We start from the raw sequence: 72,089 nt of genomic DNA, 5'->3' as shown, positions 1-72,089 counted from the left end.
CATTAACATGAAAGGTGACATTGCCTTTGTTGCAATCAATAACAGCACCTGTAGTATTTAAAAAGAGTCTACCAAGGATAATCGACATACTGTCATCCTCAGGAATATCAAGAATGACAAAGTCTGTTAAGATAGTAACATTCGCAACAACAACAGGCACGTCCTCACAAATGCCGACAGGTATAGCAGTTGATTTGTCAGCCATTTGCAAAGATATCTCAGTAGGTGTCAACTTACTTAATTCAAGTCTACGGTACAAGGAAAGGGGCATGACACTAACACCAGCTCCTAAATTACATAAGGCAGTTTTAACATAATTTCTTTTTATGGAGCAAGGTATAGTGGGTACTCCGGGATCACCAAGTTTCTTAGGTATTCCACCCTTAAAGGTATAGTTGGCAAGCATGGTGGAGATTTCAGCTTCAGGTATTTTCCTCTTGTTTGTAATGATATCTTTCATGTATTTAGCATAAGGGTTTGTTTTAAGCATATCAGTTAAGCGCATGCATAAGAAAATAGGTCTAATCATTTCAGCAAAGCGCTCAAAATCCTCATCATCCTTTGTCTTGGATGGTTTAGGAGGAAAAGGCATGGGTTTCTGAACCCATGGTTCTCTTTCCCTACCATGCTTTCTAGCAACAAAATCTCTCTTATCATAACGTTGATTTCTTGATTGTGGGTTATCAAGATCAACAGCAGGTTCAATTTCTATATCATTGTTATTACTAGGTTGAGAATCTACATGAACATCATTATTAGCATTATTATCAGGTTCATGTTCATCTCTGGATTGTGTCTCAGCATCAGAGATAGAAGTATCATTAGGATTCTCAGGTGTTTCCATATTAGGTTCACTAGAAGCATGCAAAGTCCTATCACTTTTCTTTTTCTTCTTCTTAGAGGAACTAGGAGCATCTAGATTATTATTCTGAGAATCTTGTTCAATCCTCTTAGGGTGGCCTTCAGGATACAAAGGTTCATGCGTCATTTTACCAGTTCTAGTAGCCACTCTAACAGCAAAATCATGTTTTATTGTTTAGTTCATCTAGCAATTCATTCTGAGCCTTAAGTACTTGTTCAGCTTGAGTGGTAACCATAGAGGCATGTTTACTAGTGAGTTTAAGTTCACCCTTAACTCTGGACATATAATCACTCAAGCGTCCTATCATATAAGCATTATTCTTTAATTGTCTACTAACATAATCATTGAAATTTGCTTGTTTATCCATAAATCATCAAATTCATCTAAGCACTGGCTAGCAAATCTAGTAGACGGGATTTCAACTTTATCATATCTACAGAGAGAATTTACCTTCACTACCTATGTCGGGTTATCAAGACGATGTGTTTCTTCGACAGTATGTATATTAAGACCATGTATTTCTTCAATAGGGGGTAGATTCTTAACATCTTCAGCTTTAATACCTTTTTCTTTCATTGATTTCTTTGCCTCTTGCATATCTTCAGGACTGAGAAATAAAACACCTCGCTTCTTCAGAGTAGGTTTAGGAATAGGCTCAGGAGTTGGCTCAATTGGTTTAGGAATTGCTTCAGGAATTGGCTCAGGAAGAGTCCAATTATTTTCATTTGTCAACGTATTGTTCAATAATAATTCAGCTTGGTCGACTGTTCTTTCCCTGAAAACACAACTAGCACAACTATCCAAGTAGTCCTTGGAAGGATCAGTTAGTCCATTATAAAAGATATCAAGTATTTCATTTTTCTTAACAGGGTGATCAGGCAAAGCATTAAGTAATCGGAGAAGCCTCCCCCAAGCTTGTGGGAGACTCTCTTCTTCGATTTGCACAAATTATATATTTCCCGCAAGGCAGCTTGTTTCTTATGAGAAGGGAAATGTTTAGCAGAGAAGTAATAAATCATATCCTGGGGACTACTCACACAACCAGGATCAAGCGAATTAAACCAAGTTTTAGCATCACCCTTTAATGAGAACGGAAATATCTTAAGGATGTAATAATAGCGAGACTTCTCATCATTAGTAAACAGGGTGGCTATGTCATTCAACTTGGTAAGATGTGCCACAACAGTTTCACATTCAGTGCCATAGAAAGGATCGGATTCAACTAAAGTAATAATCTCAGGATCAACAGAGAATTCATAGTCCTTATCGGTAACAAAGATAGGTGAAGTGGCAAAAGCAGGGTCATGTTTCATTCTAGCATTCAGAGTCTTTTGTTTCAGCTTAGCTAGTAGTTTCTTAAGATCTGATCTATCATTGCAAGCAAGAAAATCTCTAGCAGTTTCTTCAACCATAACATAACCCTCAAGAACAACAGGCAATTCATAATTAGGGGGAGAATCTTCATCATCGCTTTCATCAATAATTTCATTCTCAATAATTTCATTCTCCCTAGCCCTAGTAAGTTGTTCATCAAGAAATTCACCTAATGGCACAGTAGTATCAGGCATAGAAGTAGTTTCGTCATAAGTATCATGCATAGCAGAAGTGGCATCATCAATAACATGCAACATATCAGAATTCTTAGCAGTAGCAGGTTTAGGTGTCGCAAGCTTACTCATAACAGAAGGAGAATCTAGTGCAGAGCTAGATGGCAGTTCCTTACCTCCCGTCGTAGTTGAGGGATAAATTTTAGTTCTTTGATCTTTCAAGTTCTTCATAGTGATCAGCAGATATAAATCCCAAGTGACTCAGAGAATAGAGCTATGATCCCTACAACGGCGCCAGAAATTAGTCTTGATGACCCACAAGTGTAGGGGATCGCAACAGCTTTCGAGGGTAGAGTATTCAACATCAATTTATTGATTCGACACAAGGGGAGACAAAGAATATTCTTAAGTATTAGCAGTTGAGTTGTCAATTCAACCATACCTGGATAACTTAGTATCTATAGAAAAGTATTTAGTAGCAAAGTAGTATGATAGTAATGGTAACAGTGGCAAAAGTAAAGATAGCAGTATTGTAGTGATTGTAACAGTGGCAACGGAAAAGTAAATAAGTGAAGCACAATATATGAAAAGCTCGTAGGCATTGGATCAATGATGGATAATTATGTCAGATGCGATTCCTCATGTAATAGTTATAACATAGGGTGACATAGAACTAGCTCCAATTCATCAATATAATGTAGGTATGTATTCCGAATATAGTCATACGTGCTAATGGAAAAGAACTTGCATGACATCTTTTCTCCTACCCCCCCCCCATGGCAGCGGGGTCCTAGTGGAAACTAAGGGATATTAAGGCCTCCTTTTAATAGAGTACCGGACCAAAGCATTAACACATAGTGAATACATGAACTCCTCAAACTACGGTCATCACCGAGAAGTATCCCGATTATTGTCACTTCGGGGTTGTCGGATCATAACACATAATAGGTGACTATAGACTTGCAAGATAGGATCAAGAACTCACATATATTCATGAAAACATAATAGGTTCAGATCTGAAATCATGGCACTCGGGCCCTAGTGAAAAGCATTAAGCATAGCAAAGTCATAGCAACATTAATCTCAGAACATAGTGGATACTAGGGATCAAACCCTAACAAAACTAACTTGATTACATGGTAAATCTCATCCAACCCATCATCGTCCAGCAAGCCTACAATGGAATTACTCACACACGGTGGTGAACATCATGAAATTGGTGATGGAGGATGGTTGATGATGACGATGGCGACGAATCCCCCTCTCCGGAGCCCTGAACGGACTCCAGATTAGCCCTCCAGAGAGAGATTAGGGCTTGGCGGCGGCTCCGTATCGTAATATGCGATGAAACTTCCACACTGATTTTTTTCTCCGCGAATCGGAATATATGGAGTTGGAGTTGAGGTCGGTAGAGCATCAGGGGGCCCACGAGACAGGGGGCGCGCACAGGGGGAGGGGGCGCGCCCCCCACCCTCGTGGACAGGGTGTGGGCCCCCTAGCCTTCATCTTTTGCCAGTATTTTTTATATTTTCCAAAACTTATCTCCGTGGATTTTCAGGTCATTCCGAGAACTTTTGTTTCTGCACAAATATAACACCATGGCAGTTCTGCTGAAAACAGCGTCAGACTGGGTTAGTTCCATTCAAATCATGCAAGTTAGAGTCCAAACCAAGGGCAAAGGTGTTTGGAAAAGTAGATACGTTGGAGATGTATCACCGGGCTCCATTCTTCCTAGTCTACGGAGCTGAAGTTGTACTCCCGAGTGATTTGCTTCACAATGCACCTCAAGTCGAACTTTTCTCAGAAGAGGAAGCATAACAGGCTCGGCAAGATGCATTTGATCTCTTGGAAGAGGAAAGAGAGATGGCCTTGATCCGGTCGACCATTTATCAGCAAGACCTTCGTTGATTCCGCGCCAGAAATGTGAGGGGTCGGGCATTTCAAGAGGGAGATTTGGTTCTTCGTGTGGACCAGCAGAAACCACACAAACTCGCTCCTTCTTGGGAAGGCCCCTTCATCGTCACCAAAGTGCTCCACAATGGAGCATACCATCTTTACAACGTCGAGCACAATAAAGACAAGACATGCACTTGGAATGTGGAGCTACTCCACCCCTTTTACACTTAAGCATTCAGACTGATAAGATGTAATAAGAGATACCTTCTAGTTTGATTATAAAATATTTTATAGTCTCCCAAATGATTGTTGTCTCTTTTTTAGATGTCCTAAATCCCCCAGTGGGTGCCTTAGCTGCGAATCCGTTTCGCCTAAGTTTAAAAGAAAATCCTTCCGAGTGGTGAGCAAGCCTCCCACTCGGGGGCTTAGCTGCGAATCCGTTTCGCCTAAGTTTAAAAGAAAATCCTTCTGAGTGGTGAGCAAGCCTCCCACTCGGGGGCTTAGCCACGAATCTGTTTTGCCTAAGTTTAAAAGAAAATCCTACGGAGTGGCGATTGATCCTACCACTCGGGGGCTTAGCTTTAGTCCAGTACTCGCCTAAGTCTGAAAAATCCTACCAAGCGGTGAGCGATCCTCCCACTCGGAGGCTTAGCTGAAGTCCAGTACTCGCCTAAGTTTGAAAAATCGTTCCGAGCGGGTAGCAAGCCTCCCACTCGGGGGCTTAGCTGCAGTCCAGTACTCGCCTAAGTTTGAAAAATCCTACCGAGTGGTGAGCGATCCTCCCACTCGGGGGCTTAGATGCAGTCCAGTACTCGCCTAAGTTTGAAAAATCCTATCGAGTGGTGAGCGATCCTCCCACTCGGAGGCTTAGCTGCAGTCCAGTACTCGCGTAAGTTTGAAAAATCCTACCGAGTGGTGAGCGATCCTCCCACTCGGGGGCTTAGCTGCAGTCTAGTACTCGCCTAAGTTTGAAAAATCCTACCGAGTGGTGAGCGATCCTCCCACTCAGGGGCTTAGCTGCAGTCCAGTACTCTCCTAAGTTTGAAAAATCCTACCGAGTGGTGAGAGATCCTCCCACTCGGAGGCTTAGCTGCAGTCCAATACTCGCCTAAGTTTGAAAAATCCTACCGAGTGGTGAGCGATCCTCCCACTCGGGGGCTTAGCTGAAGTCCACTACTCGCCTAAGTTTGAAAAATCCTACCGAGTGGTGAGAGATCCTCCCACTCGGGGGCTTAGCTGCAGTCCAGTACTCGCCTAAGTTTGAAAAATCCTACCGAGTGGTGAGCGATCCTCCCACTCGCGGGCTTAGCTGCAGTATAGTACTCGCCTAAGTTTAAAAAATCCTACTGAGCGGTGAGCGATCCTCCCACTAGGGGGCTTAGCTAAAGTCCAGTACTCGCCTAAGTTTGAAAAATCCTACCGAGTGGTGAGCGATCCTCCCACTCGGAGGCTTAGCTGCAGTCCAGTACTCACCTAAGTTTGAAAAATCCTACCGAGTGGTGAGCGATCCTCCCACTCTGGGGCTTAGCTGCAGTCCAGTACTCGCCTAAGTTTAAAAAATCCTACCGAGCGGTGAGCAATCCTCCCACTCGGGGGCTTAGCTGCAGTCCAGTACTCGCCTAAGTTTGATAAATCCTACCGAGTGGTGAGCGATCCTCCCACTCAGGGGCTTAGCTGCAGTCCAGTACTCGCCTAAGTTTGAAAAATCCTATCGAGTGGTGAGCGATCCTCCCACTCAGAGGCTTAGCTGTAGTCCAGTACTCGCCTAAGTTTGAAAAATCTTACCGAGTGGTGAGCGATCCTCCCACTCGGGGGCTTAGGTGTTGTCGAGTACCCACCTACGCTTTAAAAATCCTACCGAGTGGTGCAGGTCGACCATGACCCCCTCCCTGGGGCTGCACTGTCAAGAAGAAGGACGAGATTGTGCGTGTTGACAAGGCGAACCACTTTCAGGAACGTCAAGACCATTGCTGAGTGCCTTGTTGATGAGCTGATCAATGCTGCCAAAGGCTCATCCAACAGTTGGTGCCAAGGCGAGCTACCTTCAGGAACGTCAAGACCATTGCTGAGTGCCTCGCTGATGAACTGATCAATGCTGCTCAGGGCTTGTCCAACAGGTCGATTGTCGCCTCTTCCTCAGAAGCTGCATCAGAAGTACAAGAACCAATCCAAGTGAAGAACGAGTTCCACTCAAAGACAAACACAACATATTCAAAGATAAACCAAGTGCAGATAAATCCAAAGGTTCCAAACCATGGATTAAGGTGCTCGGGCGTCAGGCCCGAAGGAGTTTCAACGATTACAAAATCACTCGGCATTCCGAGGCAAATAAAGGTGAAGCATAATGTTTTTTTGGTCACTCGTTAGGAGAAGGGCTGGCTAGATCACATAAGCTGTCAAGGTCAATGATGTCTGCAATACGAGTGGCAGCCTCAAGGAAGGTGTCCATGAAGGACTGGAAGGTGTGATTCTTAGTATCCACAACCTCGACAGCCGCCAACTTGTCTTCTCTAGCGTCCTTGCAGTGCACTTGGACCAATGACAGGGCAACATCAGCGCCACAGCGAGCGGACGACTTCTTCCATTCCTGCACTCGGTCAGGGATCTGATTTAGTCAAGTTATCAGTGACTCGAGATCTTGTGGAAGTTCCGCCTGAGGCCAGAGTTTGGTGTCAACCCGAGTCATCGCCGCCTTTAGTCGAGCCAGATAAGCAACGGCGCCGTCTAAGCATGATTCCAACCGCAGCAAGTTCATTGCAACATCGTCTTTCACAGGACAATTGATGGGGTCGAGACATGTCTCGACCCGCCCGGTCTCAACCTCAAAATCCTGACAAAGTTCTGCACAATCAAGGAAAATAGTGAGTCGACAATATAACAAGATACTTCAGTCGACGGCAACTAACCAGTCGAGTGGCGGTACCTTCAAGCTTCAGGACTAGTTTTGCGGCAAGTTGTCCCAGATAAGACTCCAACTTGCTTGTCCTAGCTCTGAGGCCTCCAACTTCATTGGTCAGGTTCTCCTTTTCCTTCTTCAGTTGCTCAAATTCCCGATTGGCTTCAGAGATGGCAGTCTTCAACTTCGTGTTCTCCTCTTCCAACTTGCCTACCGAAGCCAGCTTCTTGTCCGCAAGCATTGTCTTCTCTCGTGCTTCCTTCTGAGCAGCAGCAAGGTCCTGATCCTTCTTCTCCAGAGCTTCCTTCATTCTCTCTAAAGAAACAACACTCTTCAGACGAGCCTGAAGATGACGGTTTTCACTACGCACATCTGCTTGTGTGAAGTCACTCGGTTTAAAGAGATTGAAAGAAAAAACACTGAAAGGCGCGAGCTACTGGGTGGACAAGTGTCGATTGGTTACCTCCCATGATGGTTGTTTCTTCTTGAGCAGTCTTGAGGTTCTTCTTTGCCAGTTAAAGATCAAGTTCGAGGCTGATATGCTTCTTGTTTAACTCAAAAAGCCGAGCTCCAAGATCACAAGACCTCTGCAGTCAGCGAGAGAGATATATCAGTCGACAGAAATAAAAGACAATGGCAGTGACAGTAACTCTAAGACTACTGCCGAATCAAATATTCAACAGTAGTCTCGGGGACTACACCCAGTGGGTGCACTCGGCGTGCCCCCACTGGTTTGGACAGAACACTAAGACTCAGCACGAGTCGAGTGGAGTAGAAGACTTCCTGAACTCTAAAAACAGGCACACCCCACTGGGGTGATCAGATATAAAACAGCATTCAAAAGTTCAGTCGGGAGTCCACTGACCTCAACATTGGTCTGCAGAGCGGTGCTGGCGTTATAGGCCACCTGGCTAGCCTCATGCATCACCTTCACGTGCTCCATAACAAGGTTCACCTAGCGAAGAGCCTCCCTGACAGCACTTGGCGAGTCATCTGGGGTCTGGTATGCAGCAAAAAGTGATGGCTCCAAGGTGGCCGAAGCAGCTACTGGGTCAGATGCGTGGAGTTGCACTAGAGCAGCAGGAGCCGGATCAGTCGACCCCAACGGACGATCAGTCATCAGCAGGTTGGCGAATGTGACATTGGTCCGAACCAGATCTCCTGATCGCTCGACCACCGCCTCAAGCACCAGCGTCGACTGAGGGACTTGAACTTCAAGCCCTCTCCTGCTTGAGCTCCCGCCTCTCTTCCTCCTCTCTTGTAGAGGCACTTCTTCTTCATCATCATCGGGAAGCACGATGATGTCTCGCAGAACTGTAGCCAAAGAAAAACATCAGAAATTCAGCCGACCGATAACTCAATCGACTAAATGAGTTCTGGTCGAACGGACTTACCGGCTCGGGAGGTGGCCGCGTCGTCGGTCTCCTCATCTCCTGGAGCTTTGTTAATATCCATGTCAGTCGTAGCAGAGGTTGGGCTGGAAAGATTGTTGGAAATATGCCCTAGAGGCAATAATAAAAGGATTATTATTATATTTCCTTGTTCATGATAATTGTCTTTTATTCATGCTATAATTGTATTATCCGGAAATTGTAATACACGTGTGAATACATAGACCACAATATGTCCCTAGTGAGCCTCTAGTTGACTAGCTCGTTGATCAACAGATAGTCATGGTTTCCTAACTATGGACATTGGATGTCATTGATAATGGGATCACATCATTAGGAGAATTATGTGATGGACAAGACCCAATCCTAAGCATAGCACAAGATCGTGTAGTTCGTTTGCTAGAGCTTTTCCAATGTCAAGTATATTTTCCTTAGACCATGAGATCATGTAACTCCCGGACACCGTAGGAGTGCTTTGGGTGTACCAAACGTCACAACGTAACTGGGTGACTATAAAGATATACAACGGGTATCTCCGAAAGTGTCTCTTGGGTTGACACGGATCGAGACTGGGATTTGTCACTCCGTATGACGGAGAGGTATCTCTGGGCCCACTCGGTAATGCATCATCATAATGAGCTCAAAGTGACCAAGTGTCTGGTCACGGGATCATGCATTACGGTACGAGTAAAGTGACTTGCCGGTAACGAGATTGAACGAGGTATTGGGATATCGATGATCGAATCTCGGGCAAGTAACATACCGATTGACAAAGGGAATTGTATACAGGGTTTCTTAAATCCTCGATATCGTGGTTCATCCGATGAGATCATCGAGGAGCATGTGGGAGCCAACATGGGTATCCAGATCCCGCTGTTGGTTATTGACCGGAGAGCCGTCTCGGTCATGTCTAAGTGTCTCCTGAACCCGTAGGGTCTACACACTTAAGGTTCGGTGACGCTAGGGTTGTAGAGATATTTGTATGCAGCAAACCGAAAGTTGTTCGGAGTCCCGGATGAGATCCCGGACGTCACGAGGAGTTCCGGAATGGTCCGGGGGTAAAGAATTATATATGGGAAGTCAAGTTTCGGCCATCGGGAAAGTTTCGGGGGTCACCGGTATTGTACCGGGACCACCGAAAGGGTCCCGGGGGTCCACCGGGTGGGGCCACCCATCCCGGAGGGCCCCATGGGCTGAAGTGGGAGGGGAACCAGCCCCTGGTGGGATGGTGCGCCCCCCCCCCCCTTGGGCCCCCCTGCGCCTAGGGTTGGGAACCCTAGGGGAGGGGGCGCCTCCACTTGCCTTGGGGGGCAAGGCACCCCCCTTGGCCGCCGCCCCCCCAGGAGATCCCATCTCCTAGGGCCGGCGCCCCCTGGGGACCCTATATATAGAGGGGGAGGGAGGGCAGCCACACCCTTGCACTTGGCGGCTCCCTTCCCCCTTGCTACACCTCTCCCTCCCGCAGACGCTTGGCGAAGCCCTGCCGGGATCCCTGCTGCATCCACCACCACGCCATCGTGCTGCTGGATCTTCATCAAACTCTCCTTCCCCCTTGCTGGATCAACAAGGAGGAGACGTCACGCTGATCGTACGTGTGCTGAACGCGGAGTTGCCATCCGTTCGGCGCTAGGATCTCCGGTGATTTGGACCACGACGAGTACGACTCCCTCAACCCCGTTCTCTTGAACGCTTCTGCTCGATCTACAAGGGTATGTAGATGCACTCTTCTCTCTCATTGCTAGATGAACTCATAGATAGATCTTGGTGAAACCGTAGAATTTTTTTTATTTTCTGCAACGTTCCCCAACAGTGGCATCATGAGCTAGGTCTATGCGTAGTTCTCTTTGCGCGAGTAGAACACAAATTTGTTGTGGGCATAGATGTTGTCAACTTTCTTGCCACTACTAGTCTTATTTTGCTTCAGCTGTATTGTGGGATGAAGCGGCCCGGACCGACCTTACACGTACGCTTACGCGAGACAGGTTCCACCGACTGACATGCACCAGTTGCATAAGGAGGCTAGCGGGTGTCTGTCTCTCCCACTTTAGTTGGAGTGGATTCGATGAAAAGGGTCCTTATGAAGGGTAAATAGAAGTTGACAAATCATGTTGTGGCTTTTACATAGGTAAGAAAACATTCTTGCTAGAACCCTATTGCAGCCACGTAAAACATGCAACAACAATTAGAGGACGTCTAACTTGTTTTTGCAGCATATGATTTGTGATGTGATATGGCCAAAAGTTATGATGAATGATGAATGATATATTGTGATGTATGAGATCATGTTCTCGTAATAGGAATCACGACTTGCATGTCGATGAGTATGACAACCGGCAGGAGCCATAGGAGTTGTCTTAATTATTGTATGACCTGTGTGTCAATGATTTAATGCCATGTAATTACTTTACTTTATTGCTAAACCGTTAGCCATAGTAGTAGAAGTAATAGTTGGCGAGCAACTTCATGGAGACACGATGATGGAGATCATGGTGTCATGCCGGTGATGAAGATGATCATGGAGCCCCGAAGATGGAGATCAAAGGAGCTATATGATATTGGCCATATCATGTCACTGTTTAATTGCATGTGATGTTCATTATGTTTATGCATCTTGTTTACTTAGAACGACGGTAGGAAATACGATGATCCCTCATAATAATTTCAAGAAAGTGTTCACCCTAACTATGCACCGTTGCGAAAGTTCGTCGTTTCGAAGCACCACGTGATGATCGGGTGTGATAGATTCTAACGTTCACATACAACGGGTGTAAGATAGATTTACACATGCAAAACACTTAGGTTAACTTGACGAGCCTAGCATGTACAGACATGGCCTCGGAACACAAGAGACCGAAAGGTCGAACATGAGTCGTATGGAAGATACGATCAACATGGAGATGTTCACCGATGATGACTAGTCCGTCTCACGTGATGATCGGACACGGCCTAGTCGACTTGGATCATGTAGCACTTAGATGACTAGAGGGATGTCTAATCTGAGTGGGAGTTCATTAAAAAAATTGATTAGATGAACTTAATTATCATGAACTTAGTCTAAAATCTTTACAATATGTCTTGTAGATCAAATGGCCCATGTTACCCTCAACTTCAATGCATTCCTAGGGAAAGCCAAGCTGAAAGATGATGGCAGCAACTATACGGACTGGGTCCGGAACCTGAGGATCATCCTCATAGCTGCCAAGAAAGATTATGTCCTAGAAGCACCGCTAGGTGAAGCACCCATCCCAGAGAACCAAGATGTTATGAATGCTTGGCAGTCTCGTGCTGATGATTACTCCCTCGTTCAGTGCGGCATGCTTTACAGCTTAGAACCGGGGCTCCAAAAATGTTTTGAGCAACACGGAGCATATAAGATGTTCGAAGAGCTGAAAATGGTTTTCCAAGCTCATGCCCGGGTCGAGAGATATGAAGTCTCCGACAAGTTCTTCAACTGTAAGATGGAGGAAAATAGTTTTGTCAGTGAGCACATACTCAAGATGTCTGGGATGCACAACCGCCTGACTCAGCTGGGAGTTAATCTCCCGGATGATGCGGTTATTGACAGAATCCTCCAGTCGCTTCCACCGAGCTACAAGAGCTTTGTGATGAACTTCAATATGCAGGGGATGGAAAAGACCATTCCTGAGGTATATTCAATGCTGAAATCAGCGGAGGTAGAGATCAAGAAAGAACATCAAGTGTTGATGGTGAATAAAACCACTAAGTTCAAGAAAGGCAAGGGTAAGAAGAACTTCAAGCAAAACGGCAAGGGAGTTGCCGCGCCCGGTAAGCCAGTTGCCGGGAAGAAGTCAAAGAATGGACCCAAGCCTGAGACTGAGTGGTTTTATTGCAAGGGAAGTGGTCACTGGAAGCGGAACTGCCCCAAGTACTTAGCGGACAAGAAGGCCGGCAACACTAAAGGTATATGTGATATACATGTAATTGATGTGTACCTTACCAGTACTCGTAGTAGCTCCTGGGTATTTGATACTGGTGCGGTTGCTCATATTTGTAACTCAAAGCAGGAACTGCGGAATAAACGGAGACTGGCGAAGGATGAGGTGACGATGCGCGTCGGGAATGGTTCCAAGGTCGATGTGATTGCCGTCGGCACGCCACCTCTACATTTACCTACGGGATTAGTTTTAAACCTCAATAATTGTTATTTAGTGCCAAGTTTGAGCATGAACATTGTATCTGGATCTCGTTTAATACGAGATGGCTACTCATTTAAATCCGAGAATAATGGTTGTTCTATTTATATTAGAGATATGTTTTATGGTCATGCCCCGATGGTCAATGGTTTATTCTTAATGAATCTCGAACGTGATGTTACACATATTCATAGTGTGAATACCAAAAGATGTAAAGTTAATAACGATAGTCCCACATACTTGTGGCACTGCCGCCTTGGTCACATTGGTGTCAAGCGCATGAAGAAGCTCCATGCTGATGGACTTTTAGAGTCTCTCGATTATGAATCATTTGACACATGCGAGCCATGCCTCATGGGCAAAATGACCAAGACTCCATTCTCCGGAACAATTGAGCGAGCAACCAACTTATTGGAAATCATACATACTGATGTGTGCGGTCCAATGAGCGTTGCGGCTCGCGGAGGATATAGTTATGTTCTCACTCTCACTGATGACTTGAGCTACTTGATGAAACACAAGTCTGAGACCTTTGAAAAGTTCTAGGAATTTCAGAATGAGGTAGAGAATCAACATGACCGAAAGATAAAGTTCTTACGATCAGATCGTGGAGGAGAATATTTAAGTCATGAATTTGGTACACACTTAAGGAAATGTGGAATCGTTTCACAACTCACGCCGCCTGGAACACCTCAGCGTAACGGTATGTCCGAACGTCGTAATCACACTCTATTGGATATGGTGCGATCTATGATGTCTCTTACCGATTTACCACTATCATTTTGGGGATACGCTCTAGAGACATCTACATTCACTTTAAATAGGGCTCCATCTAAATCCGTTGAGACGGCACCGTATGAATTATGGTTTGGGAAGAAACCTAAGCTGTCGTTTCTAAAAGTTTGGGGATGCGATGCTTATGTCAAGAAACTTCAACCTGAAAAGCTCGAACCCAAGTTGGAAAAATGCGTCTTCATAGGATACCCTAAGGAAACCATTGGGTATACCTTCTACCTTAGATCCGAAGGCAAGATCTTTGTTGCCAAGAACGGATCCTTTCTGGAAAAAGAGTTTCTCTCGAAAGGAGTAAGTGGGAGGAAAGTAGAACTCGATGAAGTACTACCTCTTGAACCGGAAAGTAGTGCAGCTCAGGAAAATGTTCCTGTGGTGCCTACACCGACTGGAGAGGAAATTAATGATGATGATCAAGGTACTTCGGATCAAGTTGCTACTGAACTTCGTAGGTCCACAAGGACACGTTCCACACCAGAGTGGTATGGCAACCCTATCCTGGAAATCATGTTGTTAGACAACGGTGAACCTTCGAACTATGAAGAAGCGATGGCGGGCCCAGATTCCAACAAATGGCTTGAAGCCATGCAATCCGAGATAGAATCCATGTATGAAAACAAAGTATGGACTTTGACAGACTTGCCCGATGATCGGCGAGCGATAGAAAACAAATGGATCTTTAAGAAGAATACGGACGCGGATGGTAATGTTACCATCTATAAAGCTCGACTTGTCGCTAAGGGTTATCGGCAAGTTCAAGGGGTTGACTACGATGAGACTTTCTCTCCCGTAACGAAGCTGAAGTCCGTCCGAATCATGTTAGCAATTGCCGCATACTATGATTATGAGATATGGCAGATGGACGTCAAAACGGCATTCCTTAACGGCTATCTTAAGGAAGAACTGTATATGATGCAGCCGGAAGGTTTTGTCGATCCTAAGAATGCTAACAAGGTATGCAAGCTCCAGCGATCCATTTATGGGCTGGTGCAAGCATCTCGGAGTTGGAACATTCGCTTTGATGAGATGATCAAAGCGTTTGGGTTTATGCAGACTTATGGAGAAGCCTGCGTTTACAAGAAAGTGAGTGGGAGCTCTGTAGCATTTCTCATATTATATGTAGATGACATACTTCTGATGGGAAATGATATAGAACTTTTGGACAACATTAAGGCCTACTTGAATAAGTGTTTTTCAATGAAGGACCTTGGAGAAGCTGCTTACATATTAGGCATCAAGATCTATAGGGATAGATCGAGACGCCTCATAGGTCTTTCACAAAGCACATACCTTGATAAGATATTGAAGAAGTTCAATATGGATCAGTCCAAGAAAGGGTTCTTGCCTATATTGCAAGGTGTGAGATTGAGCTCGGCTCAATGCCCGACCACGGCAGAAGATAAAGAAGAGATGAGTGTCATCCCCTATGCCTCAGCCATAGGATCTATTATGTATGCCATGTTGTGTACCAGACCTGATGTAAACCTTGCCGTAAGTTTGGTAGGGAGGTACTAAAGTAATCCCGGCAAGGAACACTGGACAGCGGTCAAGAATATCCTGAAGTACCTGAAAAGGACAAAGGACATGTTTCTCATTTATGGAGGTGACGAAGAGCTCGTCGTAAAGGGTTACGTCGATGCTAGCTTCGACACAGATCTGGATGACTCTAAGTCACAAACCGGATACGTGTATATGTTGAATCGTGGAGCAGTAAGCTGGTGCAGTTGCAAGCAGAGCGTTGTGGCGGGATCTACATGTGAAGCGGAGTACATGGCAGCCTCGGAGGTAGCACATGAAGCAATATGGATGAAGGAGTTCATCACCGACCTAGGAGTCATACCCAATGCGTCGGGGCCGATCACTCTCTTCTGTGACAACACTGGAGCTATTGCCCTTGCCAAGGAGCCCAGGTTTCACAAGAAGACCAGGCACATCAAGCGTCGTTTCAACTCCATCCGTGAAAATGTTCAAGATGGAGACATAGATATTTGCAAAGTACATACGGATCTGAATGTCGCAGATCCGTTGACTAAACCTCTTCCGTGAGCAAAACATGATCAACACCAGAACTCTATGGGTATTCGATTCATCACAATGTAACAAGATTATTGACTCTAGTGCAAGTGGGAGACTGTTGGAAATATGCCCTAGAGGCAATAATAAAAGGATTATTATTATATTTCCTTGTTCATGATAATTGTCTTTTATTCATGCTATAATTGTATTATTCGGAAATCGTAATACACGTGTGAATACATAGACCACAATATGTCCCTAGTGAGCCTCTAGTTGACTAGCTCGTTGATCAACAGATAGTCATGGTTTCCTGACTATGGACATTGGATGTAATTGATAACGGGATCACATCATTAGGAGAATGATGTGATGGACAAGACCCAATCCTAAGCATAGCACAAGATCGTGTAGTTCGTTTGCTAGAGCTTTTCCAATGTCAAGTATCTTTTCCTTAGACCATGAGATCGTGTAACTCCCGGACACCGTAGGAGTGCTTTGGGTGTACCAAACGTCACAACGTAACTGGGTGACTATAAAGGTATACTACGGGTATCTCCGAAAGTGTCTGTTGGGTTGACACGGATCGAGACTGGGATTTGTCACTTCGTATGACGGAGAGGTATCTCTGGGCCCACTCGGTAATGCATCATCATAATGAGCTCAAAGTGACCAAGTGTCTGGTCACAGGATCATGCATTATGGTACGAGTAAAGTGACTTGCCGGTAACGAGATTGAACGAGGTATTGGGATACCGACGATCAAATCTCGGGCAAGTAACATACCGATTGACAAAGGGAATTGTATACGGGGTTGCTTAAATCCTCGACATCATGGTTCATCCAATGAGATCATCGAGGAGCATGTGGGAGCCAACATGGGTATCCAGATCCCGCTGTTGGTTATTGACCGGAGAGCCGTCTCGGTCATGTCTACGTGTCTCCCGAACCCGTAGGGTCTACACACTTAAGGTTCGGTGACGCTAGTGTTGTAGAGTATTTGTATGCGGCAAACCGAAAGTTGTTTGGAGTCCCAGATGAGATCCCGTACGTCACGAGAAGTTCCGGAATGTTCCGGAGGTAAATAATTATATATGGGAAGTCGAGTTTCGGCCATCGGGAAAGTTTCGGGGGTCACCGGTATTGTACCGGGACCACTAGAAGGGTCCCAGGGGTCCACCAGGTGGGGCCACCCATCCCGGAGGGCCCCATGGGCTGAAGTGGGAGGGGAACCAGCCCCTGGTGGGCTGGTACGCCCCCCCCCCTTGGCCCCCCCTGCGCCTAGGGTTGGGAACCCTAGGGGAGGGGGCGCCTCCACTTGCCTTGGGGGGCAAGGCACCCCCCTTGGCCGCCGACCCCCTAGGAGATCCCATCTCCTAGGGCCGGCACCCCCCTGGGGACCCTATATATAGAGGGGGGGAGGGAGGGCAACCGCACCCTTGCACTTGGCGCCTCCCTTCCCCCTTGCTACACCTCTCCCTCCCGCAGACGCTTGGCGAAGCCCTGCCGGGATCCCTGCTGCATCCACCACCACACCGCCGTGCTGCTGGATCTTCATCAACCTCTCCTTCCCCCTTGCTGGATCAAGAAGGAGGAGACGTCACGCTGACCGTACGTGTGTTGAACGCGGAGGTGTCGTCCGTTCGGCGCTAGGATCTCCGGTGATTTGGACCACGACGAGTACGACTCCCTCAACCCCATTCTCTTGAACGCTTCCGCTTGATCTACAAGGGTATGTAGATGCACTCCTCTCTCTCGTTGCTAGATGAACTCATAGATAGATCTTGGTGAAACCGTAGAATTTTTTTTTATTTTCTGCAATGTTCCCCAACAAAGATACATGATCCATTCGGTCAGAACAGAAGTCTCAGTAGGCCTAGATAAATGCAAGAAAGATGCTCACCCTGAAGCAACAGGGACGTCCATCTTGATCCTCGGCAAAGTCTTCCGAGTCTTTGGAGGAGCAACCTTGGGCTGCTTGGCGAATTTCTCTGTTGGCTCCGGAGTCGATGTCCGAGTGCGCTTCTGCGTTTGGGTACTTGGAGCCATGTTCTTTCCATGCCCGCCCGCCGGGTCATGGAGTTGCTTGGATCGGCGTTCAGAGCATGGCGGAGAGTCAACCGCCTCCTCGTCATCTAACTCCTCACTTTCCTCCTCCTCTTCTTCTTCTTCTGAAGATTCCCATTCACCACTCTCCTCTGCACTGGCCTCTCCCTCCTGGCCCTGCTCTAGGACTTGTTCACCATTGGGCATCGAATACATGTCAGTAAAAACCTACAAGGCAAGAAGAGTAAAAGTCAGTCGAGCTCAAGAGCAGTCGGAATGAATATGCAAAGACAGTGAGAATGAAGAACATACCTTGTCGGGCTGATTGTCATCACTGAAGGGGATGACTCTCCTGGCTCCTCTAGGGTTGTCTTTGTTGCCTGTAATGCTCTTCGACCACATGGCCACGGTCTTGGCTGGCACTTCCTCTGGATGAACATGAGCAGTGTCGTCAGCCCTAGAGTACAGCCACATGGGATGGTCACGGGCTTGAAGGGGCTGGATGCATCGACTGAGAAATACTCCCTCCGTTCCTAAATGTAAGTCTTTTAAGAGATTCCACTGCAAACTACATACGGATGTATATAGACATATTTTAGAGTGTAGTTCACTCATTTTGCTTCGTATCTAGTCCATAGTGGAATCTCTAAAAAGACTTATATTTAGGAACGGAGGGAGTACTTCCAACAAGTCCATGCCAGTGACACCCTCATTGATCAGTTGGACCACTTTCTCAACCAGCATCTTCGTATCCACGTTCTCAGTAGCAGTCACTTTCAGCGAGGAAGGAGTCTGGACACGGTCAAAAGTGAAGTGGGGAAGGCCGGTCGACTGACCTGGGGTTGCGAGGTCCTGGCAGTAGAACCAGGTCGACTGCCAGCCCCTAACCGATTCAGGGAGAGTCATGGAATGGAAGAACTTCTCTGCCTCTTCTAGATACCCAAACCCCCACACATCTGAATGACATGGGTTTTCGCATCGCTCGTGTTCGCTTTCTTCACGGACTGAGAATGGATGGTGAAAATATGTTTGAAAAGACCCCAGTGCGGTCGACACCCTAGAAAGTTCTCACACATAGACACGACCGCAGCAAGGTACGTGATGGTATTGGGAGAAAAATGATGGAGTTGGGCACCGAAGAAATTCAAGAAGCCCCAGAAGAAGGGGTGCGGAGGAAGCGAGAAGCCCCGGTCGACGTGGGTGGCGAGCAGTACACACTCACCCGGTCAAGGCTGCGGCTCCATCTCCCCCTCAGGCAGCCTTGTTGCACCCTTGGCGATCAGCCCGGACTCCACCAACTCATCGAGATCTTCCTGCCGGAGCGAAGACCGGATCCAATCGCCCTGGATCCAACCTGGCGGCAGCCCCGAGCGAGATGACGACCCGCAATTCTGCTTCTTGCCCTTCGCCACCCTCGTCGCCTTCTTTGCGCGTTCCAGCGCCGCCGTCTTGTCCTTCACCATGGTGGCGGAGCGGTAGTGTCGAGAGCGGAGGAGCCGGATGTAGTGGAGAAGCAGAGGAAGAAGAAAGAAAAATAGACGTGCGCTATGCAGATGCCTCGGCTCCGTCACCTTATAAAGGGCCGCTTCTGAGTGGCTGACGCGTGGGACCAGGCAATCCTGTCAAATCCCGCAACAGTCGTGCGCGATGTATGTGGCAAAAAAGGTGGCACAGAGATCGAGGTGCTATTGTTTATCCGCCCCGCTTACTTCGGCACGCCCGATCTCGCGCGCTTCCCCGAAATTTCGAATCCCGTGAAATCCGGGATACACTGCAATCAATCGTGCCGAAGATTCTGCGCCCTAAGACAGCACTCGGCGGATAATGCTACAAGTTCATTCGACAACCCTTTGAATGGATCAAGGTGACTGAATCGAAGCTGAAGTACCAATGTAAGCCTTCCGTCCTGCGTAAAACACTCGCGAGACACAAAGCTCGGAACAAGTTCAACTTCAACCTACTTTCCACTCGAACCTTAATCCATTCGGGGGCTACTGACGAGGGTACAGACCTAGGGTAGGGTCATAGGCCTGATCTATACGCCCTACCCAAGGTCACTACCCTAGAAGATAAGAAGTCCAAGAGGCAACAAAGAACCCCCAGTCAAAGGTGTCGAGTGCAATCCACTTGACCAATCATATCACTCGGGTACCCCTCCTACCTATTGTCACTCGACCATATAAGGAATCACTCGACCTACTGAAGACCGGGAGTCACTCAGCACTACAACGGTCGGACATTCACTCCGTAGTCTTTAAGGTCATTAATAGCACTTATGGTTGGCGTTATCAGTAACGCCCCTACTTTATGTACATTAAACCCCTTGTAATGGAGGATGGCTGGGGTCCTGACGCACTCTATAAAGCCACCCCCCCTCCTCTGGGACAAGGGTTGGCACCCCTGTAACACCACACACATATAATCCAGTTGACTGCCTCCGGGCACCGAGACGTAGGGCTATTACTTCCTCCGTGAAGGGCCTGAACTCATAAATCTTGTGTGTACACCTTCACCATAGCTGAGATCTTGCCTTACCATACCTACCCCCCTTTCTACTGTCAGTCTTAGGACCACGACAAGTAGCTCACAAGATAATATGAAGTCATCAAGACATGTACAAAGAAAATTAAAGTCAAAAAATTGAGAAACTCTAGAGTTATTCTATTGGATTATATCCAAACGTATAAAAATCTGGTTGATCCTTTTACTAAGGGTCTATCACGTAATGTGATAGATAATGCATTGAAGGAGATGGGTATGAGACCTACACTATGAGTTGTTCATAGTGGTAACCTACTCTATGTGATTGGATCTAGTGAATTAGAATTGGAAGGAAAAATGTTGTTCAACTAAGAGGAGAGTATCCTTACCATTAATAATACCACCCCACGAAGATGCAATACCCTCCTAATCTGCATGGTAGGCTGATATTTATCTTAATGTGTTCTGAGCGTCTTATCTAAGCAGATGTTGTCCTGCAGAATATCTTTTGAAGAAAACACCTATATGAGTTTGATTGTTAAAGTCGCAATCTATGAGAGTGGGGGTGCTCTCTAGTAAAGTAATGAAAGGCCTCGGAGTATGACGCATAATATCCACCCATGAGGAAGTCCCATGGTAGCCTCATATCAGTCAAGACTTTGTGTGAAGTTAGATTCGCAGAAAAATTGCAGTTCAAGGCCTAGTCCACTGTTCAAGTTTCTTACTAGTGTAGCATAGAGTTTTAGGTGAAAGTTCAACTTAACAGACTCCACTGCAGCACCGGTATATAAATAGTGTTTTAGAACCAAAGGTAAATTTTATGTGCCTCTGAAATCTGGTGGGGGATTGCTGAAATTTGGTCTATGTTAGAAACCCAACAACCATTTTCAGAATTCCTAATAAATCCTAGAGGCCCACTTAGCCCATTCCTAAAAGGTGCGGCTAAAATTTAGTCTCATACTATTAGTTTAGCAGGAGTTGGACCTTCTTATAAAGGAGGGTGTATTCTCATATGTATGAGCACGAGAAGAAGAGAGATGTACACGCGCTCCTCCTCCGCTGCATGCCTCGCCTCTTCATGACGCGCACGCTGCGGGTTGCTGAAATGAGCCGAGTCGTTGTTTAATTTTTTGCCACATATGACTGGTATATGAAAGGTGCCACCAGAGCTGAAACGTTTTGTTTGTAGTGGAGATTGAATACACTGTTCGTTTTACCTCTTTGTTTCACCTCCTGAAGCTGTCAGTTCGCCTCCTCCTCCCGTGTCTATAAACGAGAAGTCGGTCCTCTCTAGAGAGACACACCAAAACAATATTTGCCTCACGCCACCTAATTCTAGGCATTAAGCCACTGCTAGGTTCTTTCTCATCCCGACTTGCGGCGTGCACCGCAGGTCGAGACAGTAGACCTCCGAAACCCGCCACTTCGAGTCCTGTACGAGAGAAGCGTGATAAAGTTTTTGGGGAGCGCTTTGCGCAACTACCGAACTCTTCATCTTTTTTCTTGAATATGCACGAGTGTGCATATCATATATTAAAGAAGAAGGGCTAAAGAAAAGCCTCCACCATTAGTTACATGAGTTACAAATAGATCACTCCTCACGGCTAGCCCACCTCGCTAACCTACTAAGGAAGGGTGTTACATCCCCTTTTAGTAGGCCAGCTGACATCCAAACTTGACCCTCTAGTCTATTTCTACCAAGAAGCACCCCACAAGACGGTCTAGCACCGTCGAAGACAATTGCATTCCTATGTTTCCAAAGCTCCCATAGGGTCAGCCCAAGAATGGTTCGCAAATCTTTGGTATCGGCTTTGTTGGCCCCAGATTTGTGACATAACCATGACGTGAGAGAGTCGTGCTCCGAAGGCACCCACTCCGGCTTTCCCAAGGCCTGACAGATCTCCGCCCATACCACCCTGGCAAAAACACAAGTAAGCAAGATGTGGTTGATCGACTCCTCCTCCTGGTCACAAAAGGGGCATGCCTCTTGGTGTGGTAGCCCTCGCCTTGCCAGACGATCCGACGTCCAACACTTGTTCTACAGGGCCAGCCAAACGAAGAACTTGCATTGTGAGGGCGCCCTTGATTTCCAAGTGAGATCCGCTGTTGGTGCCACTTCTCTTGCCCAAAATTTTGCCGCATAGGCCGACCAAACCGTAAACTTCCCAGAGTCCTCCCAAGACCACGAGAACTCATCTTGCACTCCTGCCGTAGGCTCCCAAGCGACCACTTCATTCCAAAGCGAGAGGAATTCCCGCAAAGCCTCCAAAGCTATGTTCGAACCCACATCTTGGGCCCAAGCTCCATCCGCCATGGCCTCACCAACTGTCCGCATGGAGCGAACCCTCGCCGGGATCATGTTATATATCAAAGGAGTGACCTCCTAGGCCCTTCGGCCATTCAACCAGCGATCTTCCCAGAACAATGCTAACTGGCCATCCCATGCGGTACATCGCGTAGCTGCTTTGAAGAGTAGCAGAGATTCTTTGGGAACCTTGATGTTAAACTCCTCCCAAGGCCTGGTATTGTCCGTCCTCTTAAGCCATTGCCACCTTGCTTGCATTGCAACATTTAGCCAGCGTAGATTGGGTAGGCCAAGACCGCCAACCCACTTTGGGGTGCACACTGACTCCCACGCGAACGCGTAGTTTCCACCATTCGCCTCCTTCCTTTTGCACCACAAAAAACCCCTATAGATCTTGTTCATAGCTGCGATTGTCTTCATGGGGAGATCTAAGGCCATCATCGCGTGCAAAGGCATGGTGCAGAGCACATATTGCACCAAGGTCAGCCTCCCACTCTTCGGCATCAAGCTCGCTTTCCACTTGGGCAGCTTGCTGGCCATCTGGTCCACGAGGTATTGCAGTTGGGCCGGGGTTTGCTTCCGAAGTGACAAGGGTAGCCCAAGGTATTTGATAGGAAACGATCCCAAAGGGCACCCTAGCATCGTGCATACCATGTTCATTTCCACCTCAGTGCATCTAATCGGCAGAGCGGCAGATTTGTGCATGTTTATCCGTAAACCTGACGCTTCCCCAAAGACTTCAAAGATGCACTGGCAAATGGCAAGATCCAACGGCAAGGGCTTCACAAAAAGTGCCACATCGTCCGCGAAGATGGACAACCTCTTCCTCATACCCGTCTGCGCTAGAGGCGCAAGGACTCGCCTGTCCACGGCAAGCTCAAACAGAAGCTGCAGGGGCTCCATCATTAGAATGAATAACATGGGTGAGATGGGATCGCCTTGCCGCAAACCCATGCAGTTGAAAATTGTATCGCCGGGTTCCCCATTGACCATGATCTTGGTAGAAGAGGTAGCAATGATGCCACAGATCCATGATCGCCACCGCGGCCCGAAGCCCAAGTGTTGCATGATCTCAAGGAGGAAAGACCACCTCACCGAATCAAAGGCCTTTGATATATCAAGCTTCAGCAGGACCGAAGGGTTTCTTAGCGCATTGAGGCGCCGAGCCGTGCACTGCACTAACATAAAGTTGTCATGCAAGGATCTTCCTCTAACAAAAGCACTCTGATGGTTGCCAACCAATCTTGGTAGATCCGCCACAAGCCTACACGCCAGAACTTTCTCAAAGATTTTTATGGCCCCATGCACTAGGCTGATAGGCCTAAAGTCACTAACATCCAATGCTACTTCCTTCTTCGGTAGTAATGTGACAAGAATTTTATTGATAGCCGTCATGCCCCTCACGTCCCCGTTGTAGAAGCAACACAAGGCAGCCATGAAGTTAGCCTTAATGATGCTCCAACAAGTAGCATAAAATCTGCCTGTGAACCCATCCGGCCCCGGGGCTTTGTCCGGAGGCATAGCCTTGATTACTCCTTCCACTTCTTCCATGGTGAACAACTGCTCTAGGTGCGAAAGGTCAAGTGTTGGCAGGTTTAGGGCAGCCAAATTGATGGTGTGCTCCCTCGGAGACAACGAACCGAAAGCCGCAACATAATAATCATCCACTGCCGAAGCCACCTCCTCCTGCCCCATGTAGATTTGTCCATTATACCGAACGGACCTAATGAAGTTTTTACGCTGCCTGTGGCTAGCATGCTGGTGGAAAAGCCTTGTGTTACCATCCCCTTCTCGGATCTGCAAGAGCCGAGATCTCTGCCTAGCAATAGTTCTCTCAAGAGAACATAATCCCAGCAGCTTCTTCTTCAAACAGCCCCTCAACTTCCTTTCACCATCAGATAGGGTTCTCAAATCCATAGCAATATCCAGCCGCTTGATCACCTCCATAGCAATGGCTATTTGAAGCTTAACATTCCCTATCCATCGATCACTCCACCTTTGAAGGCTCACGGCAGTCGCTCTGAGCTTGTTTTGAAGCATTAGATACGTATTGGATGCAGCCGGGGTAGATGCCCATGCCATATTGACCACCTCCATAAAGCCCTCAGCCTTGCACCAGAAGGCCTCAAAGCGAAATCTCTTCCTCGTAGTGATGTCCACATTCAGGTCAAGCATCAACGGACAGTGGTCTGAGACCGCTGTACCAAGCGCCGAGAGAAAACAAGTGGGGTACAACTCGTCCCACTCATTGGACACAAAAATATGATCAATCTTCTCCAAGGTTGCATTTCTCCTTTCGTTAGACCACGTGTATCGTCTACCATTAAGGTATGGCTCCTTAAGTTCGAGCCTGTTTAGTCGAGAGTGGAACCTCGCAAGCATCCGCCTATTAACTAGGGCATTGCTCTTGTCCTCCTGCTTTGCGATGAGGTTGAAATCCCCCGCGACGAGCCAAGGCCCAGCATGAAGGTCACAAATATCCACCAAGTCCTGTAAGAATTCCACTTTGTCACACTCCTCCTGCGGCCCATAGACACAAGTGAGCCACCACGGATGCTCATCCTCTGGGCATTTAACGAGAGCCGTAGCCATATGGTTAGTGAAATGGGGGTTTGATAGTTGGGTGACCGAAGCATCCCAAGCTATCAGGATACCCCCACGCGTTCCTAGAGCCGGCAAGTAAAAGAACTTATCAAATTTATTTCCGAGGCACTGTCGTACAATGATGTCCGAGACATGCTGCAACTTAGTTTCTTGAAGGCACACAATGGCTGGGCTAGCTGCGTTCACCACTTGAAAGACCGCATTACGCCTAGCAGGCGCGTTGAGGCCCCTAACATTCCACACTATCATCTTGAGGGGATTGGTATTCATCGTCATAGTCAAAGCCTACCAGAGCCACCCAACCAACTCCTAGACATGGAGCGGCTCTACCGGTGCCTCCCAACCAAAGAGAGCCAACACCGTTGTGATATGAGCGTCAGAGAGAGGCCGCGAGAAGAGATCAACGTACATCCAGAGGGCCTCGTCCGAAATGACCTCTCCCTCGTGCGCAAGGCACAACTTACGGATCAGCACTTGCTGCGGTTTTGTAGCTCCGTTCTTAGCAATTCTCGCACTCCTTCTTGGGGTAGCATCAAGCTTCCTCTTCTTCCTCGGGTTCCGAGCCTTTGCCGCTCCAACGCGCTCCGCCGGCAGCGGGAGCACCGGTGCAATGGACAAGCACATCAGCTCCCTGAGCTCATCCACACAGACATGTAGGGCATCCCCTACCACAGGCGTTGGCGTACAAGGCGCCGCACTCGGCTGCACAGCAGCATCCACGTCGCCAGAATCAACATGCATGGCTCCTTCCAAATGAGAGTCCAATCCCCCATCACGAATAACAATCTGTATGGCATCCCCGCCACCCGAAATTGCCTCCACGTCCTGTGCGCCAATGGCATCTCCCGATCCCGGGTCCACTACCTCCTTTAGACCAGTCACAGGGAGCATGGCTGCCCCCACATCCAGAACGGCCTCATCACGCGGCATGCATGATGCATGGGTGCAACTCGCCTCTGATAGGCTGATCAGAAAAGTGTCCCACACCTCCACCAAATCGAACCCCACCCTGTCGCTCAGGGACAGCTGGCATACGGAGGTGTCCAGAGAATCACCCAACTCCTGTTCCACCGAAAGCGACTGGTCCTGCTACAAGATTACCCGAAATGACCCAACTTGGACTGACGCGCCCGGGGGCAACGGATCCGAAGCGCACACTCCCTCGGGCCACCCATTTTGTCGCCATCGCACCAACTGCACCGAGGGTGGGGAGCCAATGGGCGTAGCACCCACTGCCTGACCCCCTGGGCCCAAGGCCCCATCAACCACACCCTGCGCAGCCACGACACCCGGGCCCACATGTGTATCATTTGCAGGTCCTGTGATTGGCCGCCCTGCCAACAGAGACAAGCCCGGGCCCCCAGTAGTAACCGAAATGGCGCCAGTGACGGCAGCCACGCGGGTACCACTGACCTCCTCCACGATCGGGGTCAAATCGTTTTGAATCCGCTTACACCTGCCTGCCGGCGGCGCCGCCGGCACCGCCGTGGACGAGCCCACCAAACCCAGTGAGCCAGCATCATTTCCACCAAAGCCCGAAGAACCGCGCCCACCATTGCCCCGCGGCCCCCCACAAGACTCCCTGCGCAAGGGATCATCATCGCCGGACGGCGGCGAAGGCGGCGGTGGTGGCGGTGGCTGCCGCCCACCAGAATCACCATCACCCACCGGATCTCCCAGGACAGATATCTCAATGGGATACCAGAGAGCACACGATCTTCCACCCGTTGGCGTTCCTCGACCAGCCTCCTCCACCAGAGAGTGCGCCTCGGCTCGTCAATAAACAGGAGGCGGCGGCGTGGGATTAGCCGCGGCCTGTCCGTGCGCAGCCAGACGCGAAAGTCCGCCATGTCCAGCTGGCGAGCCGTACTGTCGTCCACTCCAACGACATAGCCAAGCCCACGCAAGACCACACTCGCCGTGCGCTGACACCAGGCATGAGCCGACACACCCCGCAGCGAGACTGGAACAAGGTAGGGGAGAGGGGCCGCCGTGGCCTGCGCCTGCCTGATCCATGGCCGGAGCGAGAGCTCAAACCAAGGGGAGAGAGCACGGCCTTCCCGCACCATCCGATCCCGGACTGCACCCTCACGGCAGAGCACGAGAAAATCTTCGGGGAAGAAGGCCCGAATGGACATGTCTTCAGGGCCGATGCCGAACGCCTCATGCAGCGCCACTGCAGCCGAGGCCAAGTCCACCTGCGGCCTTGTACCAGTGATCGTGACCAGGACAGCCCTGGCAAGTTCCGCCTCCATCAGGCGAGTATCTTCGCCCGCTTCCAGGAAGCAGGCATCCACCATGTCGACACCATCCATGCACGGCCGCGATGGCACGACATCCACCATGCTAAACGGCACCAAGAACTCCGGACTCGACGCAAAATCCCCGGGTGGCGGCTGAGACGCGGACGGCGCGCGCGGCGCACTAGGCGCGGGCGGCGCACGCACAATGTCACTCCACAGCCTGACAGCACCAGGAGGCGGCGGACCGGGCGGCGGCGGCGGCAGGGGGGAGAAAGCGAGCAGCTTTGAGGCTCGGCGCCGGACGGCGACTGCTGCCACAGCGCAGGCGGAGGGCGCGGCGGCTGCTCCACCGGGGAAGGGCTGCGAGGACGAGTGCACCCACGCGAGATATGCCCCCGCCCACGGCAGCGCACGCAGAAGGGCGGATTGCTGCAGTCCACCGAGATATGCCCATCACTGTCGCAATTGTAGCAGCAGCCGTACAGCTCCGGCGGCAACCTGGAGGACGGCGGTGGCCGGGAAGCAGGGAGAACACGAGCCCTCCCAGAGCGGCGACGCCAGCGCAGGGGAGGGGGCCGGCCCTCCGGGGCCCTAGGACGACGGCGCACCTTCGTCTGCCAGCCCCCGCCAGCCAGGGGAGCAGGAGCAGGACGGATGCCACAAATTCCGGCGATCACTTCCTCAATGACGACTTCTTCCCTGACGTCGACGATCTCTTAGACGATATGGGTGACAACAACGTCAACGCCAATGCCAATGCTACCGCCGCTGCTTAGTATGTGTTCATGTCTTTTCTGTTTGAGTTCTTACTAGGTTTCTTGTTCTAGATATGTTTTGTTCAAGTTCACGATTTCACATGCTATTTGTGTACTCTCTTTGTTAGATTGCATGATTTGCTTGTTTTTGTTATTGTGGTCATGTTTTATCTAGTGTTTATTTTAATTAAATCATATGGTAAATTGCTGGTATTTTCGACAAAGAATACCCGAAGCTGATTTTGGACGTTGCCGCTTTGCGGAGGATAATAAACCCCAGCGAGCCCAGCCCGCCGTTTGGATATTTCGCCGTTGCCTTCAGTTCTGCTTGCCTCCCAACAATGGCTCTCCCCCTCGTTCGCCTCCTCCTCCCCTCTCTCCCCGCGTGCCAGCCGCCGCTCCGTCACCCCGAGTACTCCGCTCCACCTCGCCACAGCCACGTCTCCTTCGCGGTCTCCGCTGCCGCCCGCTCCTCCGGCCACCGCTTGGCGTTCGCTGTCTGCGCTGCTAGCGCCTCGGTCGCCCCGGCGCCTGCGGAAACGGAGGCGGATGCGGAGGATGAGCAGCCCGTGGGGCCGAAGACGCGGCTTATCGCGATGAACATCCCATGGGATTTCACGCCCGACGACATTCGCGTTCTTTTCGAGAAGCAAGGCACCGTCGTCGACGTGGAGGTAACCGTTTGTTTCTGTTGCCTTATCCGCTTCAAGGGAAAGGAACAAAGAGCGAATTGCGAGTAACCTTTAACCGGGCGGGATGGTGAATTTATGCGAATCCAGAAATTGCCGTATGAAGTGGCAATGATCTATGGTTACTTAAGTTGCAGGGGATACCAGTATGGTTCAGATATATTGCCATCACCAGCATGTTTCTGGAAAATGAACTTATTTTTTTATATATAGTGCTCTAAAGTTTTTTTTTACATGGTAATACGTGTCTCATTCATATCATAAAGATTAAAGTACAAGTCACGTAAAGACCGACATGACAAAATTGAAAAGCTACCAGAACATCTCTGAGCTTGACACCAACGCCCATCACGTGACGACAACAGCCACCGAAGAAAAGAATGATGGATCGCCTCCTCACCCGAGCTCGACGCGGCTCCATCGCTGATATGCAGCTTTGCGGACCTCCAAGGTGCCTCACCAAAAGTGAAGCCATTACCGTTGAACGAATCAGACCGGGGCAACACCCCGGACACGCCATCGAACTCCAGATCTGGCACCCCACCGCGACTTTTTATCGTTGTTACGCCGTACAAAAGGAAATACGTAGTAGCGCACTAGCGCATATGTAGGACAGTAGGAGACTTAACATTTCTCATCTCCAACCCAATATATTTGAAACTGTATCTCAGAGTAGAGGCCCACCTTAACAACTGGTTTTACCACTCCAAGGTATTGACTTGAAGTTGGACTGATTTGGTCTACATGATTTTGGTTTGGTGCACGACCATGCCACGTATTTTGGATATGCCAGTTGCTGCAATGCTGATTCAAGCTGTATCGTTAATGCCATATACTCCTTCCATAGGGGAGACGTGTCTTGTATCGCGTTCATTTTTGTATTCTTCCCTTGACTAAATTATGTGGTTGTGTCTAGCATTTAGATACAATTCACATGTACTATTGGATGTACTTGATGCATATTGGTATACATACTTATGCATGTTTCATATTGGAAAATGTGGAGTTTGCCATACAATGCATTTCAGAAGGGATTTCCTGATTAATTATTTATGAAAAAATGTACGCCAGGAACTTCATTAATGATTGCTTTTCTTTCTGATTTTCTAGCTTTCGATGCACAGTTCCAAAAAAAACAGAGGGTTGGCATTTGTAACCATGGGTTCAGAAGAGGAGGCTCTTTCAGCACTCAAGAATCTCAATTTGTCTGTAAGTGCAAGATTGTTAGCGACAGAATGTCTCCCTGTGAGACATAACCTGCGTAAATCATCATTACTGTTATTTTTGTAGATACCGAACTACTGGTCATTGTTTATCCCCTGATCTGCCTATTCTGTTTGTAGACTTTGAATGATAGAACGATTAAGGTGGACTTTGCAAAACCTAAAAAGAAGCAACCTGCTGTGCCATCAGTTCCTGTGGAGAAAAATGTTGTGTTTGTGGGGAATTTAACATGGAGAGTGAGATCCCGTCATCTTCGGGAGTTATTTGCCTCAACTCCAGGTGTCCAATCAGTTGAAGTTATCTTTCATACCACCACACCAAGGCGATCTGCTGGCTATGCATTTGTTTCCTTTTCCTCGAAAGAGGAGGCAGAGGCGGCTATTTCTACCTTCAATGGCAAGGTACATTATTCTGAAATGTTGTATGTCCAACATAAAAGGATGTTGCTTATTGCTGTTCAAATTATAGTGCATGAAAATATGCTAGTACAAGGTAAATGCTCACACCACGCACGCACATTGTTACGAAAAATATTGCTGGCAACATCTGTAAACTTAATTCGGGAACACATTGTCCCACTGAAAGCTCATGGACGTGTGTACTCCAAATAAATATCGGTTTACCGCATCAATCTTAAGGATTAAATACCTCAGTGGGTGTAAACCAACAACCTTACTGCCACCAGTAGACTCAGGGTCATCTGTCTGACCTGTTAATCTTACCACAGGAATTGATGGGACGATCCATTAACGTGATGTTCAAAGAGGACACTGTCAAAAAGAACAAGTCTTCTGATTCTGAGGAAGAGAAGTTGGAGGAGGCAGAATCATCTGAGGAGAGTGATAGCTAAGAATGGATTATTGTGAGAACCACAGAAAGAAGTTCAATGAGTTGATCTGCAGGACTATAATGCTCTTTTTCTAGTAATAACTCTTTCTCATACTTGATCATATTTATTCTTTGCACTCATTCAGTTATTGAAGGAGGAAGCTATATAAATGTGTGAGAAATTAAACATCCTTTCTTCTAAATGGCTAATCTAATAGCATGTCTGTTTATTTAACTAGCATGGTGACCCACATATGTACGCAGCTAGATTTAATATGTATTATTATATTTGAGATTGCTTTATCTTAAGGATGTTTGATCCCAGGGTGAGCTATGTTCCAAATGTAGCGAAAATATACAGCTTGCTGAAAAATGACTACAATTTGGTAGAAATATTTTGATTAAGTTTATTAGATTGTTGGTAAGTATTGACAACAAAAGACCAATGACATTGAAGTCTGCGGCTTGCCATGTAAGAACATGGACATTCATAGTACCAATCTTCAGCTTTCCCTCAACCACTCCTTGTCCCTCGGAGTTTTCTTCTCATGATAATCTTTTTAGAAAAATTTCACCAAAAATTAAATCTACCTCGTACATACAATCTTGCCTCTTGTTCTAATAATATAATAGTACTCCCTCCGATCCATATTACTTGTCGCTCAAACAGATGTATCTAGCACTGAAATATATCTAGATACATCCATTTGAGCGATAAGTAATAGTAATATGGATCGGGGGGAGTTTTTTGAGGAATCACCGGGGGGCGAGTTCTCCCACCTGAATATATTGCTCAAAAGCTGCTAAAAATCAAGAGGGAGTACCCTCTTGAAGTTTGGCTGATCCAGTTTATAAGGGAAACTGGATTGGAGGGAGTAGTAGATTTGAAACACTATAGTCTCGACAGCGACGAGCAATATAGCTTATGATAATGTACGATGCTCTGGTTGCCTAATATTATTTCATGCTATAAGTGAACTGTCTTCATTTTGTATTTTTGCCAAAATGTTCCCTCTGACCTCTTGAACTTTGCATCTTAGCAAATGCTTGCATCATTTTGACCACTGAAAGTACTATTCCCTTCGTTCACAAATATAAGATGTTTTGGATACATACGAACTGAAATAAGTGAACAGACACACTAAAAGGTGTCGATATGCATCCAATTCAGAAAAAAGTTCGAACATCTGATATTTATGAACATAGGGAGTACTATTCATACAGCACTATTCTTATGATTGTTTATATGATCCAGTTTACAGTTAGAAAATGACAGAAGTGGTTATGGCAGCATTATCTTAATCATGATTGTTTATTCCTCTTGATGATATTGACATTTCTTCTTTCACAGGGTTACCAAGCTCCTGGTTGATTTCACCCGTCCCATAACTCTTGAATTGTCAAATACTGTGTTCTGTAAGTTCCCCTCTTGATATGGATGACATTTGGAGGTTAGCTTGATGCTAGAGTACACGAAATCTGTGAGCTGTTGAAATCTGAGTTAATTTATTGTAGAATATAAGTGTTAATGATGAATTTGAGAGCAACCTGCTGACGAATTTGACTATATTTTTCTCTTCTGTAATGAAATTTATTGAACATTTTTTGGCCGCTTCTCTAATGGTCATGTGTATTTCAGGGTCAGGCTGCCAATTTAGCTTCATTAGCTACCCATCCGTGCTAATGAAATTCACATACAAAACACTGAAATACATAAGTACAAAGGCATACACATTATTATTCATTTGCAGTTTTACAAGTTCACATAATACAATGACATTCACATAGTACAAAACTTTTACAAGTCCCACAACCAACTTATGTATCTACGTCTAGTCATCTCAAGCAGTCTACAAATCTCGCCTTGCGATGTCACTGCTATATATCTGCTTGCCGATATATCTGCTTGCCGGGTATCACAAGTAACCTGTATGATACACAAAAATTGGTTAAGGCATGCAAGTAATATAACATATATTTTTTCGTTTATTGAATGTAGTTGAGAAAATCATACCCCTGCCCCCGACATTGGATGTGGCGGCAGACAAACAAACATGAGTCCATACCTGCTGCCATTTATATCTCTAAAAGCACAGCTGCCTTAGCGCATGTTCTTTTTGTGGAGTGCAACTAAATTGATCTACATGTCAAAAGTACGGACAGGTTATTGAAAATAAAGCAAACCATTTATAACAGCAACATTTTGCAGAGAAGTTTAAGCAATTTCCAGTTGAGAACAAGTTAAAGAAGTTTGCATTTTACTCCCTCCGTCTCAGTTTACAAGTCCTACGCATATACCTAGGTTGCCAATTTGATCACTCTAATATAAACTATATAACACAAAAATTATGTCTTTTGAAAATAGAACATCTGAAGTTTATATTGGTATATTTTTTGTAATATATTACTTGTATTAGGTTGGTCAAATTGACGACCTAGGGGTACGCGCACGTCTTGTGAACTGAGAGAGAGGGAGTAGCAAAGAAGTTGAAGCAATCTGCCTTTTACAAAGAAGATGAATCAATTGTAGCATACACGAAACTTGAAGCAGTAGGAGCACCACTAACATTCATGATCATACGCCGTGCCGCCCAATCCCAGCTTATCTCTCCGACTATAAATCCACCACTACGCCGCCCTGAACCCTAACCCGACTATTCTCCGGTCTAGATCGTCGTCGCCCTCAAATCTCTAATTCAATGTCGATGTTGTTCGAGCCATGGTGCGGAGCTGCCCCACATAATATGTCGAGCACGCCCTTGCCGATGAAACCAAATCACGGTGGAGGTCGTCGCACTGGTCATTGCTCGTGAGGTCACTGCCGCCGCGACCGTCGACCGTAGCTCCTCTTCAAAGTTGGAGTTGGAGGAGGAGATGAAGGTGGAGGGTTATGACTTCTCCTTCGAGCAGACCCACGCCGAGCACCGCCAGGCTTTGGAAGAGCACCTCGCTAGGCTTGCGAGTGGAGTGGAGTTGTGACAAAGTAGCCACACTGGAAGGTGCGACTGGGTCACCTCCTTGGAGAGCTAATGCTTATGCTTGTTGGGTATTTTTCACGCCCAAAAAGCAACCACCGAATTTTCTGTAATTCATAGCACCTAACACAAGCATCATGGGACAACTCACCCATACATACAACCTGAGGGGAAGATGCACTAGTGGCAAAAACCATCTGGTGAAAACATCACGGGAGTGAAGCGTGGTGGGCCTATACCATGAGAGAATAGGGGGGAATGGGACCCCTGGCGGTGGAAGAGTCAGGGGAAGCTGGGTCATTTGACAGAAATGTAAGGTCTGTGCGGCTCATTCATTCTTGAAAAAAGAGGGGAGGGGCGAGCCAGTGTATAATTAACAGGTACATTCAATGGTAGAGACATCAATGGCTATGTGTAAATTAGCTTCGGAGGCCGAGCAGTCTCAGTTTTACTACACGATTTGGCAATGAATGTTCGGCTAGTCACCGTTATAGGTACTCATGATATTGTGTTTAGAGAGGTAGATAGATAGGACGTAGTCTTGCTCGATCAGGACCCTCGCTTTATTGCGAGGCAAAATTGTGTGAAAGAAGAAAAAATGGAAAATGATGAAAATGTAATCGGATTCATGATCCAGTAAGAAATCCCAATTCGGGTGTTTGTTTGGATTTTTTTTCCTATGATGTACTATTCAATTCTCGATGGTGAATCGATTTGATAGATCAGATATTGTTATTCCTAGTCCTTATGGACTAACCCAAAAAGTGCAATGTTGAAGATGACTCCGGCAGATCCCGGTGTCCCGGCGTAGTGATTAGGTTGGAGGGAAAACAGGAAACGAAGTTACCCAGGTTCGGGCTGTCGAGAAGAGATAATACCCGACTCCTGCTCATGTATATTGTGATTGGGGTGTACAAAGTACGTGTATAAACCAAGGGTGGTATCTATCTATCGACTAGCTTGGCCTCGACTTATACTATAACATACCAGGGCCCCTAGGGTTACACAACCTAGTCGGTTGAGGGGAATCTTCCATGCCTCCAGCTTCCTTGTGTTGGACGACAAGGCTTCTAGAGTCTTCTCTTATGAGGCTCATGGGTTAGACTGATGGCGGGGCAGAACTGACATAGGGGGCCTCGGGCCGGCAACTGACAAGGTGAGGCACCCTTGGGTCGTGACACCGTCATACAAGATGTAAATCGAGTGTGGGGCAGAAGGTTATTGATCCTTTATTTTGCGGAGGCGGTAGCTTGTCATAATATTGTTTCAGGTACAACTAGTGATGTTATTCCCATTCTTATTTTGATCCGACCCTGTTCCCCAACCAGTTTTGTTGCTCATTATAAGAGTCAAGTGAGAGCAGCTAATTTAGATGGAAAAGGACACCAGAGTCTACTAGTTAAAATTCTATCTGGTAAAATGAAAGAATTATAACATTCTTAAAATGATAGATAGGGATATAGCGAATAAACCATTTTGTAGGAACAAAGTATGTCTATAAGAGGGGGGGGGGATGAATGGGAGTTTTAAATTTTATTTGGAAAACTCAAAACTTTTGGAACCCAGCAGCGAAACGAATTAAAAACAAACTACAGCGAGCTAAAACGAAGTACCGAAGGGAAGTTAAGTTATGCATCGAACCAAATCACATGAAGAAAAACTCGCCGAAAGTAAACGTGGGTGACAGATGTAACCGGTGATGCTCGATGGCGACAGGGAATTTGTTCGACCAGTTCGTCCTTCTACACAAGGACTACGTCTGGTTGGAGGGGCTGTGACTTAACACGGAAGATAAACTCTCTTCACCCTATTCTCCCCGACAATTGGTTTGTCAACCGATGCCGATCACTCATGGTAGATACTTGAAGGCGATCTCCGAACCTTTACAAACTTCTTCTTCGAGAACCACAATCACTCTTGGTCTCCGAAGAAATTGACACCTAACCGTCTAGAGAGTTTGCAGCTCTCAAGAGTAATAGGCGGAGCGTAATGGACTTAGATTCGAGTGATGCCGAACCACTATCTAATTCTTCGGCTCTAGGGGTTTTTCTCTCGGTGGATTTTAAACTCAGATCGCTCAGAGAGGGGGTTGCTCAAAATCTTCTCAGAATCAAAAGGAGCAGCCCCGGACAAAGCCGGTGCGGGGTAGCTATTTATGGCCGCAGCCTTCCCGGATGGGAAATGACCATTTTGGACATGAGGTCCAGCCAATGGCAAACTGACACGTTTGCAACGGTCAGATTTTGGAGCAACGGTAACATTACTTGAGGAACAAGTAATGCTAACTCCTTGGTCTGAGTCAAATCTCTCACGGGGAAGAAGATCTCAGTCTCTTGATGGCAAGTATTTGCTTAGAACACAAAGAGATTTCTCTCGTAACTTTCATAGAATTTGGGTTTAGCATCAGAGAATCAAAGTTTCAAACGCTACACCCCTCTTAATAGTAGGGTGGTCCTATGACTCAATAAAGAGAAGAAGAACAACGAAATAAATGATATGTCTTCGCTTCGTCTTCAATCTCCTCGGACGCAGTCATCTTCCTTAGATAGGCACTAAACCAAATGCTTCTCTTGAGCAAATTTCGAGGGGTAACTCTTGTCATCATAATCTTTGATGATAACCTTCACTGCAGCGCAGGGAGATTATCTTCGTCGTTTTCATCAAACTCCTCGTGATCTCAGGGACCTGTTACTTTGTGTGCACTAGCAAACACATAAGTCCAAAACTGTTTTATGTCAACAAGCTCAAAACATAAGGGGCCTATCATTGCACCAACACATTTTGAGCCCCGTAAATGGAGGTAGTCCCCCAACCCGAAACTACTTCCCATATTTTGAATTCAAGAGTTTCAATATACCAGGTTCTACTACCGTTCAACCCAATCATCGTCAAAACCTGGGTTTGATCGTGGCTCAGAAGGAACATTAACTAGATGACTTGCATGTGACTATTCAGAGTCAAAGATTGAGCCAAAGTTTGTAGTCCTTGAATGAGCACTCAAAAATATTCCAGACGATCCTCATGATTGTTGGGAAACGTAGCAAGCAATTTCAAAAAAAAAATCCTACGCTCACACAAGATCTATCTAGGAGATGTATAGCAACGAGAGGGGGAGAGTGTGCCCACGTACTCTCGTAGACCGAAAGCGGAAGCATTTGACAACATGGTTGATGTAGTCGAACTTCTTCTCGTTTCGACCGATCAAGCACCGAACGTGCGGCACCTCCGAGTTCTGCACACGTTCAACTCAATGACGTCCCTCGAACTCTTGATATAGCAAAGTGTCTAGGGAGAGTTTCATCAGCACAACGGCGTGGTGACAGTGATGGTGAAGTGATCCGCGCAAGGCTTTGCCTAAGCACTACAAAGATATGACAGGAAGCGTAAACCGTGGAGGGGGCTAGGAATCAATGTTGTGTGTTCTAGCGGTGCCCCCACATATATATAGGTGAGAGAGGTAGGGGAGCAGCAAGGGGCGCCCCAAGTAGGAGGGATCCTACTTGGGCGCCACCTCCAAGTCGGCCTCCCCTCTTCCATAAGTATCGGAGGGGGAAGGAAAGAGAGGGGGGAGGGAAGGAAATGGGGAGGCCGAATCCTCCCCTTTCTTCTCCCTTCCCTCCTTTCCTTCTCCTCCTATTTCGGCCTATATGGGGGCGCACCAGCCCCTTGTGGGCTGGTCTGTCCCTCTCTTCGCCCAATAAGGCCCATATCTTTGCCGGGGGTGCCCGAAACCCCTTCCGGTGACCCGATATGTACCCGGTACCCTCCGGAACACTTCTGGTGTCCGAATACTATCGTCCTATATATCAATCTTTACCTCTCGACAACTTCGAGACACCTCGTCATGTCGGTGATCTCATCCGGGACTCTGAATAACATTCGGTCACCAAATCACATAACTCATATAATACAAAATCGTCATCGAACGTTAAGAGTGCGGACCCTACGGGTTCAAGAAATATGTAGAAATGACCGAGACACCTCTCCGGTCAATAACCAATAGCGGAATCTGGATGCTCATATTGGTTCCTACATATTCTACGAAGATCTTTATCGGTCATAACGTTATGACAACATACGATATTCCCCTTGTCATCGGCATGTTACTTGCCCGAGATTCGACCATTGGTATCCATATACCAATTCAATCTCGTTACCGGCAAGTCTCTTTACTCGTTCCGTAATACATCATCCCGCTACTAACTCATTAGTCACTTTGCTTGCAAGGCTTCTTATGATGTACATTACCGAGAGGGCCCAGAGATACCTCTCCGATGCTTTGAGTGACAAATTCTAATCTCGATCTATGCCAACCCAACAAACACCTTCGGAGATACCTGTAGAGCATCTTTATAATCACCTAGTTATGTTGTGACGTTTTATAGCACAGAAATCATTCCTTCGATATCCGGGAGTTGCATAATCTCATAGTCGAAGGAATATGTATTTGACATGAAGAAAGCAATAGCAATAAAACTCAATGATCAATATGTTATGCTAACGGATGGGTCTTGTCCATCACATTATTCTCCTAATGATGTGATCCCGTTCATCAAATGACAACACATGTCTATGGTTAGAAAACTTAACCATCTTTGATTAACGAGCTAGTCTTGTAGAGGCTTACTAGGGACACGGTGTTTTGTCTATGTATTCACACATGTATCAAGTTTCTGGTTAATACATTCTAGCATGAATAATAAACATTTCTATACTACTCTAGAGTATACGAATAACTCCCAATGTTATCCGTCGAATATTGTCGATCGGACGGCTCAAATTTCTCTGTTATAGTTCCAAGACATCGTGAAGCCATATAAACCATTGGATACAGCTATCCTACGGCTGATATCCATGGGATTCGCGGTGGCCAGTCCGGCCTAGCACTTCCTAGACTCCCGCATGCACAAATGGCAGAGCCTACCGCCCACATGTACTTGCAGTATTTTTTATTTAATCGATTCTGATGGAGTAACCCAAGGTTGAGGATGTGACATGGGAGAATGGGACCCATTGGTCATCAGACGCACCCACGTGGGTATTCTCACTTGCTTCCAGCCTTCCAGTAATGTCCAGAAAATTCTTTGACGGGAGAGTACAAAACAAGTCCGATGCTACATATTTCCAGACGTAGTAAAGAAAACAATCTTTTGTCCAACATAAACACTTACTGAAAGTCATTTTGGTTTCCTACAAAAAAAGTGCTCCAATGCTACCTGTTGATCTGTACTTTACGCAGTGTATAACCCAATGTATGCACAAACTTACTGTGTCACTTGCCAGCAAAAAAATGTACATGTATACAAATCAAAAGTATGTATGTTACATGAATGTTCTTTTAAAAGATCATTTTCTACACTGACAAAATCGACTGTCCAAAAATATACGCAGTGACGGCGCTAGGATTGGACAACGCCAACATATGTTGGTAATCCAACAGTTTGATTAATGACCGAGAATAAATTTAAGAACATCCCAAAATGCTTGGTCATTATTTGCAACATTTTTAGTCAAAATTAACATGATGTGATTTTTTCACTATTTAAGAGAATTTATATTTTTAAGTAGTTTACGATGTGTCATCCCCATAGCATTATGTGTCAACCACCATATGGGCCTGACATGAGGGGTCAGCTTGACATGTTGGAGGTCTTCTAAAAGGATAAAACACGAAATAAAGCGTGCGGGCAAGATTAAGAAAGGAATGCTTTCGGTAAAAGGATGAAGACGACATGAAAAGGAAGAAATAAATACTTGAAGTATTTATTTTCCTGGTTTTACCTACACAATTAGTGAGTAATTTGTTCATACCGCCCTTCGCCTTGGCTTACCCATTTTTGCTTTCGTGCATGATTCGACGTGCAAATCACATGCAATTAACTAGTATCATGATATAAGCAAATATAAAATAACAATTTTATTGTTGCCTCTAGGGCATATTTCCTTCAGTCTCCCACTTGCACTAGAGTCAATAATCTAGTTCACATCGCCATGTGATTTAACACCAATAGTTCGCAGCTTTATGTGATTAACAGCCATAGTTCACATCACCATGTGACCAACACCCAAATGGTTTACTAGTGTCAATAATCTAGTTCACATCGCTATGTGATTAACACCCAAAGAGTACTAAGGTGTGATCATGTTTTGCTTGTGAGAGAAGTTTAGTCAACGGGTCTGCCACATTCAGATTAATATGTATTTTGCAAATATCTATGTCTACAATGCTTTGCATGGAGCTACTCTAGATAATTGCTCCCACGTTCAATATGTATCTAGATTGAGACTTAGAGTCAACTAGATCAGTGTGAAATCTTGCATCGACGTAACACAAACTCTTTATCACCTCCATAATCGAGAAACATTTCCTTAGTCCTCTTTAAGGTAACTAAGGATAATTTTGACCGCTGGCCAGTGATCTATTCCTGGATACTATTGTACCCCCTTGCCAAACTCATGGCAAGGTAGACAACATGTTTGGTACACAGCATGACATACTTTATAGAACCTATGGTTGAGGCATAGGGAATGACTTTCATTTTGTCATTATCTTCTGCCGTGGTCGGGTTTTGAATCTTTACTCAACTTCACACCTTACAATACAGGCAAGAACTCCTTCTTTGACTGATCCATTTTGATCTCCTTCAAAATCTTGTCAAGGTATGTACTCATTGAAAGTCTTATCAAGCGTCTTGATCTATCTCTATAGATCTTGATGCCCAATATGTAAGCAGCTTCACCGAGGTCTTTCATTGAAAAATTCTTATTCAAATATCCTTTTATGCTACCCACAAATTCTACATCATTTCCAATCAACAATATGTCATCCACATATAATATCAGAAATGCTATAGAGCTCCCACTCACTTTCTTGTAAATACAGACTTCACCATAAGTCCGTATAAAACCATATGCTTTGATCACCTTATCAAAGCGTATATTCCAACTTCGAGATGCTTGCACCAGTCCATAGATGGATCGATGGAGTTTGCACACTGTGTTATCACCTTTAGGATCGACAAAACCTTTTGGTTGCATCATATACAACTCTTCTTTAAGAAATCCATTAAGGAATGCAGTTTTGACATCCATTTGCCAGATTTCATAAAATGAGACAATTGCTAACATGATTCAGACAGACTTAAGCATCACTATGAGTGAGAAAATCTCATCGTAGTCAACACCTTGAACTTGTCGCAAATATTTTGCATCAAGTCGAGCTTTGTGGATAGAACACTACCATCAGTGTCCGTCTTCCTTTTGAAGATCCATTTATTCTCAATGGCTTGCCGATCAATGGGCAAGTCCACCAAAGTCCACACTTTGTTCTCATACATTGATCCTATCTCGGATTTCATGGCCTCAAGCCATCTGTCGGAATCTGGGCTCATCATAGCTTCTTCATAGTTCATGGGTTTGCCATGGTCTAATAACATGAGTTCCAGAACAAGATTACCATACCATTCTAGAGTGGAACGTGCTCTGTTCGACCTACGAGGTCCAGTAGTAACTTGATCCGAAGTTTCATGATCATCATCATTAGCTTCCTCTCTAGTTGGTGTAGGCATCACGGGAACAGATTTCACTGATGTGCTACTTTCCAATTCGAGAGAAGGAACAATTACCTCATCAAGTTCTACTTTCCTCCCACTCACTTCTTTTGAGAGAAACTCCTTCTTTAGAAAGGTTCCATTCTCGGCAACAAAGATCTTGCCTTTGAATCTATGGTAGAAGGTGTACCCAATTGTTTCCTTAGGGTATCCTATGAAGATGCACTTCTTCAATTTGGGTTCGAGCTTATTAGGCTGAAGCCTTTTGACATAAGTGTCGTAACCCCAAACTTTAAGAAACTACAGCTTAGGTTTGTTGCCAAACCACAATTCATACGACGCCATCTCAACGGATTTAGATGATGCCCTATTTATCGTGAATGCAACTGTCTCTAATGCATAACTCAAAAACAATAGTTGTAAATCGGTAAGATACATCATAGAACGTACCATATCTAAGAAAGTATGATTACGACGTTCAGACACACCATTACGTTGTGGTATTCCAGGTGGCGTGAGTTGTGAAACTATTCCACATTGTTTCGCATGAAGGCCAAACTCGTAACTCAAATATTCGCCTCCGCGATCAGATCGTAGAAACTTTATTTTCTTGTTACGATGATTCTCCACTTTACTCTGAAATTCTTTGAACTTTTCAAATGTTTCAGACTTGTGTTTCATTAAGTAGATATACCCATATCCGCTCAAATCATCTTTGAAGGTCAGAATATAACGATACCCTCCGCGTGCCTCAACACTCATCAGTCCGTATACATTGGTATGTATTATTTCCAATAAGCCATTGGCTCGCTCCATTGTTCCGAAGAACGGAGTTTTAGTCATCTTGCCCATGAGGCATGGTTCACAAGTATCAAATGATTCATAATCAAGTAATTCAAAAAGTTCATCTACATGGAGTTTCTTCATGTGCTTTACACCAATAGGACCTAAACAGCACTGCCACAAGTATGTTGCACTATCATTATCAACTTTTCATCTTTTCGCATCAATATTATGAATATGTGTATTACTACGATCGAGATTCAATAAACCCTTCACATTGGGTGTATGACCATAGAAGATTTTATTCATGTAAATAGAACAACAATTATTCTCTTACTTAAATGAATAACCGTATTGCAATAAACATGATCCAATCATATTCATGCTCAACGCAAACACGAACTAACATTTGTTTAGGTTCAACACAAATCTCGAAGGTAGAGGGAGTATGTGATGGTGATCTTATCAACTTTGGAATCACTTCCAACACACATCGTTACCTTGCCCTTAACTAGTCTCTGTTCATTTTGCAACTCCTGTTTTGAGTTACTAATCTTAGCAACTGAATTGGTATCAAATACCCTGGGGTTACTATAAACACTAGTAAAGTACGCATCAATAACATGTATATCAAACATACCTTTGTTCACTTTGCCATCCTTCTTATCCGCCAATTATTTGGGGTAGTTCCCCTTCCAATGACCATTTCCTTTGAAGTAGAAGCACTCAGTTTCAGGCTTAGGTCTAGCTTTGGGCTTCTTCATGGGAGTGGCAAATTGCTTGCCATTCTTCTTGAAGTTCCCTTTCTTTCCCTTGCCCTTTTTCTTGAAACTAGTGGTCTTGTTAACCATCAACACTTGATGCTCTTTCTTGATTTCTACCTTCACTGATTTCAGTATTGCGAAGAGCTCGGGAATCATTTTCGTCATCCCTTGCATATTATAGTTCATCACGAAGTTCTAGTAGCTTGGTGATAGTGACTAGAGAACTCTATCAATCACTATCTTATCTGGAAGATTAACTCCCACTTGATTCAAGCGATTGTAGCACCCAGACATTCTGAGCACATGCTCACTGGCTGAGCTATTCTCCTCCATCTTGTAGGCACAGTACTTGTCAGAGGTCTCGTACCTCTCGACACGGGCATGAGTCTGAAATACAAATTTCAGCTTAGAACATCTCATATGCTCCGTGGCGTTCAAAACGTCTTTGCAGCCTCGATTCTAAGCCGTAAAGTATGGCGCACTAAACTATCAAGTAGTCATCATACTGAGCTTGCCAAACATTCATAACGTATGTATCCGCTCCTGCAATAGGCCTGTCACCTAGCAGTGCATCAAGGACATAATTCTTCTGTGCAATAATGAGGATAACCCTCAGATCACGGACCCAGTCCGCATGATTGCTAATACCATCTTTCAACTTAGTTTTCTCTAGGAACATATCAAAAACATAGGGGAGCTACAATGCGATCTATTGATCTACAACATAAATATGCAAATACTATCAGGACTAAGTTCATGATAAATTAAGTTCAATTAATCAAATTACTTAAGAACTCCCACTTAGATAGACATCCCTCAATTCATCTAAACGATACGTGATCCAAATCAATTAAACTATGTCCGATCATCATGTGAGATGGAGTAGTCATCAAAGGTGAACATCTCTATGTTGATCATATCTACTATATGATTCACTTTCGACCTTTTAGTCTCCAGTGTTCCGAGGCCATGTCTGTACATGCTAGGCTCGTCAAGTTTAACCCGAGTATTCCGCGTGTGCAAAACTGTCTTGCACCCGTTGTATGTGAACGTAGAGCCTATCACACCTGATCATCACGTGGTGTCTCAACCCGAAGAACTGTCGCAATGGTCCATACTCAGGGAGAACACTTGGAAGGAAATATGCCCTAGAGGCAATAATAAAGTTATTATTTATTTCCTTATTTCATGATAAATGTTTACTATTTATGCTAGAATTGTATTAACCAGAAACTTAGTACATGTGTGAATACATAGACAAAACATATAGTCCCTGGCATGCCTCTACTTGACTAGCTCCTTAATCAAAGATGGTTATGTTTCCTAACCATTGACATGTGTTGTCATTTGATTAACAGGATCACATCATTAGGAGAATGATGTGATGGACATTACCTAGCCTTTAGCTTAGCATTATGATCGTGTTGGTTTCATTGCTACTGCTTTCTTCATGACTTATACAAGTTCCTCAGACTATGAGATTATGCAACTCCCGAATACCGGAGGAACACTTTGTGTGCTACCAAAGGTCACAACATAAATGGGTGATTATAAAGGTGCTCTACAGGTGTCTCCGAAGGTGTTTGTTGGGTTGGCATAGATCGAGATTAGGATTTGTCACTCGGTGTTTCAGAGAAGTATCTCTGGGCCCTCTCGGTAATACTCATCACTATAAGCCTTGCAAGCATTGTGACTAATGAATTAGTTGCGGGATGAAGTATTATGGAACGAGTAAAGAGACTTGCCGGTAACGAGATTGAACAAGGTAAGATGATACCGACGATCGAATCTCGGGCAACTAACTTACCAATGACAAAGGGAACAACATATGTTGTTATGTTGTTTGACCGATAAAGATCTTTGTAGAATATGTAGGAACCAATATGATCATCCAGGTTCCGCTATTGGTTATTGACCAGAGACATGTCTCGGTCATGTCTACATAGTTCTCGAATCCATAGGGTCTGCACGCTTAACATTCGATGACGATTGGTATTATGAGTTTATGTGATATGATGTACCGAAGATTGTTTGGATTCCTAGATGTGATCACGGACTTGACGAGGAGTCCGGAAGATTGATATATTGGACGACTACATTCGGACACCGGAAGTGTTCCGGATAAGTTTTGGATAAAACCGGAGTGCCAGAGGGTTACATGAACCCCCCGGGGAACTAATGGGCCTCGATGGGCCCTAGTGGAGAGAGAGAGGGGCCGGCCAGGGCAGGCCGTGTGCCCGCTCCCTTGAGTCCGAATAGGACAAGGAGGGGGGGCGCCCCCCTTGCCTCCCCCCTCTCCCTCTCCTTCCTTCCCCCTCTCTCCCTTTAGGTGTAAACCTACTAGGACTTGGAGGCCTAGCAGGATTCCCCTATTGGGGGCGCGCCCATGGAGGGCCGGCCGGCCTTCCCCTTGCTCCTTATATACAGGGGCAAGGGGGCACCCTAGAACACACAAGTTGACAATTGTTTTAGCAGTGTGCGGTGCCCCCCTCCATAGTTACACACCTCGGTCATATCATTGTAGTGCTTAGGTGAAGCCCTGCGCCGGTAACTTCATCATCACCGTCACCACGCCGTCGTGCTGACGAAACTCTACCTCGACCTTAGCTGGATCTAGAGTTCGTGGGAGATCACCGAGATGAACATGTGTAGATCGCGGAGGTGTCATACCTTCGGTGCTAGGATCGGTCCGCTCGTGAAGACGTACGACTGCATCAACCACGTTGTCATAACGCTTCTACTTTCGGTCTACGAGGGTACGTAGGCAACACTCTCCCCTCTCGTTGCTATGCATCACCTAGTGATAGATCTTGCGTGATCGTAGGATTTTTTTTGGAATTACTGGGTTCCCCAAGAGTGGCATTCGAGCTAGGTCTATGCGTAGATGTTATATGCACGAGTAGAACATAAAGAGTTGTCGGCGATAATAGTCATACTGCTTACCAGCATGTCATACTTTGATTCGGCGGTATTGTTGGATGAAGCAGCTCAGACTGACATTACGCGTACGCTTACGTGAGACTGGTTCTACCGACGTGCTTTACACATAGGTGGCTGGTGAGTGTCCGATTCTCCAACTTTAATTGAATCGAGTGTGGCTACGCCCGATCCTTGTTAAAGGTTAAAACAACACACTTGACGAAAATTTGTTGTGGTTTTGATGCGTAGGTAAGAACGGTTCTTGCTAGAAGCCTGTAGCAGCCACGTAAAACTTGCAACAACAAAGGAGGCGACATCTAACTTGTTTTGCAGGGCTTGATGTGATGTGATATGGTCAAAGCATGATGTGATATAAATTGTTGTATGGGATGATCATGTTTTGTAACAAAGTTATCGGCAACTAGCAGGAGCCATATGGTTGTCACTTTATTGTATGCAATGCAATCGCCATGTAATTGTTTTACTTTATCACTAAGCAGTAGCGATAGTCGTAGTAACAATTGTTGGCGAGATGACAATGATGCTACGATGGAGATCAAGGTGTCGCGCCGGTGACGTTGGAGATCATGACGATGCTCCGGTGATGGAGATCATGAACACAAGATGATGATGGCCATATCATGTCACATATTTTGATTGCATGTGATGTTTATCCTTTAAGCATCTTATTTTGCTTAGAACTTCGGTAGCATTATAAGATGATCCCTTACTAAATTTCAAGGTACAAGTGTTCTCCATGAGTATGCATCGTTGCTACAGTTTGTCGTGTCGAGAGACTGCGTGATGATCGGGTGTGATAAGCTCTACGTTCACATACAACGGGTGCAAGCCAGTTTTGCACACGTAGAATACCCGGGTTAAACTTGACGAGCCTAGCATATGCAGATATGGCCTCAGAACACTAAGACCGAAAGGTCGAGCGTGAATCATATAGTAGATATGATCAACATAGTGATGTTCACCATTGAAAACTACTCCATCTCACGTGATGATCGGACATGGTTTAGTTGATTTGGATCACGTGATCACTTAGATGATTTGAGGGATGTCTATCTAAGTGGGAGTTCTTAAGTAATATGATTAATTGAACTTAGTTTATCATGAACTTAGTACCTGATAGTATTTTGCATGTCTATGTTGTTGTAGATTAATGGCCCGTGCTACCGTTCCTTTGAATTTTAATGCGTTCCTAGAGAAAGCTAAGTTGAAAGATGATGGCAGCAACTACATGGAATGGGTCCGTAACTTGAGGATTATCCTCATTGCTGCATAGAAGAATTATGTCGTGGAAGCACCGTTGGGTGCAGGCCTGCTACAGATGTTACTGATGATGTTAAGAACATCTGGCAGAGCAAAGCTGATGACTACTCGATAGTTCAGTGTGCCATGCTTTACGGCTTAGAATCAGGACCTCAAAGACATTTTGAACATCATGGAGCATATGAGATGTTCTAAGAGTTGAAGTTAATATTTCAAGCAAATGCCCGAGTTGAGAGATATGAAGTCTCCAACAAGTTCTATAGCTGCAAAATGGAGGAGAATAGTTCTGTCAGTGAACACATACTCAGAATGTCTGGGTACCATAATCACTTGACTCAACTGGGAGTTGATCTTCCAGTTGATTGTGTCATTGAGAGAGTTCTTCAATCACTGCCACCAAGCTATAAAGTCTTAGTGATGAACTATAATATGCAAGGGATGAACAAGACTATTCTCGAGCTCTTCACGATGCTAAAGGCCGCGGAGGTAGAAATCAAAAAGGAGCATCAAGTGTTGATGGTCAATAAGACCACTAGTTTCAAGAAAAAGGGCAAAGGGAAGAAAGGGAACTTCAAGAAGAACGGCAAAAAGGTTGCTTCTCAAGAGAAGAGACTGAAGTCTGGACCTAAGCCTGCAACTGAGTGCTTCTACTGCAAAGGGACTGGTCACTGGAAGCGGAAATGCCCCAAGTATTTGGCGGATAAGAAGGATGGCAAAGTGAAAGGTATATTTGATATACATGTTATTGATGTGTACTTAACTAATGCTCGCAGTAGTGCCAGGGTATTTGATACTGGTTCTATTGCTCATATTTGCAACTCGAGACATGGGCTACGAATTAAGCGAAGATTGGCTAAGGACGAGGTGACGATGCGCGTGGGAAAATGGTTCCAAAGTCGATGTGATCGCGGTCGGCGCGCTACGTCTACATCTACCATCGGGATTAGTTTTAGACCTAAATAATTGTTATTTGGTGCCAGCGTTGAGCACGAACATTATATCTGGATCTTGTTTAATGCGAGGCGATTATTCATTTAAATCAGAGAATAATGGTTGTTCTATTTATATGAGTAATATCTTTTATGGTCATGCACCCCTGCTGAGTGGTCTATTTTTGTTGAATCTCGATAGTAGTGATACACATATTCATAGTGTTGAAACCAAAAGATTGAAGTTTAATAATGATAGTGCAACTTATTTGTGGCACTACGGTTTGGGTCATATCAGTGTAAAGCGCATGAAGAAACTCCATGCTGATGGACTTTTGGAATCACTTGATTATGAATCACTTGGTGCTTGCGAACCGTGCCTTATGGGCAAGATGACTAAAACTCCGTTCTCCAAAACAATGGAACGAGCTAATGACTTGTTGAAAATAATACATACCGATGTATGCGGTCCAATGAGTATTGAGGCTCGTGGTGGGTATCGTTATTTTCTTACCTTCACAGATGATTTGAGTAGATATGGTTATATCTACTTAATGAAGCATAAGTCTGAAACATTTAAAAAGTTCAAAGAATTTCAGAGCGAAGTGGAAAATCACCATAACAAGAAAATAAAGTTTGTACGATTTGATCGTGGAGGACAATATTTCAGTTACGAGTTTGGTCTTCATTTGAAACAACATGGGATAGTTTCACAATTAACGCCACATGGAACACCACAGCGAAATGGTGTGTCCGAACATCGTAACCGTACTTTATTAGATATGGTGTGATCTATGATGTCTCTTATTGATTTACCGCTATCATTTTGGGGTTATGCTTTAGAGACGGTTGTATTCACTTTAAATAGGGCACCATCAAAATCCATTGAGACGACGCCTTATGAACTATGGTTTGGCAACAAACCAAAGTTGTCTTTTCTTAAAGTTTGGGGCTGTGATGCTTATGTGAAAAAGTTTCAACCTGATAAGCTCGAACCCAAATCGGAGAAGTGCATCTTCATAGGATACCCAAAGGAAACTGTTGGGTACACCTTCTATCACAAATCCGAAGGCAAAATCTTTGTTGCTAAAAATGGATCCTTTCTAGAGAAGGAGTTTCTCTCGAAAGAAGTGAGTGGGAGGAAAGTAGAACTTGATGAGGTAGTTGTACCTTCTCTCTTATTGGAAAGTAGTTCATCACAGAAATCAGTTCCCGTGATTCCTACACCAATTAGTGAAGAAGCTAATGATGATGATCATGAAGCTTCAGATCAAGTTACTAGCAAACTTCGTAGTTCTTCTAGAGTAAGATCCGCACCAGAGTGGTATGGTAATCCTGTTCTGGAAGTCATATTACTAGACCATGATGAACCTACGAACTATGAGGAAGTGATGATGAGCCCAGATTCCGTGAAATGGCTAGAAGCCATGAAATGTAAGATGGGATCCATGTATGAGAACAAAGTGTGGACTTTGCTGGACTTGCCCGATGATCGGCCAACCATAGAAAATAAATGGATCTTTAAGAAGAAGACCGACACAGACGGTAATGTTACTGTTTACAAAGCTCAACTTGTCGTGAAAGGTTTTCGCCAAGTTCAAGGAGTTGACTACGATGAGACTTTCTCACCCGCAGCGATGCTTAAGTTTGTCCGAATCATGTTAGCAATTGCTGCATTTTATGATTATGAAATTTGGAAAATGGATGTCAAAACTGCATTCCTGGATGGATTTTTGGAAGAAGAGGTGTATATGATGCAAACAGAAGGTTTTGTGGATCCAAAGGGTGCTAACAAAGTGTGCAAGCTACAACGATCCATTTATGGACTGGTGCAATCCTCTCGGAGTTGGCATAAATGTTTTGATAGTGTGATCAAAGCATATGGTTTTATATAGACTTTTGGAGAAGCCTGTATTTACAAGAAAGTGAGTGGGAGCTCTGTAGAATTTCTAATCTTATATGTAGATGACATATTGTTGATTGGAAATGATATAGAATTTCTGGATAGCATAAAGGGATACCTGAATAAGAGTTTTTCTATGAAAGACCTCGGAGAAGTTGCTTACATATTGGGCATCAAGATCTATAGAGATAGATCAAGACACTTAATTGGACTTTCATAGAGCACATACCTTGATAAAGTTTTGTAGAAGTTCAAAATGGATCAGTCAAAGAAAGGGTTCTTGCCTGTATTACAAGGTGTGAAGTTGAGTCAGACTCAATGCCCGACCACTGCAGAAGATAGAGAGAAAATGGAAGTCATTCCCTATGCTTCAGCCATAGGTTCTATCATGTATGCAATGCTGTGTACCAGACCTGATGTATGTCTTGCTATAAGCATAGCAGGGCGGTACCAAAGTAATCCCGGAGTGGAGCACTAGACAGCGGTCAAGAACATCCTGAAATACCTAAAAAGGACTAAGTATATGTTTCTCATTTATGGAGGTTAAAAAGAGCTTGTCGTAAACGGTTACGTCAATGCAAGCTTTGACAATGATCCGGATGACTCTAAGTCGCAAACCGGATACATATTTTTATTAAATGGAGGAGCTGTCAGTTGGTGCAGTTCCAAGCAGAGCGTCGTGGCGGGATCTACGTGTGAAGTGGAGTACATTGCTGCTTCGGAAGTAGCAAACGAAGGAGTTTGGATGAAAGAGTTCATATCCAATCTAGGTGTCATACCTAGTGCATCGGGTCTAATGAAAATCTTTTGTGACAATACTGGTGCAATTGCCTTGGCAAAGGATCCAGATTTCACAAGTGAACCAAGCACATCAAAAGACGCTTCAATTCCATCCGTCACCAAGTGTCGGAAGGGGACATAGAGATTTGCAAGATACACAGATATCTGAATGTTGCAGACCCGTTGACTAAGCCTCTTCCAGGAGCAAAACATGATCAGCACCAAAGCTCCACGGGTGTTAGAATCATTACTATGTAATCTAGATTATTGACTCTAGTTCGAGTGGGAGACTGAAGGAAATATGCCCTAGAGGCAATAATAAAGTTATTATTTATTTCCTTAATTCATGATAAATGTTTATTATTCATGCTAGAATTGTATTAACCGGAAACTTAGTACATGTGTGAATACATAGACAAAACATATAGTCCCTAGTATGCCTCTAGTTGACTAGCTCGTTAATCAAAGATGGTTATGTTTCCTAACCATTGACATGTATTGTCATTTGATTAACAGGATCACATCATTAGGAGAATGATGTGATGGACATGACCCATCCGTTAGCTTAGCATTATGATCGTGTCAGTTTCATTGCTACTGCTTTCTTCATGACTTATACAAGTTCCTCAGACTATGAGATTATGCAACTCTAGAATACCGGAGGAACACTTTGTGTCCTACCAAATGTCACAACGTAAATAGGTGATTATAAAGGTGCTCTACAGGTGTCTTCGAAGGTGTTTGTTGGGTTGGCATAGATCGAGATTAGTATTTGTCACTCCGTGTTTTGGAGAAGTATCTCTGGGCCCTCTCGGTAATACTCATCACTATAAGCCTTGCAAGCATTATGACTAATGAATTAGTTGCGGGATGAAGTATTACGGAATGAGTAAAGAGACTTGCCGGTAATGAGATTGAACTAGGTATGATGATACCGACGATCGAATCTCGGGCAACTAACTTACCAATGACAAAGGGAACAACGTATGTTGTTATGCTGTTTGACCGATAAAGATCTTCATAGAATACGTAGGAACCAATATGAGCATCCAGGTTCTGCTATTGGTTATTGACCAGAGACGTGTCTCGGCCATGTCTACATAGTTCTTGAACCCGTAGGGTCCGCATGCTTAACATTCGATAACGATTGGTATTATGAGTTTATGTGATATGATGTATGATACGTCTCCAACCTATCTATAATTTATGAAGCATTCATGCTATATTACTATGTGTTTTGGACGATTATGGGCTTTATTATACACTTTTATATTATTTTTGGGACTAACCTATTAACCGGAGGCCCAACCCATATTGTTGTTTTATTGTCTGTTTCAGTATTTCGAAGAAAAAGAATATCAAACGGAGTCCAAACGGAATGAAACCTTCGGCATCGTGATTTTTTGGAAGATTATCATCCTGGAGGCTTGGAGATCAAGTCAGAAGATCCTCGAGGAGCCCAGGAGATAGGGGCGCCCCCCTACAGGGTGCGCCCCCCTGTCTCGTGGACCCCTCGAGCACCCCCCGACCGACTTCTTTCGCCTATATAAGCCTACGTACCCTAAAACCATTAAAAATCAAGATAGATCGGGAGTTCCGCCGCCGCAAGCCTCTGTAGCCACCAAAATCCTCTCGGGAGCCCTTCCCGGCACCCCGCTGGAGGGGGCATCCTTCACTGGTGGCCATCTTCATCATCCCGGCGCTATCCATGACGAGGAGGGAGTAGTTCACCCTCGGGGCTAAGGGTATGTACTAGTAGCTATGTGTTTGATCTCTCTCTCTCTCTCGTGTTCCTCTATGGCACGATCTTGATGTATCCCGAGCTTTGCTATTGTAGTTGGATCTTATGATGTTTCTTCCCCTCTACTCTCTTGTGATGAATTGAGTTTTCCCCTTTGAAGTTATCTTATTGGATTGAGTCTTTTATGAGAACACTTGATGTATGTCTTGCCGTGCTTATCTGTGGTGACAATGGGATATCATGTGCCTCTTGATGTATCTTTTGGTGACCAACTTGTGGGTTCCACCCATGAACCTATGCATAGGGGTTGGCACACGTTCTTGACTCTCCGGTATAAACTTTGGGGCACTCTTTGAAGTACTTTGTGTTGGTTGAATAGATGAATCTGAGATTGTGTGATGCATATCGTATAATCATGCCCACGAATACTTGAGGTGACAATGGAGTATCTAGGTGACATTAGGGTTTTGGTTTATTTGTGTCTTAAGGTGTTATTCTAGTACGAACTCTTGAATAGATTGACCCGAAAGAATAACTTTGAGGTGGTTTCGTACCCTACCATAATCTCTTCGTTTGTTCTCCGCTATTAGTGTCTTTGGAGTGACTCTTTGTTTCATGTTGAGGGATTTTTATATGATCTATCTATGTTATTATTGTTGAGAGAACTTGCACTAGTGAAAGTATGAACCCTATGCCTTGTTTCCTACCATTGCAATACCGTTTACGCTCACTTTTACCACTTGTTACCTTGCTGTTTTTATAATTTCAGATTACAAAAACCTTTATCTACTATCTATTTTGCACTTGCATCACCATCTCTTCGCCGAACTAGTGCACCTATACAATTTACCATTGTATTGGATGTGTTGGGGACACAAGAGACTCTTTGTTATTTGGTTGCAGGGTTGTTTGAGAGAGACTATCTTCATCCTATGCCTCCTACGGATTGATAAACCTTAGGTCATCCACTTGAGGGAAATTTTCTAGTGTCCTACAAACATGTGCACTTGCAGGCCCAACAACGTCTACAAGAAGAAGGTTGTGTAGTAGACATCAAGCTCTTTTCTGGCGCCGTTGCTGGGGAGGTGAGTGCTTGAAGGTATATCTTTAGATCTTGCAATCGAATCTTTTTGTTTCTTGTTTTATCACTAGTTTAGTTTATAAAAGAAAATTACAAAAAAAGGAGTTAAGTTTGTCTCATACGCTTCATCTTTTTAATATCTTTCGTGAGTATGATGGAAAGGAAAATTGTGCTCAAGTGCTAGAAAAAGAATGCACTAAAATTTTTGGTTTGTGTGATGAGCATGATTGCAATGTTGTTAGTATGAATTCCCTGAATATCCATGATGCTAATGATATGCAAAGCCACAAGCTTGGGGAAGCTATGTTTGATGAATATGATATTTTTTGTCCCCCAAGTTTTGATGAGCAAATTTATTATGATGAAAGCATGCCTCCTATTTATGATGATTATATTGATGAAAGTGGGTTTGGAAGAGTGTCAACTTTAGGAAGTAGTGATCCCACTATTTTGTAGGATGTTGAATCTTATTGTGATGAACATGAAAGTGGATTTGGAAGAGTGTCAACTTTATTTAGTGATGATTCCACTATTTCGGAAGAGGTTCCAATTGATTATGAGAACAAAGTTGCTATCTATGATGATTATTGTGATGACTTGTATGCTATTAAGAATAATGATAAACATGAAACTTGTCATCATGATTTTAGTTTTCAATTGGATTATGCCTCACATGATAATTATTTTGTTGAGTTTGCTCCCACTACTATTCATGAGAAGAATTTTGCTTATGGGGAGAGTAGTAAATTTTCTATGCTTGTAGATCATGAAAAGAATGCTTTAGGTGATGGTTATATTTTTGAATTCATTCGTGATGCTACTGAAAATTATTATGAGGGAGGAACATATGCTTGTAGGAATTGCAATAATGTCAAGTTTTCTCTCTATGTGCTTAAATTTTTGAAGCTATGCTTGTTTTACCTTCCAATGCTAGTTGATCATTTTTCCCATAAGTTGTTTGCTCACAAAATCCCTATGCATAGGATGTGGGTTAGACTTAAATGTTCTAGTCATATGCTTCATTATGCTCCCACTATGTTTCAATTCTTATCTTTTATGTGAGCATCATTGTCATCATCATGCCTAGCTAGAAAGGCGTTAAAGAAAAGCGCTTGTTGGGAGACAACCCAATATTTATCCTTACTGTTTTTGTGTGTCCAGATGATTATGCTACTGTATTAATAATTTTTTATAGCTTCTATTTCAATAAAGTGCCAAGTAGAACCTTTGGGAAGACTTTGGTGAAGTTTATATGATCTTGCTGTGAAAAACAGAAACTTTAGCGCTCACGAGATTAGCTGCCATTGTTTACTGGAGAGTGATTTTAGGTTAATTATTTTTGCAGATGATTAAAAGACAAATTACTCAGGTCCAGCAATTTATTTCATAATTTTTGGGGTTCCAGAAGTATACGTTTGATACAGATTACTACAGACTGTTCTGTTTTTGACAGAATCTGTTTTCATTGTGTTGTTTGCTTATTTTGATGAATCTATGAGTAGTACCGGAGGGTATGAACCATAGATAAGTTAGAATACAGTAGGTTTTACACCAATATGAATTTAGAATGAGTTCATTACAGTACCTAAGTGGTGGTTTTATTTTCTTATACTAACGGAGCTTACGAGTTTTGTTTTGAGTTTTGTGTGGTTGAAGTTTTCAAGTTTTGGGTAAAGATTCGATGGACTATGGAATAAGGAGTGGAAGAGCCTAAGCTTGGAGATTCCCAAGGCACCCCAAGGTAATATTCAAGTACAACCAAAAGCCTAAGCTTGGGGATGTCCCGGAAGGCATCCCCTCTTTCGTCTTCGTTCATCGGTAACTTTACTTGGAGCTATATTTTTATTCGCCACATGCTATGTGTTTTGCTTGGAGCGTCATTTTATTTTGTTAGTTTTTGCTTGATTTTAGTTAGAATAATGTTTTGCATCTTTATTTTCAATAAAAATGTCAAGGATAGCCTTTACCATGCTTGTTTTGCTAGTATACATGTTGCTGTTTGAAAACAGAAAGTTTACCGCTGTTGCAAAAATTCCCTATAAAAGTCAGAGAATGGTATAATGTTGAATCTTTTTGCATATTAAATTTATTACAGTGGGAATTTTCTCTCATAATTTTTGGAGTCAGGTAAGTATTGATACTCTTGCATTCTTTACAGACTGTACTGTTTTGGCAGATTGCTGTTATGGTTGCATTGTTTGCATATGTTTGCTTGTTTAATGATTCTATTTGAGGATAGGAGTATTAAATATGCAGAGACATTTAGTATTAAATGTTGAATAATAATGTTAGTGATTTGTTACAGTATAAAATGATAAGGTTTTGCATTGGTTTATACTAACCTATCTCACGAGTTCTTGTTGAGTTTGTTGTGAATGAAGCTTTTGATAAAATGAGAAACCATGATATGAGAGGAATTAAGGAGACACAAAAGTTCAAGCTTGGGGATGCCCAAGGCACCCCAAGATAATATTTCAAGAAGTCTCAAGCATCTAAGCTTGGGGATGCCCTGGTAGGCATCCCACCTTTCTTCTTCAACAACTATCGGTTAGTATCGGTTGAACCTAAGTTTTTGCTTCTTCACATGAGTTGTGCTATCCTTGCAATGTCATTTTATTTTGTTTTCTTGCTGCTTGAATACAATACCAAGATCTGAAATTCTTAATGAGAGAGAGTCTTCACATAGTTGCATAATTATTTAGCTACTCATTGGTCTTCACTTATATCTTTTTGAGTAGTTTTTCATTTACTCGTGTGCTTCACTTATATCCTATGAGTAAATGGTTCAATGAGTTGAATGTCATAAATCTGAAATTATATATGTTTCATTTGCTTACTCCATGGGGAGTAATGACTTCACATCTAAGAAGTAGAGGTTGTAAATTTATTGACGGTTAGCAAGCATTGTATTAGTCATTTGAACAATTCATGAAAGAATATTGAAGGAAGAGATATTTCACATATAAATATATTATCATAGACATCTTTTATAATTGTGAGAACTCATTAAGTATGACATGCTAAAGAGTTGATGTTGGACAAGGAAGACAACATAATGGGTTATGTTTTCTCGCATCTCAGTTAAAGTATATTGTCATGGATCATTCAAACATGTTGAGCCTGCCTTTCCCCCTCATGCTAGCCAAAAATTCCTAGCACCAAGTAGATATACTACTTGTGCTTCCAAATATCCTTAAACCCAGTTTTTGCCATGAGAGTCCACCATACCTACCTATGGATTGAGTAAGATCCTTCAAGTAAGTTGTCATCGGTGCAAGCAATAAAAATTGCTCTCTAAATATGCATGACTTATTAGTGTGGAGAAAATAAGCTTTGTACGAACTTGTTATGGAAGCAATAAAAGCGACGGACTGCATAATAAAGGTCCATATACAAGGGGCAATATAAAGTGACGTTCTTTCGCATTAAGATTTTGTGTATCCAACCCTAAAAGCGCATGACAACCTCTGCTTCCCTCTGCGAAGGGCCTATCTTTTACTTTATGTCTTTTACTTTATGCAAGAGTCAAGGTGATCTTCACCTTTCCCTTTTTCATTTTATCCTTTGGCAAGCACTTTGTGTTGGGGTGATCCTGATATATATATCCAATTGGATGTACGTTAGCATGAACTATTATTGTTGACATCACCCAAAGGTGAATACGTTTGGAGGCAACATTATAAGCCCCAATCTTTCTCTGTGTCTGATTAAAACTTCATAACCACAAGTATTGCGTGAGTGTTAGCAATTGTAGAAGACTATATGATAGTTGAGTATGTGAAGTTTGCTAAATCAAAGCTCTGACATAGACTCTTCCTGAAAATAAGATGAATTGCAATTGTTTGATGACTAAGAATGAAGTTTGCTAGTTTTCAAGAAAGTTTATGGTCTACGCTTTAACATGTGAATTGCTTGTTACTTATTGTTGAGAAGTTTTATGAGATGAACTATTGTTATGACATGTAATGATGCTAGAAAAGGTGATTGAAATTATCATTGATCAAACTTGTGCACCTTCTAGCATTCACACTTCATAAATTCTTTCTTTATCATTTACCTACTCGAGGACGAGTAGGAATAAACTTGGGGATGCTGATACGTCTCCAACGTATCTATAATTTATGAAGCATTCATGCTATATTACTATGTGTTTTGAATTATTATGGGCTTTATTATACACTTTTATAATACTTTTGGGACTAACCTATTAACCGGAGACCCAGCCCATATTGCTGTTTTATTGTCTATTTCAGTATTTCAAAGAAAAGTAATATCAAACGGAGTCCAAACAGAATGAAACCTTCGGCATCGTGATTTTTTGGAAGATTATCATCCTGGAGGCTTGGAGATCAAGTGAGAAGATCCTCGAGGAGCCCAAGAGATAGGGGGCGCCCCCCCTACAGGGCGCGGCCCCCTGTCTTGTGGACCCCTCGAGCACCCCCTGACCAACTTCTTTCGCCTATATAAGCCTACGTACCCTAAAACCATTAAAAATCAAGATAGATTGGGAGTTCCACCGCCGCAAGCCTCTGTAGCCACCAAAAACCTCTCGGGAGCCCTTCCCGGCACCCTGCCAGAGGGGGGATCCTTCACCGGCGGCCATCTTCATCATCCTGGTGCTATCCATGATGAGGAGGGAGTAGTTCACCCTCGGGGCTGAGGGTATGTACCAGTAGCTATGTGTTTGATCTCTCTCTCTTGTGTTCTCTCTCGTGTTCCCTCTATGGCACAATCTTGATGTATCCCGAGCTTTGCTATTGTAGTTGGATCTTATGATGTTTCTTCCCCTCTACTCTCTTGTGATGAATTGAGTTTTCCCCTTTGAAGTTATCTTATCGGATTGAGTCTTTTACGAGAACACTTGATGTATGTCTTGCCGTGCTTATCTATGGTGACAATGGGATATCATGTGCCTCTTGATGTATGTTTTGGTGACCAATTTGCGGGTTCCTCCCATGAACCTATGCATAGGGGTTGGCACACGTTCTTGACTCTCCGGTAGAAACTTTGGGGCACTCTTTGAAGTACTTTGTGTTGGTTGAATAGATGAATCTGAGATTGTGTGATGCATATCATATAATCATGCCCACGGATACTTGAGGTGACAATGGAGTATCTAGGTGACATTAGGGTTTTGGTTGATTTGTGTCTTAAGGTGTTATTCTAGTACGAACTCTTGAATAGATTGATCCGAAAGAATAACTTTGAGGTGGTTTCGTACCCTACCATAATCTCTTCGTTTGTTCTCCGCTATTAGTGTCTTTGGAGTGACTCTTTGTTGCATGTTGAGGGATTGTTATATGATCTATCTATGTTATTATTGTTGAGAGAACTTGCACTAGTGAAAGTATGAACCCTAGGCCTTGTTTCCTATCATTGCAATACCGTTTACGCTCACTTTTACCACTTGTTACCTTGCTGTTTTTATAATTTCAGATTACAAAAACCTTTATCTACTATCTATTTTGCACTTGTATCACCATCTCTTCGCCGAACTAGTGCACCTATACAATTTACCATTGTATTGGGTGTGTTGGGGACACAAGAGACTCTTTGTTATTTGGTTGCAGGGTTGTTTGAGAGAGACCATCTTCATCCTATGCCTCCTACGGATTGATAAACCTTAGGTCATCCACTTGAGGGAAATTTGCTACTGTCCTACAAACCTGTGCACTTGCAGGCCCAACAACGTCTACAAGAAGAAGGTTGTGTAGTAGACATCGATGTACCAAAGATTGTTTGGAGTCCCGAATGTACTGAAGGTTGTTCGGAGTCCCGTATGAGATCACGGACATGACGAGGAGTCTCAAAATGGTCGAGACATAAATATTGATTTATTGGACGACTACATTAGGACACCGGAAGTGTTCCGGATAAGTTTGGGATAAAACCGGAGTGCCGAAGGGTTACCGGAACCCCCAGGGGAACTAATGGGCCTCGATGGGCCCTAGTGGAGAGAGAGAGGGGCCGGCCAGGGCAGGCCGTGCGCCCCCTTCCCTTGATTCCGAATAGGACAAGGAGGGGGGGGGGGGGCGCCCCCCTTGCCTTCCCCCTCGCCCTCTCCTTCCTTCCCCCTCCCCCCCTTTAGGAGGAAACCTACTAGGACTTGGAGTCCTAGTAGGATTCCCCTATTGGGGGCGCGCGCTTGGAGGGCCGGCCGGCCTCCCCCTTGCTCCTTTATATACGGGGGCATGGGGCACCCTAGAACACACAAGTTGATGATTGTTTTAGCCGTGTGCAGTGCCCCCCCTTCACAGTTACACACGTCGGTCATATCGTCGTAGTGCTTGGCGAAGCCCTGCGCCGGTAACTTCATCATCACCGTCACCATCCCGTCGTGCTGACGAAAATCTCCCTCAACCTCAGCTAGATCTAGAGTTCGTGGGATGTCACCGAGCTGAACATGTGCAGATTGCGGAGGTGCCGTACCTTCGGTGCTAGGATTGGTCGGATCGTGAAGATGTACGACTACATCAACCGCGTTGTCATAACGCTTCCGCTTTCGGTCTACGAGGGTACGTAGACAACACTCTCCCCTCTCGTTGCTATGCATCACCTTGTGATAGATCTTGTGTGATCGTAGGAATTTTTTTGAAATTACTGCGTTGCCCAACGCACTTATACCTTGAAATTTAGCCAAGGGACCATCTTATAATGGTACTGCCGTACTAAGCAAAATAAGATGCATAAAAGATAAACATCACATGCAATCAAAATATGTGACATGATATGGCCATCATCATCTCGTGCTTTTGATCTCCATCTCCAAAGCATCCTTATGATCTCCATTGTTACCGGCTCGACACCTTGATCTCCATCGTTGTGCCGTGGTCATCTTGCCAACTATTGCTTCTACAACTATCGCTAACGCATAGTGATAAAGTAAAGCAATTACATGGTGTTTGCATTTTGTACAATAAAGAGACAACCATAAGGCTCCTACCGGTTGCTGATAACTTTTACAAAACATGATCATCTCATACAATAACGTATATCACATCATGTCTTGACCATATCACATCACAACATGCCCTGCAAAAACAAGTTAGCCGTCCTCTACTTTGTTGTTGCAAGTTTTACGTGGCTGCTACGGGCTTCTAGGAAGAACCTTTCTTACCTACGCATCAAAACCACAACGGTGATTTATCAAGTTTGCTGTTTTAACCTTCAACAAGGACCGGCCTTAGTCAAATTTGATTCAACTAAAGTTGGAGAAACAGACACCCGGGCCCGCCAGCCAGCTTTATGCAAAACTAGTTGCATGTCTGTCAGTGGAACCGGTCTCATGAACGTGGTCATGTAAGGTTGGTCCGGGCCGCTTCATCCAACAATACTGCCGAATCAAAATAAGACATTGGTGGTAAGCAGTCTGACGATCACCACTGACAACTCTTTGTGTTCTACTCATGCATATCATCTATGCATAGACCTGGCTCTGATACCACTGTTGGGAAACGTAGCATGCAATTTCAAAAAAATTCCTACGCTCACACAAGATCTATCTAGGAGATGCATAGCAACGAGAGGGGGAGAGTGTGTCCACGTACCCAAGTTGATCGAAAGCGTAAGCGTTTCACAATGCGGTTGATATAGTCGAACTTCTTCTCGCCCCAACCAATCAAGCACCGAGCGTACGACACCTATGACTTCTGCACATGTTCAGCTCAATGACGTCCCTCAAACTCTTTATCTAGCAAAGTGTCGAGGGAGAGTTCCATCAGCACGACGGCGTGGTGACGGTGATGGTGAAGTGATCCATGCAGAGCTTCGCCTAAGCACTACGAGATATGACCGGAAGCGTAAACTTTGGAGGGAAGTGCCACACACGGCTAGGAATCAATGTTGTGTGTTCTAGCGGTGCCCCCCACATATATATAGGTGCGAGAGGGAGGGGAGCAGCAAGGAGCACCCCAAGTAGGAGGGATCCTACTTGGGCACCTCCTCCAAGTCGGCCTCCCCGTTCCATAAGTATCGAAGGGGGAAGGAAAGAGAGGGGGGGGGGGAGGGACGGAAGGGGGGGGGGGGGCGAATCCTCCCCTTTGCTTCTCCCTTCCCTCCTTTCCTTCTCCTCCTATTTCGGCCTATATGGGGGTGCACCAGCCCCTTGTGGGATGGTCTGTCCCTCTCTTGGCCCAATAAGGCCCATATCTTTGCCGGGAGTGCCCGGAACCCCTTCCGGTGACTCGATATGTACCTAGTACCCTCCGGAACACTTCTGATGTCCGAATACTACCGTCCTATATATCAATCTTTACCTGTCGACCATTTTGAGACTCCTCATCATGTCCGTGATATGATCCAGGACTCCGAACAACGTTTGGTCACCAAATCACATAACTCATATAATACAAAATTGTCATCGAACGTTAAGCGTGCAGACCCTAGGGGTTCGAGAACTATGTAGACATGACCGAGACACCTTTCCGATCAATAACCAACAATGAAACCTAGATGCTCATATTGGTTCCTACATATTCTACGAAGATCTTTATCGGTCGTACCGTTATGACAACATACGGTATTCCCTTTGTCATCGGTATGTTACTTGCCCGAGATTCGATCATTGGTATCCACATACCTAGTTCAATCTCCTTACCGGCAAGTCTCTTTACTCATTCCGTAATACATTATCCCGCAACTAACTCATTAGTCACTTTGCTTGCAAGGCTTCTTATGATGTGCATTACCGAGAGGGCCTATAGATACCTATCCGATACTCGGAGTGAAAAATTCTAATCTCGATCTATGCCAACCCAACAAACACCTTCGGAGATACCTTTAGAGAATCTTTATAATCACCCAGTTACGTTGTGATGTTTGATAGCATACAAGGCATTCCTTTGGTATCCGGGAGTTTCATAATCTCATAGTCGAAGGAATATGTATTTGACATGAAGAAAGCAATAGCAATAAAGCTAAACGATCAATATGCTATGCTAACGCATGAGTCTTTTCCATCACATAATTCTCCTAATGATGTGATCCCGTTCATCAAATGACAACACAAGTCTATAGTTAGGAAACTTAACCATCTTTGATTAACGAGCTAGTCTAGTAGAGGCTTACTAGGGGCACAATGTTTTGTCTATGTATCCATGCATGTATCATGTTTCCGGTTAATACAATTCTAGCATGAATAATAAACATTTATCATGATATAAGGAAATATAAAATAACAACTTTATTATTGCCTCTCGGGCATATTTCCTTCAATGATTACCTTTTTACCAGACAAAACAAAAATTAAAAGTATCTATGTTTTCTTCAGAGCTTGCTAACTTTGTGCAAAGAGTTGATGTACATTTGTGAGACACGATTAGTTTTGCTCACGAAACAATGCCAGGTGAGATGTAGGTTGATGGTTGTGGGTCTAATGTCGTGTGGGTATGGAGGGGGGGGGGGGGGTTCTAGTGTCTGAGTGTTAGGGGGTTGGTTGGATGCCTAGGCTGGCAGTGTCTTGTCAAAGGAGATGGTTTGGGCAGGGCACGACGAAAATTCCTACTGCGAGTGGAAGTGCCAACAATTCAGCCATTGGTGGTGGACGGGTCAAGGTGGCAGTGTGATAACCCACAAGTATAAGGGATCACAACAGTTTTCAAGGGTAGAGTATTCAACCCAAATTTATTGATTCGACACAAGGGGAGCCAAAGAATATTCTCAAGTATTAGCAGCTGAGTTGTCAATTCAACCACACCCAAAAGACTTAATATCTGCAGCAAAGTATTTTGTAGCAAAGTAGTACGGAAGTAACGGTAACGGGCGGTAGTAGTTTTGTAGCAATCGTAAATGTGGCAATGGAAAAGTAACTAAGCAAAGATCAATATGAAACGAACTCGTAGGCAATGTATCAATGATGGATAATTATGTCGGATGGCATTCATCATGCAATAGTTACAACCTAGGATGACATAGAACTAGCTCCAATTCATCAATATAATGTAGGCATGTATTCCGAATATAGTCATACGTGCTTATGGAAGAGAACTTGCATGGCATATTTTGTCCTACCCTCCCGTAGCAACGGGGTCCTATTGGAAACTAAGGGATATTAATACCTCCTATTAATAGAGTACCAAACCAAAGCATTAGCACTTAGTGAATACAAGGACTCCTCAAACTACGGTCATCACCGGGAAGTGGCCCGACTATTGTCACTCTGGGTTTGCCGGATCATAAGACGTAGTAGGTGACTATAACTTGCAAGATAATATCAAGAACACAAATATATTCATGAAAATATAATAGGTTCAGATCTGAAATCATGGCACTTTGGCCCTAGTGACAAGCATTAAGCATAGCAAAGTCATAGCAACATCAATCTTAGAACATAGTGGACACTAGGGATCAAACCCTAACAAAACTAACTCAATTACATGGTAAATATCATCCAACCCATCACCGTCTAGCAAGCCTACGATGTGATTACTCACGCATGGCGGTGATCATCATGAAATTGGTGATGGAGGATGGTTGATGATGATGACGGCGACAATTTCCCCTCTCCGGAGACCAAAACGGACTCGAGATCTGTCCCCCCCCCCCGAGGAAGAACAAGATGTGGCAGTGGCTCCATATCGTAAAACGTGATGAATCCTTCCCTCTGATTTTTCTCTCCCTGAACATGAATATATGGAGTTGGAGTTAAGATCGGTGGAGCTTCGTAGGACCCACAAGACTAGAGGGCGCGCCCTAGGGGGGTGGGCGCGCCCTCCACCCTTGTGGACAGGGTGTGGGTCCCCTTTGGTTGATTCTTTCGCCAATATTTTTTATTTATTCCAAAAATAATCTCCGTGAAGTTTCAGGTCATTCCGAGAACTTTTATTTCTCCATAAAAATAACACAATGTCAATTCTGCTGAAAACAACGTCAGTCCGGGTTAACTCCATTCAAATCATGCAAATTAGAGTCCAAAACAAGGGCAAATGAGTTTGGAAAAGTAGATACAATGGAGACGTATCAACTCCCCCAAGCTTAACCCATTGCTTGTCCTCAAGCAATTTAGTTGACAAACTGAAAGTGATAAAGAAAAATTTTACAAACTCTATTTGATCTTGTTGTTGCAAATATGTAAAGCCAGAATTCAAGTTTTCAGCAAAGATTATGAACTAACCATATTTGCAATAACATTTAGGTCTCATGTTTACTCATATCAATGGCATAATCAGCTAGCGAGCAATAATAATAAATCTCGAATGAAAACACTTTCTCAAAACAATCATGATATGATATAACAAGTTGGTATCTCGCTAGCCCTTTCTGAGACCGCAAAACATAAATGCAGAGCACCCGTGAAGATCAAGGACTAACTAGACATTGTAATTCATGGCAAAAGAGATCCAGTCACAGTCATACTCAATTTAAATTAATAGCAACGCATACAGATGATAGTGGTGCTCTCTAACTGGTGCTTTTTATAAGAGGATGATGACTCAGCAATAAAAGTAAATAGATAGGCCATTCGCAGAGGGAAGCAGGGATTTGCAGAGGTGCCAGAGCTCGAGTTTTTGAAATAGAGATAAATAATATTTTGAGCAGTATGCTTTCATCGTCAACATAACAACCAAGATATTGCTACATACATTATAGGTGGTTCCCAAACAAAATGGTAAAGTTTATACTCCCCCTCACCCAACAAACACATTCCATGGCTGGTCCGAAACAATGGGTACCGTCCAACTAATAACAATCCCGGGGGAGTTTTGTTTGATATAATTTTGATTTGATTTGAGCATGGGACTGGACATCCCGATTACCAGCCATTTTCTCGTGAATGATGAGTGGAGTCCACTCATCATGAGAATAATCCACCTAGAACAGAAGATACTGAAAGCCCCCAGTCGCCACATGAGCAATTCATGCATACAAAACAGAATTTCATTTGAAGGTTTAGAGTTTGGCACATGCAAATTTACTTGGAACGGCAGGTAAATACCGCATATAGGTAGGTATGGTGGACTCATATGGAACAACTTTGGGTTTATGGAAGTGGATGCACAAGCAGTATTCCCGCTTAGTGCAAGTGAAGGCTAGAAAAAGACTGGGAGCGACCAACTAGAGAGTGACAACAGTCATGAACATGCATTAAGATTAACCAACATTGAGTGCAAGCATGAGTAGGATATAAATCACCATGAACATAAATATCGTGGAGGCTATGTTGTTTTTATTTCAACTACATGCGTGAACATGTGCCAAGTCAAGCCACTTGAATCATTCAAAGGAGGATACCATCCTATCATACTACATCACAACCATTTTTTAAAAGCATGTCGACACGCAAGGTAAACCATTATAAACTCCTAACTAATTAAGCATGTCATGAGTAACTATAATATCTAATTATCGTTGAAAACATGTTTCATTCGTAATGAGCTGAATCAAGAACTATGAACTAATCATATTTACAAAAACAAGATAGGTCGAGTTCATACCAGTTTTTCCTCATCTCAATCATTTCATCATATATCGTCAGTATTGCCTTTCACTTGCACGACCGAATGGTGTGGATAATAATAATAGTGCACATGCATTGGACTAAGCCAGAATCTGCAAACGTTTATTCAAAGGAGAAGACGAGGTAATATGGGCTCTTTGTTACATCAACAATAATGCATATGAGAGCCACTCAACATTTTCATCATGGTCTTCTCCTCTGGACCCCCAAAGAAAAGAAAAGAATTTCCAAGAAACAAACTAAATGTTTTTTTGAGTTTTTTTTCTAAAGAAAGCAAAAACAAGAATGAGAAAAACTATTTACACGGGAAAGCTCCCAACAAGCAAAAGAAGAACGAGAAATCTTTTGGGTTTTCGTTAATACTACAACTAAGCATAGAAAGTAAACTAACTAGAAGATACAACTAATTTTTTTAGAATTCCTCAAATTTTTTCAAACACACAAGAAGAAAGCGAGAAAAAGAAATAAACTAACATGGATAATACAATGAAAAAGTATGAACATCGATAACTGGAATGAGTGTGTGAACATGAATGTAATGTCAGTGAGAAATACGTACTCCCCCAAGCTTAGGCTTTTCGCCTAAGTTGGTCTAAGCCCATGGATCAAAGTAGCCCTCTCCGGCGTACTAAGGAGGATCCTGGGGGTTCCACTGGTTAGCGAGCTCCTGCGGCTCCCAGTGATAAATAGACTCCTGATACGGATCAGGTGATGGCTCTGGCTCAGGAACTAGGGATCGGGTCCGCTCCCAGTATGCATAAATGTCCTCGGGCATGATGAGGTATGTGCCTAAATGAATATTAAACAAAGAAGGTGCGGGCAAGGTAATAATCTGACAAGTCTTTTCACTAAATACCCGGTTATAAATGAGTCTCTTTTCCTTATTATAGCGAATAAAATCATGTGCTACCATACTGTTATAGTCTAGGTAAATAGTGGGCAACACCATCTCCTCTTTCTCATCATGCCTAATAGGTATCTCAAAGCGTCTAGGAAGGCGGGAAGCATAGATACCTCCAAAGATAGGACCCTTCATACGGTTTAAACTCAACCGTTTAGAAACCATAGTGCCTAAACTGAAAGTTCTATCACGAAGTAAAGCATGGTGCAAAATGGCAAGGTCAGGAGCAATAAGGCCTCCACTGTCCCCGTGACCAACTAAACATCTCCCAACAAATAATGAGTAGTAGCGCAGAATAGGAAAATGTAAAATAGACACTCTCTCTTCTGACACATTTCTCCTTTCACCTATGGTAACTTCATCAGTAAAATCTTCCACATCTCTAGGACGTGGCTCGTCGACGCTACCCTCATAAGGTAACTTACAAACCTCACAAAAGTCATAAAGCGTCATCTCCTTATGCTCATCATATAAGTGAAACTCTACTGTGGGTGGTGATCTCCTAGCATGAAAGTGAAAATTTTGCACGAAAGTATTAGTGAGTAGGAGGTACTGATCACACTTATCATGGAGAAAGTCAATGATGCCTGCATTCTCAGCCAAATAACAGAAATCCTCATAAATTGCGGTCGCCTCCAAGAATGCATCATATGGCCATTCACACAACCGAATCTTCGCGGCACGAGGAAGATTGTACTTGGGCTTTTCCTTCTCTTCATTTTCTTTTTCCTTTGAATCCCGGCTCGAGGAGCCTCTCAACAATCTCCTCATCATTTTCTTTCTCTGAAAAATTTCTAAAATTTTTAGTAACTCAAAATAAAAGTGAATCAAACTCAACAAGATTGATAGCAACTAGTCCTACAAGTACCTAGAGGCTATCTCATGCATCAAAACTACTTTGGACATATACATTTGACATGCAAGATCAAGAACAAGGTCACCACAACAGCAAAAGTTTGAAAATAAATAAAGCACTATAACAAAAACTAATTAATTGGACCATTGGAGGAGTCACATATTGAAGAACAATCCCATAAAACTGTTTGGCAGCAAGATGAGCAAGAACACGGGTTTGAGCTACGGGATAATTTTTTTCTGGAGGAAGACGAAGGATGGGTGCTGGAATAAGTGGAGGGGACCCACGTGGGACCCACAAGACAGGGGGGAGCGCCCAGAGGGGGTAGGGCGTGCTCTCCACCCTTGTGGCCCACTGGTGCATGCCCCTGGTGCATGTTCAGTGCGAGAAGTTCTAAAATATTCTATAAAAATCACACTAAATTTTCAGGGCATTTGGAGAACTTTTATTTTCGGGACATTTTTTATTACACGGATAATTCAGAGAACAGACAGAAAATACTATTTTTGCTTTATTTAATATGAATAATAGAAAGTGAAAAGTAGGAATAGAAAGTTGTGCTTTCTAAATTCATCCATCTCATGCCCATCAAAAGGAATCCATTAACAAGGTTGATCGAGTCCTATTAACAAACTTCTTCCGAATGACATGAAACTGGAGAATTTTCGAATAACACTAGGTTACCTCAACGGGGATATGCATGTCCCCAACAATAAGAATATCATATTTCTTTTGACAGTAGGAAGAGGGAATTCAAAACCTCCAATAGTAATAGTTGAAAATTTTCCAATAGAATTGATACTATGAGCTTGAGGTTGTTTCTTCGGAAAGTGTACCGCATGCTCATTACCATTAACATGAAAAATGACATCGCCTTTGTTGGAATCAGTAACAGCCCCTGCAGTATTCAAAAAGGGTCTAGCAAGGATGATCGACATACTGTTGTCCTCGGGAATATCAAGAATAACAAAGTCCGTTAAGATAGTAATGTTTGCAACCACAACAGGCACATCCTCACAAATGCCGATGGATATAGCAGTTGATTTAATTATTATCCATTTGCAAAGAAATTTCAGTAGGTGTCAACTTATTCAATTCAAGTCTATGATATAAAGAGAAAGGTATAACACTAACACCGGCTCCAAGATCACATAAAGCAATTTTAAGATAGTTTCTTTTAATGGAGCATGGTATAGTTGGTACCCGTGGATCTCCTAGTTTCTTTGGTATTCCGCCCTTAAAAGTATAATTAGCAAGCATGGTGGAAATTTCAGCTTTCGGTATCTTTCTTTTATTAGTGACAATATCTTTCATATACTTAGCATAGGGAGGCATTTTAAGCATATCAGTCAAACGCATATGCAAGAAGATAGGTCAAATCATTTCAGCAAAGCGCTCAAAATCCTCATCATCCTTTTTCTTGGATGGCTTAGGGGGGAAGGGCATGGGTTTCTGAACCCATGGTTCCCTTTCTTTACTATGCTTCCTAGCAACGAACTCTCTCTTATCATAACGTTGATTCTTTAATTGTGGGTTATCAAGATCAACATCAGGTTCTATCTCTACATCATTATCATTACTAGGTTGAGCATCAACATGAACATCATGATTAACATTATCACTAGGTTCATGTTCATCACCAGATTGTGTCTCGACATCAGAAATACAAATATCATTAGGATTCTCAGGTGTATGTACAATAGGTTCATTAGAAGCATGCACAGTCCTATCAGTTTTCTTTTTCTTTTTATTAGAAGGACTAGGTGCATCAGTACTAATTCTCTGAGAATCTTGCTCAACTCTCTTAGGATGACCCTCAGGATACAAAGGTTCCTGGGTCATTTTACCACCTCTAGTCATAACCCTAACAACTTTATCATTGTTCATATTATTCAACTCATTAAGCAAATCATCTTGTGCCTTAAGTACTTGTTCTACTTGAGTTGTAACCATGGAAGCATGCTTACTAATAAGCTTAAGATCATTAACGGTTCTACTCATATAATCACCCAAGTGGTCAACCATGTAAGCATTACGTTTCAATTGTCTACTAACATAAGCATTGAAGTTTTCTTGTTTAACAATAAAATTATCAAACTCATCCAAGCATTGACTAGCAGACTTATTATGAGGAATATCTCCTTCATCAAATATATGGAGATAGTTTACCTCTACTACCTTTGTCGGGTTATCAAGACCATGTATTTCTTCAATAGGTGATAGATTCTTAACATCTTCAGCTTTAATACCTTTTTCTTTCATAGATTTCTTTGCCTCTTGAATATCTTCAGGACTGAGAAATAGAATACCCCTTTTATTCGGACTTGGCTTAGGAGTTGGTTCAGGAGGTGTCCAATCATTATCATTACTCAATATATTATTCAATAGCAATTCAGCTTGCTCAACAGTTCTTTCCCTGAAAACACAACCAACACAACTATCCAGGTGGTCTCTGTAAGCATCTATTAGTCCATTATAAAAGATATCAAGTATTTCATTTTTCATGAGAGGATGATCAGGCAAAGCATTAAGTAATTGGAGAAGCCTCCCCCAAGCATGTGGGAGACTCTCTTCTTCAATTTGCACAAAGTTAAATATTTCCTTTAAGACAACTTGTTTCTTATGAGTAGGGAAATATTTTTCAGAGAAGTAGTAAATCATATCCTGAGGACTACGCACACAACCAAGAGCAAGAGAATTAAACCATAACTTAGCATCACCCTTTATTGACAAAGGAAACAACTTAAGAATATAGTAATAGTGATTTTTTCCTCATGAGCAAATAGGGTGGCCATATCATTCAATTTAGTAAGATGTGCCACAACAGTTTCAGATTCATAACCATGGAAAGGATCAGATTCAACCAAAGTAATTAACTCAAGATCGACAGAGAATTCATAATCCTTATCAGAGACAAAGATAGGTGAAGTAGCAAACATAGATATTGCATTCTAGCACTCAAAGACTTTTCTTTCAGCTTAGCTAACAGTTTCTTAAGATCATCTCTATCATTACAAGCAAGAAAGTCTCAGTAGTTTCCTCGTCCATATTATAATCCTCAGGTACAATAGTGTCGGTGTACTAAAATAGGGGTGCTCTTTTGTACCCCTTATTTGTGCATGGGCAGTCAGAGCCGTTCCCACGACCACACTTGAGTAGGGCAGGGATAGGAAATCAAAGCCACATGACGACCCAAGCAACACCAAGATAGAAGCATAAAGAGCAAGAAGGCGAAGTGGTTTCCCCCGGCAAGGTCCCTGCGGCGGCAGCCCCCATGGCCCTGGCAAGGCCCTTGCCGGGGTAGCCTACCTGACGCCAGCAGGGCGCGCCGCCCTTGGGCCCCAGTTCCTCCAGCGTCACCAACCACGTGGGGACATGGGCTCGGGAGGCGCCACCATGGTGGCATGCAGATCTTTCTGAAGACAAGGAACACCTCAAATCAGAAGAGTAAAAGACGACGAGCCTCGGCGAGATCCTCGCCGAGGAAACCCACAAGACCCCCGGCAAGACCCTTTCTAGGGACGACCGCAACGCCACGGCAAGACCCTTGCCGGGGCCCCAACAAGGCCCTTGCCAAGGACATCCGCAGGTCCATGACCAGGCCCGCACCTGCCAGGTCTCTGCCACCGCTCCCATGCAGCTGCCAGCCTACCAGCTGGGCAGTCACCTACGTGTCGGCACCAGGCTTCTCAGCCAACTCAGCACATGCCTACGTGGTGGCATGCAAATCTTCATGAAGGCCCTACCACCATGCCACCTCAGCAGCCTACCAGCCTACATGGCGCTAACCGCCTCGCTGGCCCGGGCGCGTGTCGAGGTAGGGCAAAGCGGCGGTAAAGTGGAGGGGAGACGTTGGGGTGCATTAAATGCACCTTGTCCTGTAATGGCAGGGGATAGGCTTAATCACAGTACCCCGATGCCACCTCCTGTGTGCCACTGTGGCGATTCCCTTGCCTATAAAAGGAGGCCCAAGGCATCCAGGAGGAGGATTCGGACTTTTGGATAAGTTACGCCCATTGTAGCTAGTTCAAGAACCTCAAGAACACACATACACACATCGAAGCAGGATTAGGGTGTTACGCATCTCTGCGTCCCAAACCTGGGTAAACGATCCGTGTGCTCGTACTGACTGCTGATCCTGCTCTCCTTACCACCTAGCGCCCCGCAACCGTAGTAGGGATCCTTGTGATCCCATAGGTGTCATTTCCCACCGACATCTTTGGCGCGCCAGGTAGGGGCGCGCAGTAGTGAGCATCTGGTTTTGCAGCCAGTGGCACAGCTCTTCATTGCCATGGCTCCCAAGAAGAAGACGACCACGATGATCGGTTCGTCCAGGACCAGACTGCCTGTATCGGTGCGGACCAGTAGCGGGCCAGTCGCGGAGAGAACCCTGGCGCAGCCAGTGAACATCCACATCACCCTGGCAGTCCGGGCCTAGTGAGCGGC

The 72,089-nt window shown here is 44.3% G+C and overlaps 1 protein-coding gene across 1 annotated transcript; it reads left to right on the top strand.

Annotated features, from left to right (window-relative positions):
• The first annotated feature begins 28,272 nt into the window (after positions 1–28,272).
• On the top strand, positions 28,273–32,327 carry LOC123137455 (RNA-binding protein CP33, chloroplastic). Its single transcript, XM_044557216.1, has 5 exons — positions 28,273–28,659; positions 29,785–29,883; positions 30,018–30,299; positions 30,626–30,821; positions 32,078–32,327. The coding sequence occupies exons 1-4, from the start codon at positions 28,327–28,329 to the stop codon at positions 30,746–30,748; spliced, it is 837 nt and encodes a 278-aa protein (XP_044413151.1). The 5' UTR covers positions 28,273–28,326; the 3' UTR covers positions 30,749–30,821; positions 32,078–32,327.
• Positions 32,328–72,089: the final 39,762 nt, after the last annotated feature.

The sequence above is a fragment of the Triticum aestivum genome, chromosome 6B (assembly GCF_018294505.1).
Source record: "Triticum aestivum cultivar Chinese Spring chromosome 6B, IWGSC CS RefSeq v2.1, whole genome shotgun sequence".
NCBI classification, from domain to species: domain Eukaryota; kingdom Viridiplantae; phylum Streptophyta; class Magnoliopsida; order Poales; family Poaceae; genus Triticum; species Triticum aestivum.
The sequence above is the reverse complement of the archived record's forward strand: the minus strand, read 5'-3'. Positions and strand labels throughout refer to the sequence as shown.

What these genes read in the sequence shown, in the direction of transcription:
- LOC123137455 (XM_044557216.1), top strand. Translation starts at nt 28,327, where the DNA reads ATGGCTCTCCCCCTCGTTCGCCTCCTCCTCCCCTCTCTCCCCGCGTGC. An exon ending in GCACCGTCGTCGACGTGGAG is followed by an intron (nt 28,660 to 29,784) that starts GTAACCGTTTGT and finishes CTGATTTTCTAG; the next exon opens with CTTTCGATGCACAGTTCCAA. An exon ending in TTTCTACCTTCAATGGCAAG is followed by an intron (nt 30,300 to 30,625) that starts GTACATTATTCT and finishes ATCTTACCACAG; the next exon opens with GAATTGATGGGACGATCCAT.